Source organism: Scyliorhinus torazame, chromosome 13 (genome assembly GCF_047496885.1).
Source record: "Scyliorhinus torazame isolate Kashiwa2021f chromosome 13, sScyTor2.1, whole genome shotgun sequence".
Lineage (NCBI taxonomy): Eukaryota > Metazoa > Chordata > Chondrichthyes > Carcharhiniformes > Scyliorhinidae > Scyliorhinus > Scyliorhinus torazame.
In genome coordinates this window covers 154,944,042-155,016,130 of record NC_092719.1, presented here as the reverse complement: position 1 = coordinate 155,016,130, position 72,089 = coordinate 154,944,042, and the positions used below count along the sequence as shown (strand labels likewise).

Below are 72,089 nucleotides of genomic sequence, written 5' to 3'. Positions count from 1 at the left end.
GATCTACTAGAGTACCAGCAATTTCTTCCATTTGAACATTGGGAAGACCAAAGCCAGTGTCAGGTTGAAGTACACTGTTCTTTTGGACCTTCTTTTGCCCTGATTTGAGTTTCCTAGATCTTACTATAATTGCAAAAAAAAACTTGCATTGATATAGCATATTTTATATGGTATCATTGGAGCATTATCAGACAAAAATTGACACCGAGACACATAAGCAGATATTAGAACAGTGAGCAAAAGCTTCATCAAAGAAGCAGGTTTTAAGAAGCATCTTAAATGAGGAAAGAGAGGTGGAGACGTATATGGTCTTCGAAATTCCAGAGCTTAGGGCCTGGACAACTGAGGGCACAGCTGTCAAGGATGGACCAAAGGAAACTGAGGATGCACAAGAGACCAGAATCTGGGAGATGCAAAAGCTTGTGAAAGGTTATAGAATGGGGAAGAGGTTATGAAGTAATAGGGAGGAGTGAGGCCATGGAGTGGTTTGACCGTAAAGATGAGAGTTTTAAATCTGAGGTATTGCTGGACAGGCAGCCAGTGCAGGTCAGCAAGTACAGGTTTAATGGTTCAATGGCTCTGATAAATCGTCCACACAGATTCGAAACATTAACTCTGTTTCTCTCTCCACAGATGCTGCCAGACCTGCTTTCCAGCATTTTCTGTTTTTACTTCAGGTTTCCAGCATCTGCAGCTCTTTGTTTTTCTCATAATGGTTTAACCGGACAAAGGGTGTGATCCAAAGGCCATGCTTCGCCCAAAAATGAGCTCGCCGTAGCACAGCGTGGCCATTGAAAGATGGGAGAATCTGTCCGGGGATCTATCCGCTCGCAACGGGATTCAACGCGGGGGTGGGGACTGGGGACCCTCTCATATTGCGTTTGGGCTGGTGGGGGAGAGGTTGGGGATTGTTTCAGGGGCCTCAGGGATCGGGACGGTCCGATCTCTCTCTGATGGGGAGTTCTGGCGAGTGGAGCTCCCCACTGGACTGTGTGTTGCCGCAACTGCACGTTCCCCATTCAGATCCCTTATTCAACGTGAGTCGTGTTGAATACCCAATAGTTTCTCGGCCCTGCGAGTGCTGGGAAACATGCGGCTAACCACGTTCGCTGGGGGACTTTGTTCCCTTTTGGGAGAATTATGTCCTCGGTGTGAGTTAGGATACAGGAAGCAGAACTTTGGATGAGTTGAAGTTTATGGAGGGTAGAAGATTGGTGGCTGGCCAGGAGAGGATTGGAAATGGTGAGACGGAAGGCAATGAAAGGATAAGACTACCTACATGTATTATCATGACATTGTCTATTTCTGTCTCTATTTCTGTGTCTGCCTTCTCTTAAATAATGCTCGATTATCCTTTGCTTCACCCTGTGCAGCCATTCTGCCTGGTCCATGCTAGTATCATTTGCTCATAGATTTTAATACACATCCTCGAGAGACCAGAAATAGTGGATGAAAATCTGTCTGTGGTCTTCCTCTGTCAGAGGGAGCAAGAAGCAAGTCCAGATTTTTGTTGATTGGATATCTAATAACTTTCATCATAAAATATTTCACCACTGCAGAAATTGCTGGTGAATTTATCCACACTGTTCAATCCCGGCAATTATTCACTTCCACCTGACTTTATTAATCCTGGCAGCAGTTCTGTTTTATAATTCTTACTGTAGGTTATGTTATAGCAGGAACCATGGAGCTGCAATGTCGATAGTTTTCCTTTAAATAAGGGTGTTTGCATCTCAGTGGGTGGATTGTGGGAAAAGTAAAATGCACAAGAGAATTTGGGGAGTGATTTTCTGGTATAAACCAACATGAACTTCTCCGGGCTAACATTTCTGCCAACAATAGTTACTAGTTCAATTCATGTACCGGAAATGTGCTGAACATCTTGGGAAATTCACCCCTGAGAATATATGGTTCAAGTCCATTGTGAACAGATTTCATTAAGAAAACTGAGAATACCTCATCAAGTGTCACCGTAATCCTGTTAGTGATCATATAAAATGAAGAGGAATGGAAAGTTCTGTGGCCTGTGAGTATGAAAAATTGTGCCAGTAGTCTTCATAATAACTGTGACCAGTTTTGAATCATTTGATGCATTCATAGATGTTGAAAACCGCAGGCCTCAGATTCGAGCAAAAACAGCTCCTGAGATGGGTGGTTGGGTGAAACAAAACATTGCATTGTGACTGAACGCCTTTACAGTTCTCTGGAAAGGCAGGATAGACATATATCCCTCACCATCTTCTGCTGGAGGATTGAATATATATTTTATTAAAGACAAGCAGGTGTTATATACGGACAATTTATTTAAAAGGATGTGTAAATTGACAATACTCAGAGCAAAATGTGCTGACAGTATTTTTTAAAAACTGGTTGCTTTAATTACATAGATTGGTTGCCACTTTCCATTATTCAAGTACAGACAATGCTGTGGTGCACAGCTTGAGCTCTTATGAAACAGTCAATTCAAAATTGTGACTTGGGCCAATTAAACAATTAACATATTAAACTTATCCATCATAAACCAGATATAACATTATTAATTTACATGTGGTATCCCACTGATGCCTATACATCTCATTTATCTTGGTGTCACTATTGTACATTGAAAATGCTTAATCATTTGCTGTGTGTTTAACTTCCCTGTACTCTTAACTCATGACAAAAGATCAACTCAGTAATCTAATATTGTGGTATTATAGGTATTACGGTACCTGATAGGCTGGAGCACCATTGGTGGAAACTGTATGCTTTCTATTGGTTAGGATGTATGGTAGCTCCGCCTTGCTAGGCGGATTATAAGAACCCGTGCCGCCCCAGCAGACTTCATTTCTGTACCTGAGCTGCTGGGGGAAACATCTGGCTTATTAAAGCCTTCAGTTGGACTACAACCTCGCATTAGTGGTCATTGATCGTGCATCAATTTAATAAGCTAGTTTTTTAAGAAGAAAGGATGGATCTCCGAATCAAGCCGGAGTGTCTGCAACTCAGCCCCCACGCGGCGAACTCAGCGGCAATCATCAAGCACTGGCTGGCGTGCTTTAAAGGGTATCTCGGGACGGCCGAAAACACACCCACGGGAGAGCAGAAACTGCAAACACTGCACTCAAGGGTGAGCCCGGTGATTTACACCTTCATCGAGGAAGCGGAAGACTTCGATGCAGCAATAGAGCTGCTAAAAGGGCACTATATTCGCCCGGTAAACCAGGTCTACACCCGGCACCTGCTTGCAACAAGGCAACAAACCCCTGGGGAATCGCTGGAAGAATTCTACCGTGCACTCCTGGTGTTGGGGAGAAGATGCAGCTGCCCACAAGAGCGAACACACTTAACTCTTAATCCGTGACGCTTTTGTGGCAGGTATGCTATCCTCACAAATCCGCCAGCGACTGTTAGAAAAAGATACTCTGGGTCTCGGGGAGGCACGGGCCCTTGCAGGCTCCCTGGACGGTGCCTCCAGGAATGCCCGCGCTTACGTTCCCGACCGCGCGGCAGCCCCCTGGGCAGCGTGGAACCACTCCATGGCCGACCCCGAGGCTTCCCCCATCCCCCCACAGGCCTGCTCTGCAAAGCGGCCTGGCAACCCCGGGGGCCCCCGCTGCTACTTTTGCGGGCAGGCCAAGCACCCCCGCCAGCGCTGCCCGGCCTGCGCATCCACCTGCAAGGGATGCGGCAAAAAGGGCCATTTCGTGGGGGTACGTCAGGCCCGTGTGGTTGCCACGGTCTCTGGCGGCGAATGCGGACCGCAACCACAAACTTCTCCACGGTCCCCGTGCGGCCAGCGGTCGCCGCCATCTTCATATTCCAGGGCCACATGCGGACCCCGGGTGCCGCCATCTTGTTCCGCCGACGCCACGTTGAAGGGATGGGCGCCGCCATTTTGTGCACCCCCAGCCATGTGCAGCCAATGGGAGCCGCCATCTTGGATGAACCCCCAGGACCCCAGCTCAGCTGACCACGCACTGCCCGATGAGAACTCTCAACTGCTGCGATTAGCCTCGGTGACCCTGGATCAGTCCCGGCCTCGAACACTCTCAACTGCTACAACGACCGTATTCATCAACGGGCATGAGACGTCCTGCCTAATCGACTCTGGGAGCACGGAGAGCTTCATACACCCCAACACGGTAAGGCGCTGTTCTCTCCTCATCCACTCCGTTAATCAAAAAATCTCCCCGGCCTCCAGTTCACACTCAGTGGAGATACAGGGGTTTTGTGTCGCAAACCTCACAGTCCAGGGAAGGGAGTTCAAAAATTTCCATCTCTTCATCCTTCCCCACCTCTGCGCGGCTACACTCCTGGGTTTAGACTTCCAGTGTAACCTCCAAAGTCTAACCTTCAAATTCGGCGGCCCTATACCCCCCCTTACTGTCTGCGGCCTCGCGACCCTTAAGGTCGACCCACCTTCCCTGTTTGCGAACCTCACCCCGGATTGCAAACCCGTCGCCACCAGGAGCAGACGGTACAGTGCCCAGGACCGGATCTTTATTAGGTCAGAGGTCCAAAGGCTACTGAGGGAAGGGGTAATTGAAGCCAGTAACAGCCCCTGGAGAGCTCAAGTAGTGGTGATAAAGACCGGGAAGAAGCATAGGATGGTCATCGACTACAGTCAGACCATCAACAGGTTTACGCAGCTGGACGCGTACCCTCTCCCCCGCATATCCGACCTGGTAAACAGGATCGCGCATTATAAGGTCTTCTCCACGGTGGATCTCAAGTCCGCCTACCACCAGCTCCCCATCCGCACTAGTGACCGCAAATACACTGCCTTCGAGGCAGATGGGCGGCTCTACCACTTCTTAAGGGTTCCTTTCGGTGTCACCAACGGGGTCTCGGTCTTCCAGCGCGAGATGGACCGAATGGTTGACCGGTACGGGTTACGGGCAACATTCCCGTATCTCGATAATGTCTCCATCTGCAGCCACGACCAGCAGGACCACGATACCAACCTCCGGAAATTCCTCCAGACCGCAAAAATCCTTAACCTTACGTATAACAAGGATAAATGCGCGTTTAGCACCGACCGCCTAGCCATCCTCGGCTATGTAGTGCGAAATGGAGTTATAGGCCCCGACCCTGAACGCATGCGCCCCCATATGGAGTTCCCCCTCCCTCACTGCTCCAAGGCCCTGAAGCGTTGCCTAGGGTTTTTCAGCTACTACGCCCAGTGGGTCCCCAACTATGCGGACAAGGCACGTCCCCTGATCCAATCCACAGTTTTTCCCCTGTCGATAGAGGCCCGCCAGGTCTTCAGCCGCATCAAAGCAGACATTGCAAAGGCCACGATGCACGCCATCAATGAGTCCCTCCCCTTCCTGGTCAAGAGCGATGCGTACGACGTAGCTCTGGCGGCCACCCTCAACCAAGCGGACAGACCGGTGGCCCTCTGTTCTCGTACCCTCCATGCTTCCGATATCCGCCACTCCTCAGTCGAAAAGGAGGCCCAGGCCATAGTAGAAGCTGTGCGACATTGGAGGCAGGAGATTCACTCTCCTCATGGACCAACGGTCGGTTGCTTTCATGTTTGATAATGCACAGTGGGACAAGATAAAAACGACAAGATCTTGCGGTGGAGGATCGAACTCTCCACCTACAATTACGAGATCTTGTATCGTCCCGGGAAGCTAAATAAGCCTCCTGAAGCCCTGTCCCGCGACAGGTGCCACCGCACAAGTGGACCGCCTCCGAGCCCTCCACGAGGACCTCTGCCACCCGGGGGTCACTCGCTTTTTCCATTTTGTCAAGACCCGCAACCTGCCCTACTCCATCGAGGAGATCAGGACAGCCACCAGGGACTGCCAAAAAAACGCACTTCTACCGGCCAGAGAAAGCGCACCTGATAAAGGCTTCCCGTCCCTTTGAACGCCTCAGCATGGACTTCAAAGGCCCCCTCCCCTCCACCGACCACAACACATACTTCCTGAACGTGATTGATGAGTTCTCTCGGTTCCCATTCGCCATCCCCTGCCCCGACATGACCGCCTCCACCGTCATCAAGGCCCTCCATAACATCTTTGCACTGTTCGGGTTCCCCGCTTACATACACAGTGATAGGGGGTCCTCCTTTATGAGCGACGAACTGCGTCAATTCCTGCTCAGCAAGGGCATCGCCTCGAGCAGGACGACCAGTTACAACCCCCGGGGTAACGGACAGCTAGAGAGGGAGAACAGGACGGTCTGGAAGACCGTCCTACTGGCCTACGGTCCAGGAACCTCCCAGTCTCCCGCTGGCAGGAAGTCCTCCCGGATGCCCTCCACTCCATCTGGTCACTGCTTTGTACGACCACCAACCAGACACCTCACGAACGTCTCCTTGTCTTCCCCAGGAAGTCCTCCTCTGGGACCTCGCTCCCGACCTGGCTGGCAGCACCCGGACCCATCCTGCTCTGAAAACACGTGTGGGCGCACAAGTCGGACCCGTTGGTCGAGAGGGTCCATCTGCTCCATGCTAACCCCCAGTACGCCTACGTGGTGTATCCCGATGGCCGACAAGATACGGTCTCCCTGTGAGACCTGACGCCCGCCGGAACCCCACGCACAGCCCCGCCACCAGTCCCACCCTCCCCTCCACCGGGGCACCTTACAGGAGGATCAGTCCTTCCGCCGGCCCTGTCTAGGCCCCCCCACCCACCAAGGCTCCCCGCAGGCACTCCCTTCCCAGGTTAACCATTTTCCCCACCAGCACCGTCTAGGGGTGCCGAAGCTGCCATGGAGATCAAAGCCACGCTCCCGGAGTCACAGACGCCCGCGCCTCCACCGGAGTTACCGCCGAAGCTCCGACAATCACCAAGGACAACCAGGGCCCCCGATCGACTGACTGCTTCATTTTAAATTGTAAACTGTAAATGTAAACCATCAAATGTACATAGCTATCAGAATTGTAAATAGTTACAAAACACTGTACGGAGGTATTACGGTACCTCCATAACTAATTCTACCACGTTGCCATGTTTGTAGTATCAGGCCACCACCCCCGCCGGACTCTTTTTTAACAGGGGGTGAATGTGGTATTATAGGTATTACGGTACCTGATAGGCTGGAGCACCATTGGTGGAAACTGTATGCTTTCTATTGGTTAGGATGTATGGTAGCTCCGCCCTGCTAGGTGGGGTATAAGAACCCGTGCCGCCCCAGCAGCCTTCATTTCTGTACCTGAGCTGCTGGGGAAACATCTAGCTTATTAAAGCCTTCAATTGGACTACAACCTCGCTTTAGTGGTCATTGATCATGCATCAAATATATAAAAAGAAAATAGAAGGATGTGCTGGCCTTGGAAGGGGTCCAGAGGAGGTTCACAAGAATGAGCCCTGGAATGAAGAGTTTGTCATATGAGGAGCGATGAACGACTCTGGGTCTGTACTTGTTGGAATTTAGAAGGATGATGGGGAATCTCATTGAAACTTACAGGATATTGCGAGGCCTGGATAGAGTGGACGTGGAGAGGATGTTTCCACTAGTAGGAAAAACTAGAACCAGAGGGCACAACCTCAGACTGAAGGGACAATACTTTAAAACAGAGATGAGGAAGAATTTCTTCAGCCAGAGCGTGGTGAATCTGTGGAACTCTTTGCTGCAGATGGCTAAGGAGGCCAAATCACCGTGTGTCTTTAAGACAGAGATATATAGGTTCTTGATTAATAAGGGGATCAGGGGCGATGGAGAGAAGGGCAGGAGAATGGGAATGAGAAAAATATCAGCCATGATTGAATGGCTGAGCAGACTTGATGGGCCGTGTGGCCGATTTATGCCCCTATGTCTTATGGTCTTAAAGAAGCAGGAGGAGGCCATTTGGCCCATCGAGCCTGCTAAGTCATTCATTATGATCATGGCTGATCATCAAGTTTAATACCCGATCCTGTCTTCCCCCCATATCCCTTTAGTCCCAAGAGCTATATCTAATCCCTTCTTGAAATTACACAACATTTTGGCCTCAGTTACTTTCTGTGGTCGTGAATTCCATAGATTCACCACTCCCTGAGTGATGATATTTCTCCTCTCTCAGTCCGAAAATTATTCTCAAACTATGACCCCCTAGTTCTGGACTCTCCCACCATCGGGAACATTCTTTCTGAATCTACCCTGTCTAATCCTATTAGAATTTTATAAATTTCTATGACATATCCTCTCACTGTTCTAAACTCCAATGAATATAATCCTAACCGACTTAGTCTCTCCTCATATGACAGTCCTGCCATCCCCAGGAATCAGCCTGGTAAACCTTTGCCGCACTCCCTCCATAGCAAGAACATCCTTCCTCAGGTAAGGATACTAAAACTGCACGCAGTGCTCCAGGTATGGCCTCACCAATACAATATACAATTGCAGTAAAACATCCCTATTCCTATACTCAAATCTTCTTGTTATGAAGGCCAACATACCATTTGCCTTCTTTACTGCCTGCTGTTCCTGCACGCTTACTTTCAGCGATTGATGCACAAGGTTTTCAAGATCTCACTGAGTATCCACCTCTCTCAATTTACACCCATTCAAATAATAATCTGTCTTCCTATTTTTGCTACCAAAACAGATAACCTCACATTTATTCACATTATACTGCATCTGCCATGCTTATGCCCACTCACTCAACCTGTCCAAGTCCCACTGTAGCATCTCTGCATCCTCCTCACAGCTCCCTCCCACCCAACACTGTATATCATCTGCAAATTTGGAGTTCATACATTTAGTTCCCTCATTCAAATCATTCATGTATAATGTGAACAGTTGGGATCCTAGCACAGATCCCTGCAGTACCCCACTAGTCTTTGCCTGCCAATCGGAAAGATACACATCTATTCCAACGTTTTGCTTCCTGTCTGCTAACCATCTTTCTATCCATCTCAAGACACTACTTGCAATCCTGTTAGCTTTAACTTTATATAGTAATCTGCAATGTGAGGCCTTGTCGAAAGCCTTCAGAAAATCTAAATAAAACACATCATTGTTCTCCTATGTCAACTCTGCTAGTTGCATCTTCAAAGAATTCTGGTAGATTTGTCAAGCATGATTTCCCTTTCGTAAATCCATGCTGACTTTGTCTGATTACACCACCGCTTTCCAAATGAAATCTTTGATGATGGACTTCCTTACTACCGACGTCATACTCACAGGTCTATAGTTCCCTGTTTTCTCTCTACCTCCCTTTTTAAATAGCAGGGTTATATTAGCTACCCTCCAATCTGCAGGAACCATTCCAGATTCCAAAGAATTTTGGAAAATGACCACCAATGGATCTACTATTTCTGGTAAACAGAAATCTACAATTTCTAATAAACACACACAAAAGCTTCATTCTTTTCCCTCAAAGCCTTTACATAATTTTTTTAACTGAGGTTATGAAAGGTTCTTTCTTATGTGAAATTTTCAGCCATTTGGAGAAATTTGATTTTGACTGATAAAGAGAATCTTCTATTATCATAGCACCTTTCACAACCTCAGGATGCCCCAAAATGCTTTCCAGACAATGAAATACTTTTGAAGTGTAGTCACTGTTATAGGAAATGGTTGATTGCAGAAACCGGATTATTAGAAAATTAGAATTTCAGTCCAGTTGTTGCATCTGTGTCAATGGGTACACCCGAGGTGCTCCTGACATTGGGCCACATTTAAATAAGATGAGTGAGCTTTGGACACCTGTTTGGCATTCCCAGGTGAAAAGACCTGAAGAATTTCAGATTCCTGCATTATCGGCTATGGCTTCAGGTAAGGGAGGTGTGGCGCACTTCTGGCATTGCCAAGAGGTTTCAGACTTTGTTAGGAACAAGAATGTGTTTAATAATAAAGAGAAACTTGGTACATGAGGTTTGCAGCACTAGGCTGCCTTGGAGCAACAGCTCCAATCACATGTTTAGCAGGTGGCTTCCAGATGTATTCTACCCGAAGAGAGGACTACACCCTCTGGGGAGATCTTAGTTCCCACTAGTTCCTCAAGTCAGGTAACCCTCTTCTGCTGCACTGTCTTAAAGAGACAGGCACCACAATTACTGTAGAAGGTGATTGGGAAGGCTGGCAATCGAGGGAAACAACCTGAAATTAAAGAAATCAAGAGGAAGGATGGGGGGGGGGGGGGGGGGCAACAAGGGGCCAACAATACTATACTAGCATAGTAGAGTTGGGAGAAGCACTCCTGGGGTAAACACTCTTGTAACTTCCACTCTAGAAATAGGTGTGTTTTTTTAAATAAATGTACCTTTTTAGTGGGGCTTTCCAGTGGTCCTTTTAAGGACTTCCTGAAAGCAGTTGGCCCATGTTGGTTGTATTCACAACAACCCAATTAGGCACAGGGAGTTTCAAACTCATGCATGACCCCTTTGTTACATCTGCAACAGGTCTATTGCCCATTTCAGGCAGGGAAACCTAACCTTATTCTTATGCTTGTATTCATGATCAGTGTGAGTTTTATACCCACCATATTAGAGATTTAAATTTAGTGTCTGAATCTAGCCAACAGACACTGTGCCCAATTTTGCATGGTTTACTCAGTGTTGGTCTTTCACTGACAGCTAGTTTACTGGAGGAATGTGCAAATTTTGGCCACGCCAGAAAGGAATGCCAGGCTGATTAGGGAATAAGTTGTGTTTTAACTTTAATCCAGCAGCGTTCCTGATAATTTTCTTATACTGCCAGAAGTTAATGTTGATATTTAGTGCCCTGTCTAAAAAGCTGACACGTTTCTTCACCACAAAATATGGTGCAAATTGATATTGGGAAATTCTAGGCATTGACACAATGATGATGGACAATGATGTAATTCAAAGTTAGGATACCGTGTGCTGTGGAGGGGAATTTTAGAGGGGAAAGTGCTCGAATGACTTTGCAATTCTTGTCCTTTGTCAAAAGAAACTGAGATACTGGCCTAGATTCTCCACCTCCCGATAGTGGCAGCGAGAATTCCGATCGGATAGAGAATAGCGGGTAATGCAAAAATCCTGATTTGAGCCCAGCAACGAGTCTGACGTCATGCTCCAGTCTCCAGCTGGTGGCGATAGTGAAATTCGTGCCCCTCGCTGAGGGGCTCATGCAAATTACGATTTTGAATGTCATTAGCAGATTGGACACTGCATGTTCCACTCCTCCTAGTCGGGAGTCACGCGGGTGCGAATTGGTTCAAGTACTTACAAAAGGGACCTAGGTGCTATGGCTGCTGAGGGGGATCGAAAGGGTAAGAAACCTCTAAAAGCTTCTGGGGCTTGCTGAGGGGGGTGGGGGGTTGCCTGGGCCATGGGGAGTAGCAGGAAACAACTTGGTGCCAAGTCAGTGCACTCAGGTAGTTGCTCTCGGAATCAGGGTGGTCAATGGCTCAGACTGCCATTCTGCAGTATCCTGATTTAAATGCACCCCTTTGGTGCTACTTACAGGCTCCTGGCTGTTTACACTGCTGACCGCTCACTGTGTCCTCTAAATGCTCAGGGTGCTCCTGGTCATGTAGGAACCCCCCCTCTCCGAAACCCTCATACTCCAGCAATATCATCGGGGAATGGACGAGGCCACGCTCAGTCACTGGCCCACCAGATGCTTGCACTCCTAAGAAGCACAGCCCCAATTCAAAGTAAGCAGTGGATTAGCAGAGCTCACCCCAACCAAAGGACACCTGTGCGTGGCCTTTGGAACCCACCCTTGCACACTGACGCTCGCAGAGTAGAGTACTCACCAGTGACACCCATCCCACATGATCACAAGCTGTCTCCTCTGGGTGACGCTGGCAGCACTGACTGCATTTGCCACCTCCTCCCAGGCACTGTTCAGGAAGGCAGGCTTGAGTTTGCAGCCCACACTGGGGTAGAAGGTGTCCCTCCTCTCCTCAATGGCATGAGCAGTGCATCCACTTCAGACTCCCTAAAATAGGAGGCAGGTCTATTCTGAGCCATCTTCATGACTGGAATTAAAATGTCTGGTGAATGGAGCCCTTATAAGCAGCTGCAGCTTGTCAGGTTTTTGAATGCGAATTCCAGCCCTAGCGAATCTGCCGCCAGTGGGGATGAAAATTGCTTCCAATTCAGCACAGTGGGCTAAACAGCTGGCTTGTAATGCAGAACAAGGCCAGCAGCACGGTTCAGTTCCCTTACCGGCCGCCCCTAACAGGCACCGGAATGTGGCGACTAGGGGCTTTTCACAGTAACTTCATTGAAACCTACTTGTGACAATAAGCGATTATTATTATAATTCTGGTCGACAGAGAGCTGGCCCGTTTGCATGTCCTGAATCTCGGAACAAACAGCCCTCCAACAGGAACGCGATTTAGTTCCGGCAAGAACACTTGATCTCCCAAATGAAGAATCCAGCCCACTGTTGAAGTAATTTTGGTGAGTTGTTGCATCTTGTTTTGTAGATCAGAAATACTGCAGCCACAGTACATTGATGATGGCGAGAATTGAGTCCAGTATAGTGATCAAGAAATCAATTTGTCCAAGGTGGTGTTAAGCCTTTTGATCATTTTCATAGAAAATAACAATTAATCCATCACACTCTTGATGAGTTGTGAAGATGATGACACAAAAAGCAAAATACTGTGGATACTGTAAATCTGAATAAAAAACATAAATACTCAGCCGATCAGGCATGTATGGAAAGAGAAACAGAGTAAACATTTCAGATCTGTAATCTTTCATCAGAACTTGAAGATGTATTAGCAATTTTGAAAAACCTGAGGGTCGACAAGTCCCCTGGGCCTGATGGGATATACTCAAGGATTCTTTGGGAGGCAAGGGATGAGATTGCAGAGCTTTTGGCTTTGATCTTTGGGTCCTCGCTGTCCACGGGGATAGTGCCAGAGGACTGGAGAGTGGCGAATGTTGTTCCTCTGTTCAAGAAAGGGAATAGGAATGACCCTGGTAATTACAGTTAGTCTTACTTCGGTGGTCGGGAAGATAATGGAGAAGGTCCTGAAAGATAGGATTTATGACCATTTGGAAAGATGCAGCTTAATCCGGGATAGTCAACACGGATTCGTGAAGGGTAGGTCTTGCCTCACTAATTTGATTGAATTCTTTGAGGAGGTAACTAAGTGTGTAGATGAAGGTAGAGCAGTTGATGTAGTATACGTGGATTTTAGTAAGGTGTTTGATAAGGTTCCCCATGGTCGGCTCATGAAGAAAGTAAGGAGGTGTGGGATAGAGTAAAATTTGGCCAATTGGATAAGTAACTGGCTATCACATAGAAGACAGAGGGTGGTGGTGGATGGAAAATTTTCAGACTGGAGACCAGTTACCAGCGGTGTACCACAGGGATCAGTGCTGGGTCCTCTGCTATTTGTGATTTTTATCAATGACTTGGAGGAGGGGGCTGAAGGGTGGGTCAGTAAATTTGCTGATGACACCAAGATTGGTGGAGTAGTGGATGAGGTGGAGGGCTGTTGTAGGCTGCAAAGAGACATTGATAGGATGCAGAGCTGGGCCGAAAAATGGCAGATGGAGTTTAACTCTGATAAGTGTGAGGTGATTCATTTTGGTAGAATAAATTTGAATGCGGATTACAGGATCAACGGCAGGGTTCTGAGGAATGTGGAGGAACAGAGAGATCTTGGGGTTCATGTCCACAGATCTTTGAAGATTGCCACTCAAGTGGATAGAGCCGTGAAGAAGGTTTATAGTGTGTTAGCGTTTATTAACAGGGGGCTTGAGTTTAAGAGCCGCGGGGTTATGCTGCAACTATACATGACCCTGGTGAGACCACATTTGGAGTATTGTGTGCAGTTCTGGTCAACTCATTATAGGAAGGATGTGGAAGCATTGGAAAGGGTGCAAAGGAGATTTACCGGATAGGACTTATGAGGAAAGGTTGAGGGAGCTAGGGCTTTTCTCTTTGGAGCGGAGGAGGATGAGAGGCGACTTAATAGAGATTTATAAGATAATGAGGGGGACAGATAGAGTGGACGTTCAGAGACTATTTCCTCGGGTGGATGTAGCTGTTACAAGGGGGGCATAACTATAAGATTCAGGGTGGGAGATATCGGAGGGATGTCCGAGGTAGGTTCTTTACTCAGAGAGTGGTTCGGGTGTGGAATGGACTGCCTGCTGTGATAGTGGAGTTGGACACATTAGGAACTTTCAAGTGGTTATTGGATAGGCACATGGAGCACACCAGAACGACAGGGAGTGGGATAGCTTGATCTTGGTTTCGGACCATGCTTGGCACAACATCGAGGGCCGAAGGGCCTGTTCTGTGCTGTAATGTTCTATGTTCTATGGTGAAGTGGTTTTGAGCTCAGAGACAAGCTACTCCACAGATTATCCAAGCTTCTGCTCTATCCATGTAGTCACAGTATATATATCATTGTCCAGAAAGCTCCTCCTTCCCTTCCTACAGTCAACCCTCTAATTTCCTTCATCATTACTTTGACTTCCCTTGTTCAATGCCACAGAGATAGACCATAAATTAAAAGTCATAGAATCAGAGTTTGGCCCAGCTTGCCTGTGCCAACGTTTTAAATGAGCTATCTAAATAGTCCCACTCCCTGCAATTTTCTTCTCTTCAAGTGTTTTCCAAATTCATTTTGAAAGTTATTATTGAATCAGCTTGGTCCCTGCTTATAGGCAGTTCATTACATACTATAACTGGCTGCTTGAAAAGAATATCTTCATCTTGCCTCTAGTTTTTAGTAATTATCTGAAATCTGTGTCCTCTGGCGACCAACCCTTCTACCACTAGAAACAGTTTCTCCTTATTTACTCTACCAAACTATTCATTATTTTGAACAACTCCATAATTTTGTCCCTTAACATTCCCTATTCTAAGAAAAACAACTCCAGCTTCTCTACATAACTGGGTATCTGTATTCCTGATACTATCTGTATTCCTGATACTAATTCTCCTATTCACCCTCTCCAAAACTTTGACGTTCTTTCTAAAGCGTGAGCCCAGAATTTGGGCACACTATAGCAGGAGCTTATCCTGTGCTTATAATGGTTAGCATAACTTCCTTGTTTTTGTACTCCAGGCCATTGTTTTTCAAGGCAAAGATCCCTTTTGTCTTTTTAACTGCCTTCCCAGCTTGTCCTGCCAAAGTCTTGTGCATGCACATTCACTCCCAAGTTGCTCAGTTACTACATCTCCTCAAAATTGTATAATTTAGTACATATCACTGCTCCTCATTCTTCCTACCAAAATTAATCACTTCACATTTCTGTTACACTTCATCTGCTGTGTGTCTGTCCATTTCACCAGTCTCTCTATGGCTTCCTAAAGTTTGTTAAAATCTTCTTCACTGTTTATTAAATGTCCACATTTTTTGTCATCTTCAACCTTTGAAATTATGCCCTTTGTACTCAGGTCCAGGCCATTAATATATGAGGAGACTTGTGGTCTTGACACTGGGGACTTCATTATATACTTCTCTCAGTCTGCAAAACAACCGTTTAACACTTCTCTATGCTTTCTACCATCAGTCACTGCAGCCACTGTTCCACTAATTTTGCTAAAATGTTTATGCGGTACTCTGTCAAATGCCTTTCGAAAGTTAATATACACATTAGCTGCAGCACCCTCATCAACCCTCTCAATAGCTTTAGCAAAGAACTCAGTCATGTTGCTTGGCTTCTCTAGTGTGAGTGCTGCCAACCTTTTAGGTATTGTAGTATAAGGATCTGGCATAGAAAGGGTTAATGTCAAATTGTCCTGCATTCTCAAACCTCCACTTCATCTAAAGCATCTACTTCGTCTTGACTCTCTTGCACAATGTTACTTGAAAATATGAAGGCATTAGAGAGGGTACAGGAAATATCTATAAGAATGATTCCAAGGATGAGGAACTTTAGTTAAATAGATAGATTTGAGAACTCGGGGCTGTTCTCCTTGTGAAGAAAAGATTAGGAGGAGATTGGATAAAGGTGCTCAAAATCATGAAGGGTCTGGGCAGAATAGAGGAGAAACTGTTCCCATTGACATAAGGATTAAGACCATAAGACATAGGAGTGGAAGTAAGGCCATTCGGCCCATCGAGTCCAGTCCACCATTCAATCATGGCTGATTTCAACTCCATTTACCCGCTCTCTCTCCATAGCCCTTAATTCCTTGAGAAATCAAGAATTTATCAACTTCTGTCTTAAAGACACTCAACGTCCCGGCCTCCACCGCCCTCTGTGGCAATGAATTCCACAGACCCACCACTCTCTGGCTGAAGACATTTCTCCTCATCTCTGTTCTAAAGTGACTCCCTTTTATTCTAAGGCTGTGCCCCCGGGTCCTAGTCTCCCCTGCTAATGGAAACAACTTCCCTACATCCACCCTATCTAAGCCATTCATTATCTTGTAAGTTTCTATTAGATCTCCCCTCAACCTCCTAAACTCCAATGAATATAATCCCAGGATCCTCAGACGTTCATCGTATGTTAGGCCTACCATTCCTGGGATCATCCGTGTGAACCTCCGCTGGACCCGCTCCAGTGCCAGTATGTCCTTCCTGAGGTGTGGGGCCCAAAATTGTTCACAGTATTCTAAATGGGGCCTAACTAATGCTTTATAAAGCTTCAGAAGTACATCCCTGCTTTTATATTCCAAGCCTCTTGAGATGAATGACAACATTGCATTTGCTTTCTTAATTACGGACTCAACCTGCAAGTTTACCTTTAGAGAATCCTGGACTAGGACTCCCAAGTCCCTTTGCACTTCAGCATTATGAATTTTGTCACTGTTTAGAAAATAGTCCATGCCTCTATTCTTTTTTCCAAAGTGCAAGACCTCGCACTTGCCCACGTTGAATTTCATCAGCCATTTCTTGGACCACTCTCCTAAACTGTCTAAATCTTTCTGCAGCCTCCCCACCTCCTCCATACTACCTGCCCCTCCACCTATCTTTGTATCATCGGCAAACTTAGCCAGAATGCGCCCAGTCCCGCCATCTAGATCGTTAATATATAAAGAGAACAGCTGTGGCCCCAACACTGAACCCTGCGGGACACCACTCGTCACCGGTTGCCATTCCGAAAAAGAACCTTTTATCCCAACTCTCTGCCTTCTGCCTGACAGCCAATCGTCAATCCATGTTAGTACCTTGCCTCGAATACCATGGGCTCTTATTTTACTCAGCAGTCTCCCGTGAGGCACCTTATCAAAGGCCTTTTGGAAGTCAAGATAGATAACATCCATTGGCTCTCCTTGGTCTAACCTATTTGTTATCTCTTCAAAGAACTCTAACAGGTTTGTCAGGCACGACCTCCCCTTACTAAATCCATGCTGACTTGTCCTAATCCGACCCTGCACTTCCAAGATTTTAGAAACTCATCCTTAACAATGGATTCTAGAATCTTACCAACAACCGAGGTTAGGCTAATTGGCCTATAATTTTCCATCTTTTTCCTTGTTCCCTTCTTGAACAGGGGGGTTACAACAGTGATTTTCCAATCCTCTGGGACTTTCCCCGACTCCAGTGACTTTTGAAAGATCATAACTAACACCTCCACTATTTCTTCAGCTATCTCCTTTAGAACTCTAGGATGTAGCCCATCTGGGCCCAGGGATTTATCAATTTTTAGACCTCTTAGATTAAGAACCAAAGGACACTGAATTAAGAATATTTGGCAAAAGAAGAAATGAAGACATGAGGACAATCCTTACATAGCCAGTGGTTAGGATCTGGAATGAGTGTGGGTTGGGGAAAATTGAATCTAGGTAAAGAGAATTGGATAATCATCTGAAGAGAAAAAGGGCTATCTGAGCTGCTTTTGTGGAGAGCTAGCACTGACACAACAGGACCAGTGCTGGGTCCCTTACTGATCGTAGCGTACATCAATGATCTAGATGGGAACGTCGGTGGCATGATCAATAAGCTTGCAGAGGACACAAAAACTGGTGGTGTTGGTAAAAAAAAGCCTTAGATTAAATGGTGATGAACGGGCTGGGCAGCTGGGCAAAACAGTGGCAAATGGAATTTAATCCTGAAAAGTATGAAGTGATGCATTTTGGGAGGACTAACAAGAATACACAATGAATGGCAGAACACTATGAAGTACACAGGACCTGAAGACGCTTGGGGTCTATAGGTAACTGAAGGCAGTAGGCAGGTAGATAAGGTGGTTAAGAAGGCATATGGGACGCCTGCTTTTATTAGCCAAGACATAGCATATAAGAGCAGGGAGGTTATCATGGTACTGTATAAAACGCTGGTTAGGCTACAGCTAGATTACGGTGTACAGTTCTGGTTGCCACTCTGTGCACGCGCGTGCCTGCGGGCACTTGGCGCAACTTGCCCCCGCTAGTGAGCTCACAACATTTAGGAAGCATTTGGATGAACACTTGAAATACCATAGCATACAAGGCAACAGGCCCAAGTGCTGGAAAATGTTTTAGGATACGTGCTTGGTGGCACAGACAGGATGCACCCAAGGGCCTCTTTCTGTGCTGCAAAAACAAATGACTGACCGAAAGGCCTCCTGTGTTTGGAACCATTTGAGTCCAACTTGTTGAGGGCGCTGGTTTCAGCGGTCTAACGACAATTTCGCTCCTCCCATTTTCAGCAGGATAAGGGAGCTGTGGGGACGAGTTGTCGGGTTGTGAATTTGCCCTAAAGTTAGCCGGGAGCAAGTGGCGCCGAGTCCCCGCAGGCGCGCGCGTGCACAGAGAGGGAGCCGAACCACAGCCGCCTCATCGCACCCGGCAGCGGGAGCGCGCCGGGTCATGCGCGCGCGCACACAGGGAGCCGAGCCGCCTCGGGGGCACGCGCACGGGCCGCTTTGCTGATTGGCTGTTGCCTCGCCGGCGGCGGCGTGGGGTGAAGAGGAGGCCGCGTTGCCGTCACTCCAGGCGGTTAGAATGGCTGCAGCAGCGGGTCAGTAAGTTGGTCTCTCGCCGTTGATTGTTTGGGAGGCGCGGGGAAGGGTGTGGCGGCGACGATGCGGCCGGAAATCCCGCACCGGGCGAGACAGGCCAGGCCGCTGTGAGCGGCTGGGTGCCGAAGGGCAGCCCGAGAGACAGGAGCGGCCGTGGAAACAATGGGCCGCCGGTTAGGGAGAGGGTTGTTCAGGGGGAGGGGAGCGGAAAGCTGGGTAGGCCCCGTGCCTGGGGAGCCGGCCTCAGCTGTTGCTCCGTCCCGACAACTTCTGCCTTTCGTGTTCTCTGTCCCTTCCGAGGGAAGTTTCTGTTGTTGCTGCTTTGTTTGATTCCCCTCCCAGGTGAAGGGAGTGTTTTGTCGCGGTCTAAACAGCTGTGGTTGCTGGAATTTAAAATTCCTAAAGCGAAATGATTTAAGTGATCCGCAATAGTGGTTTAATTATGCCTTCTGAAATGGAGAGGAATACGTGTTAATGGATTTGATTAGGTGCCTGTATGGAAGCGAACAAAGGCTTTGACATGAATATTTGTGGTTAAGATATGCTTTACTCCCCTAAGAGTAGATTGGGTATTTTAAATGGAACAGTACCCCTTTCCCACCTGATGTGTTTCTTCGTTACACTCTATTTCTCAGCGTTTTTGGTGAGCGGTTTTTTTGGGGGGTGGGTGGGGACTACGTTAATGCAATGTCATTTCATGCATACTGTACAGTTGGGCAGACGATGGAGGAGTTTTAAAGGATCAGGTTGATATTTTCACTTGAAGCAAGTTGTCTGGATCATCAGCTTAAAGGACATCCACTTTAATTGATTAATGGTGACCTAGTTGAATTCAAGATGTGTACTGAAGCTCTAAAATCAGTGACAAGTTTGGCCAGTTGTGAGACTAACCGAGCAAACTTTTGTCTGGTGTTTATGCATCTTATTTGCCATAGGCCATTCAGCCCAATGAACCTGTTGCCCCATTCAATAAGATCATGGCTGATCTGATTGTAGCCTAACCCTTCACTGACTTGTCAACCAAAACTCTGTCCAACTTGAATATATTCAGCAAACCAATCTTACTGCTCTACAGAATTCCAAAGAGTACTGACCCTGAGAAGATTTTCTCCTCGTATATCTTTGGAGGGCTGCTTATTTTTAAAGGGTAGCACCAAATTCTAGATCTTCTCCTATGAGAGAAAACATCTCAGTATCTAACCTATTCAACCCACACAGAATCTTGTATATTCCAACAAGATTTCTCATTTGAAACTCAAATGAGTATATGCCCAACCTGCTCAAACTATCCTTGTAAGAAAACCCTTTCATCCCAACATCCACCCTAGTGAAGAATTGCTTCCCAATGCAAATATGAAGGAGACCAAAGCTACACAGTACTCCAGTGTGGTCTCAAAGTCCTCTACGGTTGCAGCAAGACATCCTACTGTAATAAATGCAAACCTAATTAGCTGTGCCGGCATGTTAACCTTTTCTGATAGGGTATTGAGACCCCTCTGTACTGTTGCGTTCTGTCTCACTCTATTTAAATTATACTCTGCTTTTCTTACTGCAAAATGGATAACATCATATTTTTCCACATTATACTCCAACTGACAAATTTTTACCTAGTCAGTTAACTTATCAATATCCCTTGACAGAATGTATCCTCCTCATAATTTGCTTTCCTACCCACCTTCATATCTGCAGATTTGGTGACTATGCTCAATCCTTTCACCAAACCATTAATATACATCATAAATGGTTGAGATCCTGTGGCACTCCACTAGTTCCAGTTTGCCAATGTCAAAATTATCCATTTATCCAGCCTCTGTTTCCTGCTGGTTGGACAATCCTCTTACCTGTGGTAAAATACACTCGCACACCATGAGCTCTTCTGCAGTTACTATTCATGTGGCACCTTTTCCAATACCGTTTGAAATCTAAATGCACTACAGCTACTGGTTATCACCCATGGTTGTTCCATCCTCAAGTACTCCCAATAAATTTGTCAAATGCAATTTCTCATTCACAAATACATGTTGACTCTGCATCATTTTATCCTTATTTATTGAAATGTCTTTGATACTGCCTCCTTTAATAATTACATTTTCCTATTTTTCATTGGAATGGGTGATCTTGATTGCTGTTTCAGGCATTTTGGAAAGAATTGGATTTTTTTGTAACGCTAGAGAATATGTCTGCTGCTTTAATGCCTTCTATTTGCTGTCATGACTGATTGGCAATCTATTGGGAATTGCAACACTGAAATAGGCTGACACAACCAGTCTTTGTTGCTTTTTATCTCTTCGGCCTGTATTCACCTATCTAATCAATTCTCTAAACTATTCTCAAATGCCTATGCTACTGGGCTAGTAATCCAGAGGTCTGATCTTTTGATGTGGAGACATGTATTTAAATCCCACCTTGCAGCTCGGGAATTTAAATTGATAATAGATAAATCTAGAACACAAAGTTAGTATCACTAATAATGGCCTTGAAACAATTGGATTACCATTAAAACAAAAACTCACCTGGTTCACTAATATCCTTGTCGGACTTACTTAGTTTGTCTGATCTGTAATTCCAGATCTACAGTAATGTGATTAACTCTTAGCTGCAATCTGAAATGGCCTATAATAAAAATAAAACTGAGTAGACTACCTGGCATCTGCCAAACAAAAGAGGAAAATTGTGTCGGTTGTATTCTGTCCACGAAAAGCAGGACAAATCCAATCCAGTCTTTTACCACACCATCAGCAACAAAGTAATAGAAATTTGTCATTGGCAGAGCTGCATATGGCACTTTGCTCACCAATGTTCAGTTTGCATTCTGTCGTGATCACCCTTCTTCAGACCTCATTACAGCCTTGGTCCAAACATGGTCAAATAAGCTAACATCAAGTGAGACTGCCCTTGACATCAAGGTAGCATTTGACTGTAGGTGGTTTCAAGAAGCCCAAGTAAAATTTCAGTCAGTGGAAACCTTGGGAAAACTACATTGGCTAGAGTAATATCTTGGCTAAAGGAATTTGGATACCAACCATCCTAGTCCTGGGACATAACTGCAGGAGATCTTCCAGGTGTAATGGCTTGGGTCCAGTAATTGTAACTGCTTCATCAATGACCTTCCCCCTATCCTAAGTGGGGATATTTGCTGATGATTACACTATTCAGTTCCATTTGCAATTTACAAAGAATGAAGCAGTAGGTTTGGACAGATGAATGTAATAAATGGCAAGTAACATTTGTGTCACACTGCCAGACCATTTCCAACAAGAGAGACTTAACCACTTCCCTTTGACATTCACAGAAACAAGGAAAATAAGAGCAGGAGTAGGCCATTTGGCCCTTCAAGCCTGCTTTGCCATTCATTATGATAATGGCTGATCATCCAACTCCATAATCTGTTCCTGCCTTCCCACCCCATATCCGTTGATCCCTTTTGCCCCAAGAACTATATCTAAATTTTCCTTGAAAACATAATGTTTTGGTCTCAACATGGTAGCAAATTCCATAGGCTCACCACTCGGGGTGAAAAAGATTCTTGACATCTCAGTCCTAAATGGTCTACCCTGCATCCTCAGACTGTGACCCCTGTTTATGGACTCTGTTTCCCTCCCCCACCCCCACAACATGATGCCTATAAGGTCAAATGACTGCCCACCTCCATTACATTCAGTGCCTATCTTTATTAAGTTTCACAGAGTTGCTGATCGACACATACAACTGCTGTTACGATCTCTTTAGAAACCCGTAACTTGGGGTGGGACGGGGGGAGGGGGTGGGGGGGATGGAGGGGGAGATTTGAGCTTCCAGTCAATAGCTGCAAAGGATAATATGGCAAGATTTCATGTTTTAAAACATTTGCTGTCACAATGACAAATACTGTTGACGACTATTTTTTGTAGACCGCTTGTACTTTAATCCGCAGGAAGAAATGTTCCCCTTTTTTGCTTATTGCACTTTTTTACAGAATTACTGTCCTTCTTGCAAGCAATCCGCAGCCGATCTCTTCCAATGGGTTCATCTTTCCACATTTTGCCAAGTAGTAACATCAAGTGACCATTTGCAGGCACTTAGTTTCTAGAGTTTCCTAAATCTTCTACCAGCAATAAAGTCTGTCCCGATGATTCTTCCCTCTTCCCTCTTGCCATGTCAGGATGAATTTCCTGGTAACCTTAGATAGCTGCAGAATGTGTCTCTTTCAGTAAAGGCCATCTCTCTCCATCTGGCTGTGATAGCTTGCAAAGCCAATCAGCCTCGTCTCTCTGCTGACCACATAAAACTGAAGTCCGTCTGTGACATTCATTGATTTGTAGGGAAGTCTCTAGCATGATCTCAAAAATGACTTCCTCTGCATCTTTCCTCATGGCAACATGTAACTCTTTAGCCTTGCATCCAGGTAGAAATGCTGATGAGCTATTCTTGACCCCATTTCTCTTTCATCTTAAGTAAATGGACAGCTTGTAAATGGTTTCAATCCAATACTTTCAGCACCTTTCTGGGACTTGGGAGACTGAGTCTCCACTCTTAACCCACAGATTGCTGCCATTGTCTCCTAGCAAAAATCTTGCACATTCTTCCCAAAGTAAAATGATCTAAGCCATTATCAGAAATGTAACATTGAATAACAAAGCAAGTGACATCATGAGCACCAAGCCTGTTACATTAAAGGTCAGTGAAAATGGTGGGTCGCACCAAGCCTGTCACATTAAAGGTCAGTGAAAGTGGTGGGTCGCAAATGGCAGCTGGAATGGGTCCCCAAGGTCTGCCAGTGTGGGTCCTGAAGGATGGCCAGTTGGCAAAAATGGGTTCTGGGCAAAAAAGTTTGAAAAACACTGCTTTTACTGCTATATTAATTGTCTTGTTACCTGTGTGGTAGGTAACATGTGCTACTCAATCCAGTTACAGCAGAGGCTTCCGGAAGAAGGATCAAAGTCGTCCAGAAGTTTATGTAAGGTTTATTGAGTAACAGAACTTAACTACTGCACGAGTTCTTACTTTAAGAACTATACGAGTAGAAAGGTTACAACTTTTAAATGCCACAACTAGGCCTGACCGCACTAGCAACCCTGAGCTAAATCTCTGCTTCTGCTCTCCTCACAGTCTAATCAGCCGAAGAGACCGAGGGCTACTTGCTTCTCCTTTTATACCCGCCAGTGCTGCCCCCTAGTGATCTTTCCATTTCCCATCTACCCCTTCTGTACATACCCATGTAAAGATCACTACATCCCCCTTTTTCTCTGTTTGTTTTACATAGTTGCAGTGTTGTAACTAAATGGAGCAAACACAGTTGGTGTCATGCACAAATACATTACAGAAAGCAATATTTGCATCAGTTCAATGTTCACAAGTTCAGACGGTTGGGTGCTCTTCTGGATCGGGTCGATCTCCTAAGTGGGCATGGAGACCCTGAGGTTTTAATGTCCATCTGGTCACTGGCTGATGGTGTCATGGGATGTCGCATGATAAGAGTCCTGCAGATCTAATGTCGGAAAGACAGGTTGATGAGGTGGAACCTTCAACAGGTCTAGTCGATTGCGTCTGAACAGCACACCCTCGTCGGACTTTACGATTGTGGCGCGACGCGTCATAGCACCATTGCCATGTTGGACCATCCTCCACCAGGGTGTCGCAGGCGAACCATGTCATTGATCGCTAACGGATGCAGCAATTTGGCATGTCGGCCATAGTGCTGCTTTTGTGTGTGACGTTGGTGGCGCATCTTGTCCAGCACTTGCGAGTGATCCGGATTGCTGAAGCGTAACGCCGGTAGCGTTGTCCTCACATCTCGATTGAAGAGCATTTGAGCCGGTGATAGCCCTGAACTCAACGGTGATGGCCGATATGATAACAGAGCGAAGTGTATGTCGGAATTCGAGTCAGTGGCCTTGATTTGAGTTGCTTAATAATGTGTACACCTTTCTTTACCCTGCCATTGGATTGGGGAAAGTGGACTCAATGTCACGCGCTTAAAGTTGTATTTCTTGGAGAATTCCATCCACTCCCAGCTTGCAAAGCAAGGACCATTGTTGGACATGACTGTTTGTGGGATGCCATGCCTTGAGAACGTTTCCTTGCAGGCTTTGATAACTGTTGCAGATGTGAGATCCGTGAGTTTCATTACTTACGGAAAGTTGGAGTAATAATCAATGATAAGAACATAACTTCGACCCTTGGAGTGAAACCAGTCTATGCCAACTTTGTCCCACGGTGACGTAGCCATCTCATGCTGCTGGAGTGGCTCCTTGCCTTGTGCCGGTTGATGTTTTTGACACGTCATATGTGAGTACCATGTTTGTTATGTCCTCATTTATCCCAGGCCATACACGGATTGCACTTCTCGATTCAAAGATGTCCCTCATGAGTCCTGCGGAGCATGTCTGATCGGAGCGCCAGTGGAATGACGATTCTGTCATTTCGCAGTATTACGCCATCCACCACTGACAGTTCAGTTTTAACGTTTTGGAACTGTGGGCACCGCCCTCTTGGCCAGCCATGCTGAAGGTTGTGCATGACCTGGAGCAAGGTCACATCTTCTCGTGTCGCCAGACAAATTTGCTGCATCTTCTCGTCTGATGCCAGGAGAGTGTCTCTGCACAACTGTGCGTGAGCCTGTACATGTTACTGGATGCCGGAGGGGAACTGCCAGCATCAATGGCTCGGGACAGGGTGTCAGCTATGATTAGGTCCTTCCCAGGAGTGTAGACCAGTGTGACGTCATACCTCCTCAACTTCATCATCATGCATTGTAGGCGCGGTGTCATGTCATTGAGATTCTTGTCAATTATGTTGACCAGTGGTCTATGGTCAGTCTCCACGAGGAACGTGGGAAGACCATACACATAGTGGTGGAATTTTGTAATGCCTGTGATCAGTTCCAGGCACTCCTCCTCTATCTGTGCATACCTGCACTCTGTGGCGGTCATCGCTCTAGATGCGTATGCCACTGGGACCCAGTCCGATTGGTCATTCTGTTGGAGAAGTACCGCACCAAAATTCCATGTTGACTGGCGTCGGTGGAGATCTTTGTGGGTTTTGTTGGGTCAAAGAATGCCAGCGTTGGAGCTACCATCAATTGGTGCTTTAGATCCCCCCACTCTTCTTGGTGGCGTGGAGTCCAGGCAAAACTCCGTGTCCTTCCTTATCACATTTCGTAATGCTGCCGTCCGTGCTGATAAGTTCGGTATGAACTTGCCTAGGAAGTTGATGAATCCAAGAAACCTGAGCACCGCTTTCTTGTCACGTGGCCACTGCATGTTCTGGATTGCCGCAATCTTTTCAGTATCCGGCTTCAACCCGTGCTCTGATATCGTGTCACTCAGGAAGGTCAGAGATGAGCGTGTGAAGGTGCACTTGGATCGGTTAAGCTTCAACCCAAATTGGTGAATTGTTTTGAAGCATTGTCTTAATCGAGCAATGTGCTCTTCCTCTGTCGTTGACCATATTATGCTGTCATCGACATATATTCTGACGCCTTCAATGCCCTCCGTCATCTGCTCCATAATTCTGTCAAATATTTCGGATGCGGAGATGATCCCGAAAGGCATGCGATTATAGCAGTATCGCCCAAATGGTGTGTTGAATGTACACAACAGTCGGCTGGAAGCAACGAGCTGCATCTGCCAGAAGCTTTGTGAGGCATCACGTTTGGTGAAGATGTGAGCATTTGCCATTTCACTTGATATCTCCTCTCGCTTGGGGATGGGGTAGTGTTCCCTTCGAATATTTTTGTTCAGATCTTTGGGATCTAAACAGATTCTGAGGTCACCTGATGGCTTCTTGACACACACCAACGAGCTGACCCAGTCAGTCGGCTGTGTGACCTTTGATATGATACCTTGAGATTGTAGGCGTAGGAGTTCTGATTTTAGCCTGTCCCGCAAGGAAGCAGGTACCCTCCTCGGTGGGTGTATGAGAGGTTTTGCATCTTTGAGCAGTATTTTGTATGTGTAGGGCAACTTACCCATGCCACGAAAGACTTCAGGATACTCGCAGCTGGATGGCATCGTCCAGTCGGGATGAGTCATTCGTGTGCATGAAAATTCTCTACCAGCCCCAAATCCTTGCAGGCTTGAGCACCTAACAGCGATGTGTTTTCGTCGTCTACGATCTCAAAGCATAGTCCTTTCGTGACCTTCTTATTGACTACTTATAGGTGGCATGATCCCTTGAGGTGATCTGGTTGCCATTGTAGTCTTTTAACTTGCATGCAGCAGGTATCATCTCGTGTGTCCCTGGGATGGATGTGAGATCTTTGCTTGTCATAATGTTCGCGGACGCTCCCGTGTCAAGCTTGAATGTAATTGGGGAGCAGCTCACTTGCACCGTGGCATTCTATTCCCTTGCGGAGTCAATGGCATTCACCTATTGAGGAGTCGCGGTCGGCTCGTGCAGTTCCTCCGCCGAATGTATTATTTTGACGCAGTATGTGTCCTCCGAGGAGTGGAAATCTTCGTGATTGGAATTTATTTTTAGGTGTTTGGTTGTCCATTTCATCTACTGTGTGAACCTTGAAGTTTCCATGTCTTTGTGTTGAAGAGTGATATTTTGCTGTTGACTGACACTGGGAGGCAAAATGATTCATTTTTTGAGCACTTTAAACATCTTTCCCTTGTGCAGGACATTTCCCTTTTAAGTGGGCGTTGCCACAGTGGTAACACGGCATGACGTTCGTGACGTCATGCGTAGGCAGCGATCGCGCATGCGCGAATCGCTCCTCTGGCTGAGTTTGGTACTTTGCATACTCCGCATGCGCAGCTTCTTGCGCATACCGGGATCTCGCTGGGTCACGTCTCTCGTGACTGCGCATGCGTGTACATGTTTGAATGGGAGCCGGCGGCCGGAAGAGAGTGCCTGTGAGGAGAGGCCACCATTTTAACGTCTTCCACCTCGTGGAGGATTTTCTACACTTTGGTTTCTCTAGAAACTAGGTACTGCTGTTTCTTTTGTTCCTTGCTATGGTGGTTTTTAGAGTTAGATCATTTTGCTGCATTAGTGATTCCCTTAACTTTTCATCAGAGAGGCCATAGATTAATTGGTCTCGATGATGGAATCTGTTACATCAGCATAGTTACAGCCTTGTGTTAGTAATCTGTGACAGAATTAGAGATTGTCTCCCCGTTTTTTTGGAACCTGTTACGTAGGTTAAATCTTTCCATGATTTAATTGGACTGTGTTTTACAGTGTTCGTCAAATTTTGCAATTATCACTTGAAAGGTAGTTTTGTCTTCTTTGTCACTAAGTGAAAGAATTATAGATGTCCACAGCTTGCTGGCCTGCCGTTGCTAGTAACAGCCCAATCTTTCTCCCGTCGGAGGCTGCGTTTAAGTCATTAGCTGCCATGTATATTTGAAGCTGCTGTTTAAACATTTTCCAGTTACTATTTAAATTACCGGTAGTTTTCAGCGGCCGTGGAAGTGGCGTGTGTTCCATCGCGTCGGTTGGTTGTCTGGGATCCAAATGCTGCGAAGTCTTCCACAGTCGAGCGGTCGGCCCTTTACTTTTTATCCTTTCTTGTCTCTAGCCTAATCTACCTAGTACTGTTCGATTAAAACCAACCTGGTACCATGTTTTGTTACCTGTGGGGTAGGACATGTGCTACTCATTCCAGTTACAGCAGAGGCTTCCGGAAGAAGGCTCAAAGTCATCCAGAAGTTTATGTAGGGTTTATTGAGTAACAGAACTTAACAACTGCGTGAGGTCTTATTTTAAGAACTATACTGGTAGAAAGGTTACACCTTTTACATACGACAACTAGGCCTGACCACACCAGCAGCCCTGCGCTAAATCTCTGCTTCTGCTCTCCTCACAGTCTAATCAGCCCCAACGAGACCAGAGGGGTGCTTGCTTCTCCTTTTATACCCTAGTGATCTTTCCATTTCCCATCAACCCCTTCTGTACATACCCATGTAAAGATCACTACATTAATGACCTGTACTTTGGTGGGCAGGGGAGTAATTTCAGAGGTTTACACATGACACAACTTGGAAATGTAGTAAATGATGAGGAGGATAACAGACTTCAGGCAGGTGAAGTGGGCAGACGTTCTTTTAAAATATATTTTATTCCAAACACCCGAAAAAAAAATCCACATAGCAGCAACAAAACATAGTACATACAGTTTGTTCAATTTTCCCCCTTTAACTCAAACATGAACAGAAACAGCTTCCACTGTACTACAAACGCCTCCTTCGATCCCCTGAAGGCAAACTTAATTTTCTCCAACCTGAGGAACTTTTATAGGTCCCCCAACCATGCCGCTGCCCCCCCTGGTGGCACTGCTGACCTCCAATTTCAGAGAATCTGTCGCCGGGCTATCAAGAGAGCGAAGGCATGACATTGGCCTCCTCACTTTCCACTTCTGCACACCCGGCACCTCCGACACCCCAAAAATCACCACCACAGGATCTGGCGTCAGCTTCACACCCACAATCCCCGACAGACTCTCGAACACTGCTTTCCAGAAGCTGTACAATTTTATACACCCCTAAAATATGTGGGAATGGTTCACTGGCCCCCTCCCACACCTCTCGCACACATCTGCCACTCCCGGGAAGAACCCACTCATCCGGGCCTGAGTCATATGTCCTATGCCTTTAACTGTTGAGTTGAGTTGACCCGGTGCCCCCCCCTCCACCCCCAGTCTTGCCTGCCCAAACAAACTCCAATATCAACTTGTTCACCCTCCAGAAAAAGGTGTTTTGGAGAAAGATTGGGAGGGGCTGGAAGATAATTTTGGCAATAGGTTCAGTTTTACCACCTGCACCCTGCCTGCCAGAGTCAAGTGCAGGGCATATTACCTTTTAAAGTCCCTTCCAACCTCCTGTACCAAGCCCATCAGGTTCCAGTTGTGCAAAATTGAATCCCCAAATACTGGAATCTGACTGCATACAACAACACTCTGTGCTCTCTACCACCCCTCACAATCCCCTGCCACTCAGTGGAGGCATGAAAAGCTATCGCCAAGGGTTCAATTGCCAGCATGAACAGCAATGGTGAGAGCGGACACCCTTGTCTCGTTCCCTTATGCAAATCAAAATGATTCATCTAATTTGTCCTCACGCTAGCCAGGGGGACATGTACAATCATTGCGCCTGCACCACGAATTTCGGCCCAAACTCAAATCTTCCAAGGATTTCGAACAGGATTGACACTACTCAGTCAAAGGCCTTCTCTGTGTCCATTGGCACGATCACCTCTGACTCCCGTCCCTCCGAGGAGGGCATCACCACGTTTAACAACCACCTGATATTATTGGAGAGCTGCCTCCCCTTCATGAACCAACCATCTCGCCAGCAGCTGGGCCAAGACTTGTACGTCTGAATTCAGCAACAAGTTGGGTCTACAGGACCCACATTCCCAACAGGTCCTTCCCTTTCTTTGGGATCAGCGAAATGGATGCCTGCGCCAGCGCAGCCGGTAACTCCCCCCTCTCCACTGCCTCATTGAACATGCTCAGAAGATGGGGGACCAGTTCTGCTGCAAACTGCTTAGAAAACTCCGCTGGGAAGCCACCCAGACCCTGCGCCTTCCTGACTGCACCATGCCAATGCACTCCATTACCTCTTGCAACCCCAGTGGCTGCTCTAGTGCTTGCCGCTTCCCCCCCCTCCAACTCCAGGAACTCCAACTCATTCAGGAACTGATCCGTACCTGCATCCTCCCTTCCAAGCTCAGCCCTGTACAGCTCTCCATAAAAGGCCTTGAACACCTCATTGATTCTCTCTGGCTCCGATACGTCACCTCGCCCTCTGCCTCACCTACACAATTTCCCTCGAAGTTGCCTGTCGCCGCAACTGATGGACCACCAGACGACTTGCTTTCTCCCCATACTCTTATTGCACCCCTCGAGCCCGCTGTAACTAACTGCCCCACTGTCTTCCCTGTGGTCAACTGATCAAACTGCCCCGCATTCTTTCTTTGCGGCAGTAACTCCCTAGTTGGGACCTCTCTCCACCTCCACTATCGCTTCCAGCAACCTTCATTCCTCCTCCATCCTATCTTTGTGGGCCTTATACAAAATGATGACCCCCTCCAAAACTTATGGCCGCCGAGACCTCCCCATTTTGATTGAACTCATTCTTGATCGACCCTGCCACCTTACCACCGAACTCCTTATCCGCCAACAGCATAGAATCCACCTGACCTAAGCCTAATATCTAGGAAAGGCGGCTCGTGGTTGGAGTTCACGGCCCCTACGTATTCCACCCCCACGATTCCCAACAAAACCGCCTTACCCACCACACAAAAGTCAATACGGAAATATGCCCAATGATCACGCACGAAGGAGTACGCCCTCTCCCCTAGGTGCATAAACCTCCACGGTCCACCATCCCCATCTTATCCATAAACGCCCCCAACTCGCTTACCATTCCCGACCTCCTCCTTGACTTGGAACTCGATCGATCTATCCTCAGCTTCATTCACTATTAAAATCCCTACCCATAATCAGTTGGTGACAGTTCAGGTCCGCAATTGCTCCTAACAGCTTCTTCAAAAACTCAACATCGTCCCAATTGGGCGCATAGACAGCGTTCGCCAGCACCACCAGTGCTCCCACTAATACCCCACTCACTATCACAAACCTACCCCTTGGGTCCTGTACCTCCCTCATCACAACAGACCCATTTTCTTACTAAACAAGATTGTGACCCCTCCCCCCCCTCAACTTGGAGTCAAACCCGGAGTGGAACATTTACCCCACCTACCCCTTCCTCAGCCGCATCTGGTCCTTCACCAGCAAGGGCGTCTCTTGGAGGAAAATCACCTCTGCCCTTAAACTGTATAAGTGCGAACACCCAGGACCATTTGACCTATTCAGTCCACGGACTTTCCATGTCACAAATCTTAACGGAGGCTTATGCCTCCCACTCCCCTAGGATCCGCCATCGTCACCCAACTCGGCCTCTACCTAGCCCCCCATCTCCACCCTAAACCGAGCCCACCCAGGATGCCCACCCCTTTCCTCTGTCCACCATACCAACTATGTGACCCCCACCCCCAACTCCGTTTCCATTCACTAACATCACATGCTGGCGTGTCTACTCCCACCTTGAGGCCCAAACAAAGTGACCCACCTAATCCTCCCTACTCGCCCATCCCCCCCCCCCTCTCTGACCTACACCATCGCCTTCCCTCCTCTCCCCTCCCCCAATGTCCCGAACCCATAAAAATAAAAACGAGAAAAACACTCCATTGCAACCATACGGTACATTCTTAGTTCCCCACAGGACCCATGCAACCGTGAGCAGAACCATCCATAAACTGTACAAAGGGTACAAAAAGTCACAGGCTATACACCTGGCACCGACCGAGAAGCACAATGGCTATTGCCAGTTACAAATGGGTAAGGCAGGCATAGGACATGCACATTTCCTCAATCAAACAGGAGAACAAGTGAAACTAGATGCAACTGGTACAAATGTTCACCGTTCAGCCCTCGCTCAACCCATGGTCGTTGATGAAGTCATTGCATCATCCGGTGTCTCAAAATAATATTTCAGACCCTCAAATGTTATCCACGATTTCGCCGTGGACAGCACCCCAAAGCGGATCTTACGCCGCCTTGGCCTTATTGAATGCCTCCCATCTCTTGGCCAGGTTAGCACCAATGTCTTTGTACATCTGGACCTGGTTTCCTTCCCAGCTGCAGTTCTGACTCGCACTGGCCCACCACAAAATCTTTTCCTTCTCCCGAAACTTGTGCATACACACAATCACTGCCTGCAGCAGCAACTCCACACTTGTTGAGAACCTTCTCCACCAACTTCGTGAACATCTTTGCGACATAACTCATGGTGCTCGTTCCTTCATCTCCCTCCAGCAGGCTCTCACTATGCCAATGTTGCTGCCGGGATTGAGTCCCTTGCTCTTTGCCCGGAGCATCTTCCAAACGTCCCCATGGATTGTCATCTCCACTTCCAGCGATACAATTTGGTTGCTCTGGTCGGTCACCATCTTGGGCCGTCGCCCCTTGCGCTTCTCCACCTGATCCAAGGTCCCACGAAAAGTGCAACTGCCCCCTCAATTGACTTCGACCAGTCCCCCTGCATCACCTTCCTTTGCTGCCGAAATTTCTCCTTGTTGAAACTCATCAACTGCTCCATTGGCAGCTTCGCCATCGACGATGACCCTTCCCCCTCCACCATCTTCTCAGCTTGTGCTGTGCCACGAGTCCCCTCCAACTCTTCGGCCAAGGCTCTCACCATATTTAACTTGGGTCTGGGTGAGAACTGAATACCTTCCACTCTCCTCACAACTTTCCACCAAAGTCCCCTGAAAATCAAGTAAAAAGATCAAAAGTCAACATCTCCAGACAGGAGCCACCTTGCGTGTGACCGATCGCACCATGGCCGCCACCAAAAGTCTGGATGGCATGGAACACAGTGGTTAGCACTGCTGCCTCACAGTGCCAGGGACCTGGATTCGATGCTGGCGTTGGGTGTCTGGAGTTCGCATGTTCTCCCCGTATGTACGTGGGTTTCCTCCGGATGCTGCGGTTTCCCCCCACAGTCCAAAGCTGTGCAGTTTAAATGGATTGGCCATGCTAAATTGCCCCTTGCTGTCCAAAGATGTGGTAGTTAGGTGGGGTTAAGGGTATAGGGTGGGGAGTGGGACTCGGTAGGTTGTTCTTGATAGTGTTGGTGCAGATTTGATGGGCCGAATGGCCTCCTGCACTATAGGGATTCTATGGATTAATACAATAGGAAGAACTAGACAAAGCAATATAAATTAAATGGTTTCATTTTAGAGGGTGCATGTATATGTGCACAAATCTTTGACACTGACTGGGCAAATTGTGAAGGTTATTAAAATATATGGGATTCTTGGGTTAAACAAGGATGTTATGCTCAAAATTTCTTAAAACCGATGGTTAAGCCATAGCTGGAGTACTATGTTCAATTCCAAGAACCACACTTTCAAAAGGATGGGTCTTGGAGCGGTTGAAGAAGAGATTTACTAAATTGGTTCCAGAGATGATGGGTTTTGTGGTGGGATTGAGAAGCTAGATTTGTTCTCTTTTTAACAGACTGGTTTGGTGATCAAGAGAAACGGTTTGCAATGGCAGTAGGGTCAGTAACCAGAGAACATAGATTTAAGATGGCCAAAGAACCCGCTACAATAGGAGGGAAGAATATTTAATACATTGGAGTATCAGAAGGAGTAGTGGAAGCAGATTCAATATTCACATTCAATAATCTATGGGGAAAGAGCAAGCTAGTGAAGACTAGGTGGATGGCTGTGGTGAGAGCCTTAACAAGCAGAATGGTTGCATGGCAGCTCTTTTGCTGCACCATTTTATGATTCCAATTCTATAATTTTTCCCACAATTTGATTTATTCAATACTTTTTGACTTTTTACAGTTGGCTGTGCAATTTAATACCAGAGTCAATAAAAAAAAAGTTGGACATGGGTTATCAAGTATTTGTGAAAATTACACTTGTGTATTGGTATGCAACTAAGATCTTTAGTGCCTAAAGTACCGTCATAAGTACTGATTTTAAAAAAATGGGAGTAGAAATGCTCTAAATGGATTTGGAAAAACTTTAATATTGGTGAATTGGTCCCATGTCAGTCATTTTTGGCCTGATATCCCCAACAGCCCCTGTTTCCACCCTGGCAAATCAAACCATGATGGTGTGAATGATTTCAGCAGTAACAGATGTAGTCACTGTTACAACTGTACTTCTGATTGGCCTGCTGATCCAAAGTGTGAATAAGGCTTTAATACATGATGCTGATATATTGCGATGGAATTCTGATGGATGTGAAAACTAAATGAATGACCTTGTTATATGTATATAAGGCAAGCTGCCAGCCAAAACCCTAATGACAACGTTATGAAAACCCAACCTATCTGCTATGAAAAGGCAAGCGACCATTATACATGTTTACTGACTAGCTCCCTGAGCCTGCAAACATCTTTCAACAAAAGTTTGTATCAAATAATCTAGTACTGTTCAGGCACTTTATTTTACCAGCATAGCTACTTTGAAAGACTGCTAACTTAAATGTCACTTGAATCTGTACCCGGGAGCATTTTAAATCACCAGGGGTAGTGAGATCTCATTTGTTTGCAGCAAAATCTAAATAAAATCATTTTGCTGCAGGGCATCATTTAAGTGTTTCCTGAAGAATGGCTCCAGTGAATCCAGAAAGTTCGTCCGTGGCTGTAAACAACTCAAACCGTTGCTGTACTGTCTTTTCATGTTTTGCTCCTTGCCTCCCTTGCACTTTTCATTTTTAACTTCATCCCATTTCCCTTTGCCAAAAGGTACAAAGAAGGGAGGTACAGTAACTCCATGCTGGCTGTCTTTTGTAGCTCAGAGACTTGCTGTTCACCTTTTGGAAAAAAAACACATAATTCTTACTGAGCAAATGCTGCTGGTAAATACTGCTGGTGTTGGCAGCATCAGTGTTTTATATCAAAAGGTGATGTGAGGAAGAACAGGTGGTTCCTGCTGTCTCAATTCACCCTTTCTCACTGCTACCATGTAGATGTTCTCTCCTCCCATTCCTACACTGTTAATCTGCCTCTTCAGTTCTGTCTGAACTCAGTCCAGTTTAAATTCCTACGTCTTTGTGCTAGGGCAGTTGTTCTATTTCACCACTAGTGGATTTAGACTTTGCTTCTCCTTTAAGCTTTCTGGCTTATCAGCAGAGGAAACAAAAAATTCTCATGCCCACTCCTGAGTCATTCTGCTTGCTTTCTTAACCTCGTGCAGTGACATGATTACATGAGGGTCAATAACTGACTACCCCATTCTACTTTGCTCAGTTCTAAAAATTCATTTTGAAATTCATTTATTTATATAAAAAGAAAATTACTCCTAGCTTCATGTAATATTTCTAGTGAAATAGCCAGGTAGATATAATCTCTGTCAATGATGAAACTGTATAATATGTGCTGTTACTGTTAAAAATTTCAATTTCCCCCCTCACTACCACAGAAAGAGGTGGAAAGTTTGAAATAGAGAATTTGTCAAGTGTGGAGGGGATTGCACAAGTTTAGAAGGTTTGAAGCCAGAGCACAGAAACCTGATTAGATGGATTTAGAAGCATGTTATTGAGCACTGGACCATCACAGCTGGAAGCTTGTCCTTCATAACTGAGCAGAAATGGCAAATGAGAATCTGTCTACAATCTGGAGCCCACAGTTTGGCTTGAAACATGTTTAGTGAAAGTTTCCCCAGGTTTTATTGTTGGTCCCCTCTCTTCGAGTCAGGAAATTGTAGATTGGAGTTTGCTTTCAGCAAATTAATCAGGCTGACTCGAGAGCAATATTGAGAGAATGAACATTGCTAAAGATGTTAAATTCGAGGGTCTGGTGTGACAAAAGAGGTGTGAGGATGTTGAATGTGCAAAGGAGTTCTCCCCTTGTTTTAGGTCCATGTTCCCCCTTTAACACCTTCACTGATATCTGTGAAAAATAAATTTGTAAACTCCACACTTCAAAGTAATTTAGTATGTGTAAAGCTTTTTTGCAATGTATTGATGTGGTAATGTACTATATAAATGCAAATCTCTCCCTCCCAGTTAGTAGATTCGGAGGTGATCAAATTAATGCAGTAATAAAATCCCTTGTCCATTTTACTTCAGTGCTGCAGTATTCTTGGGCTACTGTCACTGAAATATGAATTGTAAATAGGTTTGAGCATTTAACTAAACTTAATGTTGGACTTTGCTTGTTTTGTTATGAACCATGCTGATAAATATGAGGGTATTCAAAACCCAGAAGATTAACTTGGGTTTTTCTGGGTGTACAACCCTGTGAGGAACCGTTATATGAGCAATTAATAAATAATATTTGTTAACGCAAGAGAAAGACAAAACACACACGGCAAGAAGGGCTGGTCCGTGATGCAGAGCGAGTCCAACAGTGTGGGTTCAATTCCCATACCAACTGAGGTTATTCATGAAGGTCCACCTTCTCAACCTTGCCCCTCCCTCGCCTGAGAGACAGTGATCCTCAGGTTAAATCATCACCAGTCAGCTCTCCCTCTGAAAGGGGAAAGCAGCCTATAGTTATCTGGGACCATGGTGACACACAATTTTACATGAAACTATCCCTTGGTCCCCAACTACCAACGTTTACCTGAACTCTGAGACATCCCTTTTCCACAACAACAGCCAACTTTAATAACTTTTTGAGATAAATCCAGCAAATAATTACCACAACCAGGTTATCGTGCCCACGTCTGGGAAATAGTGTTCAGGTTCAGCGAAGGCAGAAAATGGCTGCTTCCTTTGGGAGACTATATCTGTCGCTTGATATTTTGATGTCAGCTGAGTCTCTCTTCTTAGTTAGGGTTCTACAGTTACACTGTTATGTCCCTTTGATGTTATTAATCCTGTGGATTTGGTTTTTAGCAGGTAAGTGTCCATTTCTTTCTACTTTGAAATTCTCTAAAGCCCCATTGTTTTCTCTACTCACACATATGGGCAGCACGGTAGCACAAGTGATTAGCACTGTGGCTTCACAGCGCCAGGGTCCCAGGTTCGATTCCCTGCTGGGTCACTGTCTGTGCGGAGTTTGCACGTTCTCCCCGTGTCCGCGTGGGTTTCCTCCGGGTGCTCCGGTTTCCTCCCACAGTCCAAAGACGTGCAGGTTAGGTGGATTGGCCATGCTAAATTACCCGTAGTGTCCATAAGGGTTGGGAGGGGTTATTGGGTTGCGGGGATAAGGTGGAAGTGAGGGATTAATGTGGGTCGGTGCAGACTCGATGGGCCGAATGGCCTCCTTCTGCACTGTATGTTCTATGTAATCTATCTATATATGTATATAAAATACTTGTTTTCCACTGATAGGCAAATTCACCTCGCATCATTTCTCCAGATGTCCATCTCCAATCAAATCCCTGCTTTACTTTTTAAAAATCTTAATTTTACCTAATTCTGAACACGTTGCAACGGGTATTTACACCCAATGTTCCCAAATAGTCTCTTTTACACTCTGGGTAAAGCATCCACAAGAATGTTAAACAACTTCTTCAAGAGTTCTGTTAGTGGAGCTATCGTACTGCTAAGGTTCGGCACGAAAGTTGGCATGTTGGCGCAATGATTAGCACTTCTGCCTCGACGCCGAGGGCCCAGGTTCGATCTCAGCACCAGGTTACTGTCCGTGTGGAATTTGCACATTCTACCCATGTTTACATGGGTTTCACCCCCACAACCTAAAGATGAGCATGGTAGGCGGATTAACCATGCTAAATTGCCCCTTAATTGGGGAGGAAAAAAGAATTGGGTACTCTATTAAAATAAATAAAGTTGTTAATCCCTGAAATGTTGTGGGTGTGTTATCCTGAACGCCATAATTTTAAATTGTTAAAAGTCCATTTGGCATCACAAAGGCCTGTCAGACGAAGATACTTGGCAATAGCTCTTTAGCAAGCCTATTTGTGCGATGAATGTAGTCTGTCTTCTCTTTCCATGCAATCCTTCAATCGTGGTATAGGAAACTAATCCCTTCTGGTGATGGCATTCACTTTCCTGTAGTCCACTACACAGTCGTTGTGTTCCATCCGGCTTTGGTACCATTACGATTACGAGCTCCAATCACCAGAACTCAATTTAATTTTTGAGCGTATATTCAATTTCCTTCTGTACTTGTGATAAGTTTGCTGGATTGAACATACATGGATGTTTTATCAGAACTGTTTCGCCACCACATTTACATAATACGTCGCCATTCTACCTAATTTATTCACACAAATACATTTACCTAATTTATTCACACAAATACATTTATAAGACTGCAGTAACTCTTCCAATTGCCTCGGCTCTTATCTGGAAGATAACGACCGGTTGTGTAAATTTTCCAGTCCTTCCTCATTACCCAAATGAATTAGAGGGCAGTCACTTTCAGAATGTAACCCTTCTCCCTGCTTCATTACTATCCAGACTTCATGCTTGTCCTCATCTCCTCTATCCCAATGCCTTTTAAGCATATTAATATGGCACACTGAGAGATTTATGGCTATCTGGTGTGTGTGTGTGTACCAGATAATTTACTTTGCTCAGTTTTTTAATTTGATACAGCCCACTAAATCTAGCTTTTAGTGGTTCGTCCGACACAGGTAAAAGCACTAGCACGTTCTCCCCTACTACATAGCTTCCCTGCTGTGCTGTCTTTCAATGTTATCTTGCCACCCCACAAGCCCCATTCAGTCTTTCTATGAAATTCAATACGTGGTCCAAAAGTGTAGTCTCTGCTTCTTTCTTAACTTTTGTTGGATTAATTTCAGTGGTTCTCTAACTTCATGTCCATAAACCAATTCTGAAGGACTATATCTGGTAGAATCATTTGGTGCAGCCCCAATGGCAAACTATGAAGATGGAATCTCTCTGTCCCAATTATGAGTATCTTGACTATATGCGCTCACCGTTGTTTTCAAAGGTTGACACCATTTCTCTAATGTTCCCTTTGACTCTGGATGTTATATTTCAGGCTATTCATTGCCTCTTTAAATAATCCTGACCATGTATCACTTTTGGTAAACCATATCTAATAAAAAACGTGGTTAATTCCCCTACCACACTCTTAGCTGTAATGGTTTTTAGCGGTATGGCTTCAGGAAATCTTGTAGATATATCTATAATAGTTAATAAGTATTGATTTACACTTCATGTTCTCGACAACGGTCCTACACTGTCGACTCGAATTCTTGTGAAAGGTTCTTTGAAAGCTGGAATAGGGTTCAAAAATGCTAGCTTTATTGCAGCTTGTGGTTTCCCTACTACTTGACGTGTATTCGGTTTGGCAAAATGTAACTACGTTTTTAAGTAGTTCCGGTCAGTAAAACTGTTTCTGCATCTTCACTTGTGTTTTCTTTATTCCTAGATGTCCCCCTAATGCAATTTCATGATCTACTCTTAGAATTTCTTACCTATGCTCAGGAGGTAATACAATTTAGATGTATTTCTGCCCATTTGTCATCTGCTTTAACATGTGGGGTGCCATTTTCTCTTTATTGTGTGATCCTTTACATAATGGCATTCAGGAATACACTGAACCTCCAATTCAAAGTAAGCTATTTGATAGATTTTTAAAAATTTAGAATTACTGCTGTAATTCTATTAATCTCTTTGAACTAAACACATTGGGTCCTTTCCCTTTCGTCTGTTCCATCGTCATTGGATTGGATTGGATTTGTTTATTGTCACGTGTACCGAGGTACAGTGAAAAGTATTTTTCTGCGAGCAGCTCAACAGATCATTAAGTACATGAGAAGAAAAGGGAATAAAAGAAAATATATAATAGGGCAACACAACATATATAATGTAATATAACTACATAAGCACTGGCATCGGATAAAGCATACAGGGTACAGTGTTAATTAAGTCAGTCCATAAGAGGGTCATTTAGGAGTCTGGTGACAGTGGGGAAGAAGCTGTTTTTGAGTCTGCTCATGCGTGTTCTCAGACTTCTGTATCTCCTGCCCGATGGAAGAAGTTGGAAGAGTGAGTAAGCCGGGTGGGAGGGATCTTTGATTATACTGCCCGCTTTCCCCAGGCAGCAGGAGATGTAGATGGAGTCAATGGATGGGAGGCAGGTTTGTGTGATGGACTGGGCGGTGTTCATGACTCTTTGAAGTTTCTTGCGGTCCTGGGCCGAGCAGTTGCCATACCAGGCTGTGATGCAGCCTGATAGGATGCTTTCTATGGTGCATCTGTAAAATTTGGTAAGAGTCAATGTGGACATGCCGAATTTCCTTAGTTTCCTGAGGAAGTATAGGTGCTGTTGTGCTTTCTTGGTGGTAGCGTCGACGTGGGTGGACCAGGACGGATTTTTGGAGATGTGCACCCCTAGGAATTTGAAACTGCTAACCATCTCCACCTCGGCCCCGTTGATGCTGACAGGGGTGTGTACAGTACTTTGCTTCCTGCTTACTAAAGCTCATGTCACATAACCTTATATCACTTTTCTTATCCTGTGCTCATAACTCCTTCGCCTCTTGTCTTATGTGCCTGTGACTTCATTACACAATCAGGACATATTCTGGGATGGTCTGTTTGCAATTTTTCTGTAGCCGGATATTCTACCGGCTGTTGAACCATAGTAGGCATCGCTACTATCTCTGATCCAGATATATCATTCCCTAGAATGAATTGTAACGTGCAATGGGCAATGTTTCTACGACTCCTACAATCATTTCTCCCGTCTTCAAGCTGCTCAAGTTTATTTTCATCAAAGGAACTTTTCTAGTTTCTCCTTGAATACTGCTGACCATTACCCCTTCCTTCAATATTCCTTTGGACAACAAATATTCTTAACTCACAATATTAAGGATTCACTTGCTCCTGTCTCTCTCAATTTTAATATCTTTCCCCATCTAATTTTTTACACATGGAAAGACGTTCCCTTCAGATACAAACTTCTTGAACATGTCAACTACCTTCTGGCTCCTCTGCCTCTGTAAAATTTGTGGACACATTTTCACCCCTATTGTGTTTGGTCTTCTCTGTGTATAAATCTTATTGGCTTTTGTTTTCCAGCCTCTGATTTACTAGTCCCTTTCTTAAGATTTCTAACTCAAACTGGCTTTCCATGTAACACCCAGCAATGATGATTTGGTGTGGCCCAGTTTATTACAATGAAAGAATCCATCTTTTCTCGCATCTCATTCCCTCAGCACAATCCTTTTTATTTTGAGGTGAAGTCTCCTTGGAATTTTCAATCACTCCCTCTCTTTTGCTTGACTGTCTTTTCTCACACTTATCCATTTTCTATCTTTCTCAGCATTAAACATTTTTTGAATGTGAGCACCGGTGTACAACCCAGTGACGAACAGTCCAGTCATTGTGTGAACAATTAAGAAAGAATATTAACGTAAAAGAAAGACACAAAACACATGGCAAGAAGGACTATAATCCGATATGATACTTACAATTATACATGAAACTATCCTTTGGTCCCCAACCACCTGTGTTTACCTGAACTCTGAGACATCCCTTTTCCCCAACAACATCCAATTTTAAGTAACTTGAGCTAAATCCAACAAATAACTGCCACAACCAAGTTAACATGTTCCATGTCTGAGTAATAGTGTTTAGGCTTAGTAAAAGTGTAAAATGGCTTCTTTTGGGAGATTATATCTGCAGCTTGATGCAGTTATGATGTTAGCCGTCTCTCTCTGCTTCGTGTGCTACAGTTGTACTGTTTCTGTCCTTTTTGATATTCACCCTGTGGAGTTAGCTTTTGGCAGGCACGTGTCAATTTCCATCTCTGTAGCCCCATTGTTTTCTCTAGTCACATCTGGAAAGTACTTGTTGTTTTCCACTGTAGGCAAATTCGCATTTCATCATTTCTCCAGACGTCTGTCTCTGATCAACTCCCTGTTTTGCTTTGTTTTAATCTTAATTTTCCCCAATTCTTAACAGTATATTCATGTGTTCGGCTCCAAAGACTACCCCCATTAGTAGGGTCTCACTGTTCTACAAAATGAAGGGTGACTTAGAATGCACAGTATCTGAAGTTATTGCCATGATTTAGTTGAAAACCCTTAATTACTTGTACATCAAACAAAATAGATTTTGGATCTATGTGACACCTTGTAAGTATCGTATTAAAGAATCAGCTGAATGCAGGAGGTGTATTGTAAGAGAGAGATTCCTTAATGCCTGTGTTTTTTAAATTAATTCAAGGGGTGTGGGCATTGCTGGCTATGCCAGCATTTATTGCCCATCCCGAATTGTCCTTGGGAATGTGATGATGAGCTGCCTTCTGAACCTCTGCAGTCCATGTTCTGTAGATACACCCATAGTGCTGGTCGGGAGGGAGTTCCAAAATTTTGATCCAGCGACAGTAAAGAAACAGCCATATAGTTCTTGGTGTGACTTGAAATGAAGTGTACATCAACCACATGTGTCCCATGGGCCTTGAAGCATCTTGAACTGTAGTACAGGTACAGTTATATCTGTATTTTAAGTATGTAATGAATTCCTTCCACCTCGGAGCCTTTTCCTCAATAGTTGGTGACATGTCATACTGGTAGTACTATCTTAGTGGTCGCTAAGATTTGTTTGTCATTTTCAGTTTCCTATCTGCACCAAGGGGAGCTGGGGTGAGACTGAGCATTTTGTTAAAGGCCAGGGTTTAGAGAACCCCAAAGTGTATCATGGAGTTCACCTGACCCACAACTTTTAATAGATTGTGGTATGGGGAGCACATGGCCCACTCTACAGGTGTGGTACAGCAGAAATGGAAAAGTAATTTTTAAAGCAAAACAATGTTTATTCTATGAACTCAACCTTTTTGAAACGTACAGTGAACATCCTAGCAACCATCAGTTCAAATACAAGCCCCAAAGAATACAACACTAAGTAATACTTAATAACTTCCCAAACAACATCCAGAAAACCGAAGAAACACCTTTTACCAGAAGCACATTAGGTTTACATTCACTACTGAGAACATTTATAATTCTGAATTTACCAAATGATCAAGAGATAGTCTTTTCAGGGCAGAGAAATCAACAGTACACCTGCTCTGTGGCTCCAGCTCCAACACTGAAAACAAAACTAAAACACCCTGCAGCAAACAGCCTAAAATGAAAGTAAAGAGCTGACAGACAGCCCAGCTCCACCCACACTCTGACACACTGCAGTAATATGAGCAGCCAAACATTTCTTAAAGCGACATTCTCATGACAATTTTCTCTCTTCTATTGGTTTTGTTGGTCTGGCATTGAGTTTGATTTTGTGTCCTAAGAATGGTCAAAATATTTTCATCCGTGAATATTGCTTTGTTAAGTGTTCTGATACTGTTGTAATTAAATGCATGAAATAAACATCAAGAAAGCTCCATCAGCATCAGAAAAGAGGTTAATACATTAAATAGACTCACAGGACTGAGTACTTCTGACAGACAAACCTTGAAGTTAGTCTCCTTTTGTTGGCCAGGCAATGTATTGGCGATGTGTATAAAATTGTCTGCCTCTAATCACATAATATTTTGAACTACCATTTTTTCCCTCTGTTCCTAGAAGTCATTTATATGTGTGAATTTATTGAATTTTCTTTTGTGTGATGAACAATGAATACTAGTGTCCTGTCTCTCCACAGAATTGAGTAAGTTTTTACTGGGACACAATGGAATTTCAAGTGCAAGTCAGAATATCGGGATGGACCCTGCACATGCATGTAGCATTCTGCAGCAGCTTAAATGTATGTACGATGAACAGCAGCTGACAGACATTGTGGTGGAGGTAGATCATGGAAAAACGTTTTCCTGTCACCGAAATGTACTCGCTGCAATTAGTCCTTACTTTAGGTATGCTTCTGCTGTTTTGGTAGCTAGTCACTTATTAATATTACAAACCAGCTTATGGCATATCAAAGTGGTGGGAATGGAGACAATTGATGCCAAATGAAACAGCTATTTTATCTTTGAATCTAAGTTGTGAAGGATTTGAAGTTCTAGTTCTTTTAATTGCACTACCATTAACAAATGGCAAGGAGTTCAATGGACAGCCTAATTTTTGCTTTAAAAAAAGTCATGGTGTTTAACATTATTTTCTTATGAAGAACTTGAGTCTAGAATTTAATTCCAGACCTTAATTATTAAGCAAACCTGTTAGGCCCCTGTAAAATACTTTAAAATGTTTTTCATAAGTTGCTTTTCATGAGAGTTTATTTTCTGTAGAAGAGAATAGCAAGTCGAACAACGCTGGTTTATTAGAGTTATATCTATGAAAAATTATTTTTTCAATCCTTGTTGGATTCTTGTGTTTAATTCTTAAGTTTGCTCCATGTTAAAATGTACTTTCACAAAGCTTTTGAGTAAAGTAGTTTAATGTTGAGTTTTCAGGAAATTTGATTTTCTGTTTGTGTCAATTTAGAGGGAGCATTTTGTCTAATTTGCAAGGTTAGGAATTCTAACCCCATTCTAGGGCATGAATGGTTAAGTTAGATTGATGTCCCAGTGCAGTACCAAGGGAGCTCTTTTTCAGATAACATTTTTAGCATCCCAGTTGTTTGTTTTTAAACTTTTGGAACACTCAAGGTCAATTGGTTTATTCAAATAATTGAATTTTCCTAGTGCCCTGACCAATATCCCTTCAGAGTACTTAAGGAAGTGGCTGTAGAAATAGAGATCCATTGGTCATTTTCTAAAATTCTTTGGACTCTGAAATGGTTGCCTACAGTTTGGAGGGTATCTAATATAACCCCGTTATTTAAAAAGGGAGGTAGAGAGAAAACAGACCTGTGAGCCTAACATCAGTAGCAGGGAAGTTGCTAGAGTGCATTATCAAGGATTTTATAGCACAGCATTTGGAAAGCAGTGGTATAATCAGCCAAAATCAGCATGGATTTACAAAAGGGAAATTGTGCATGACAGATCCACTAGAATTTTTTAAAGATGGAGCTAGCAGAGTTGACCAGGTTGAACTGGTGGATGTGGTTTAGACTTTCAGAAAGCTTTTGATAAGGTCTCACATAGCTGATTACTGTGTAATGTTTCCAATTGACAAGCAGTGACTAGAGGGGTACCGCAGGGATCTGCTAGGACCCCAATTATATATGAATGAGGGAACTATATGTATTATCTTCAAATTTGCAGATGATAAAAGTTGGGTGGAAGGGTGAGCTGTGAGGAGGATGCAGAGATGCAGGATTTGGACAGGCTGAGTGAGTGGGCATGTGCATGGGATATACAGTATAATGTGGATAAATGTGAGGTCATCCACTTCGGTAACAAAAATAAGGCAGATTATTATTATTTGAATGGGTGTAAATTGAGAGAGGTGGATACGTAAGACTTTGTTTTCCTTGTGCATCAATCGCTGAAAGTAAGCGCAGAAGTAGACAAGGCAGTAAAGAAGGTAAATGGTATGTTGGCCTTCATAGGGAGAGGATTTGATTATAGGAAATTGTATAGGGCATTGATGAGGCCGCACCTGGAGTATTGTGTGGGAGTCCAGAACGAGGGGGTCATAGTTTGAGGATAAACCTTTTAGGACTGAGGTGAGGAGAAATTTCTTCACCCAGAGAGAGGTGAATCTGTGGAATTCAGTAGCACAAAGTAGTTGAGCCAAAATGTTGTGTAATTTCAAGACATAGCTCTTGGGGCTAAAGGGATCAAGGGATATGGTGGGGGGGGGATGGATCAGGATATTGAACTTGATTATCAGCCATGATCATTATGAACTGTGTAGGATGCCTAATGGCCGCCCCCTGCTTTATTTTCTATGTAACCAATATATTCCAAAACAAATTGATCAGCCATTCATCCCATCACTGTTTGTAGCTTCTTGCTGTGCTGGCATAACACATGTTCGTCTGTTCTTGCAAAGTAATTAACTGTGTGCTAACATGCTTTTGTGATGCATTACTATATGGATGAAAATCTTTTATTCCGGAATGGGTTCAGCTCATTAAGCTTTTTTATTTCATAGGTCTATGTTCACAAGTGGCCTTACAGAGAGCACTCAGAAAAAAGTGCGAATCGTGGGAGTGGAAGATGATGCAATGCGGCTTGTGTTGGACTATGCATATACATCCCGAGTATCACTGACAGAGGTCAATGTGCAGGCTCTTTTCACAGCTGCTAGTCTCTTCCAGATTCCTTCCTTGCAGGACCAGTGTGCCCAGTATATAATAAGCCGACTTGACCCTCAGAACTCCATTGGGGTTTTCATTTTTGCTGATGCTTACGGACACCAGGAATTGAAGGAGAAATCCCAAGATTATATTAGAAAGAAAATTTTATGTGTTGCCAAAGAGCAGGAGTTCCTCCATTTGACTAAAGACCAGCTCACAAGCATTCTAAACAGTGATGACCTTAATGTGGAAAAGGAAGAGTGTGTTTATGAAAGTATAATTCAGTGGCTTGAGCATAACAGAGACAAAAGGGAGCCACACCTTGCAGACATTTTTGCCAAATGTATACGTGTACCTCTGATGGAAAAGACCTTTTTACAGAAAATTCCTTGCACTTTTGCACAGGCTATGGCTGGAAACTCCTCGGAAGATAACAATGAAGGGGCTGATGGCTGCAGGCCTAGACTTGGTATGACTGCTTCACAGATGATTATCTGCTTTGAGGCTGCCAACAAACACTCAGGAAAGAAACAAACTGTGCCTTGTTTAGATACTGTCACAGGCGAAGTCTTCAAATTATGCAAGCCTCCCAATGATTTAAGGGAGGTGGGAATCTTGGTGTCACCTGATAATGACATTTATATTGCAGGAGGTTACAGGCCAAGTAACAGTGATGTCTCTATAGATCATAAGGCAGAGAGTGATTTCTGGATGCATGACCATGCAACAAACAGGTGGCTGCCCAGAGCTCCATTGTTGAGGGCACGGATAGGGTGCAAGCTAGTTTATTGTTGTAGCAAAATTTATGCAGTTGGAGGTCGGGTGTATGAAGGTGACGGACGGAATGCACTAAAATCAATGGAATGCTATGATACCAGAGACAATTGCTGGATAGCTGTCTGTCCGATGCCTGTTGCTATGGAGTTTCATGCTGCTGTGGAGTATCAGGATAATATCTATGTATTACAAGGTAAGGGTGTGGATGCCCAGTGTACCACTGTTTTGCATTATTTTTCATCAGTCGGTATGCAAAGTTCTAACAATTATCATACACTCCAAATGAAAGGTAGCTTGAATAAGATTAGAGCTGAATGTAATATACAAACGCAAGGATAATACATTGGGGTAGTATAGTAGTTATGCTGCTGTACAAGATCCAGAGGCCTGTACTGATGATCTGGGGGTCATATGTTCAAATCCCACCAAAGCCATTAGGGAAATTTAAATGTAATTAAATGCTGTAAATCTGGAGTAAAAAGCTAGCATCAGTCATTTTAACCTGGAAATAACCAGTTTGTTGGAAATTCCATCTGGTTCACTCATGTCTTTTAGAAATGGGAAATCTGGCCTATATGTGGCCACAGACCCACAACAATGGTTGGCTCTTAACTGCCCTTTGAAATAGCTTAGCAAGTACCTCAGTTGCACCAGGGATGGATAATAAATGCTGGCCTTGCCAGTAATGCCCATATTACAAGAATGTTCAAACAATCTCTCTTGCAATTCATTAATTTTGATTTGAGGAAATATTCTTTAGTGAATCATCTAATCACTGCTCGGCTATGTTTGTAGCCAGTTGATGTTGGAAGCAGGTCTTCTAAGAATTGAGCTAAATTCAGTGCCAAGTTCACAGTATGGGTTTACTGGCCTAATGTGAGCAACACTCTGGAATAACGCCATGCTCACTTTATGAATGTTTCAGCTGGTAAGTAGATGTGTGTGTTTAATAACAGGTGATGGGGACTTCCGGTGGCGTTCGCGAATGGAGCGGCTGCAGCAAAGAGGCTCCCGCAGATCCACAAAATTGCTGTTTTGGGGGGGTTTCCCGTCGGGTTCTTAAAAAGAATTAAAGCCCCGTGAAATTGGCCCTGCCTCCCTCGCCCTGCCCAGGCACCAAAGCTCCGTTCCACGGAGCTGAAGAGAAAAAGAGGAGCGACTGGTCCTGGTCAGTGGAGCAGCTGCACGTGGAGGATGAGTGGGAATCGCAACAAGAAGCTGCCTGAAAGTAGGAGCACGGAGAGGATAAGACAAAAACAAAATCATTTTTTTTCATTCAACTTTTTTTTTCCCCCTCCTGAAAATTAAAAACAACTTCTTTCAAAAAAAACCAATTCCGTTTTATTTATAAAAAAAAAAAAATAAAAAAAATTGTTTTTGAAAGGAGAAAAAACCCTTGGTGGTTTTTCTTTGGGGTGGGGGAAAAAAAATCTTCTTTTGCACCAAAACCCAGGGGGAAAAAAGAGAGAAGCACAAAACAGGAAAATGCCTGCAAATAATAAATCGGGGCGACGGCGAGATGCAAGAAGGAGGCGAAGGAAAAATGCAGGAGCTGCAGCCACGTAGGCAGACGACCCCATGGGGCAAGGCGGAGGTTCAGGTGAACCAGGAAGCGGAAAAGCTGACGAGCGGAGCTGGAACAGGACGCGGCGACCGCCCCCCCCCCCCCCCCCCCCCCAACCACACACACACTCCAAGGAATGGAGAAGCGTGCTGAAAACGGAGATAAAAGCCATAAAAGAGGAGATACAAACGGAGGTAAACGCCATGTGGGAGGCACTCAGGACGGAGCTCCACACACTGATGAAGGAGATGCTGGCAGAGACAACGGACAAAATGCAGCAAACCATCGATGGCCTGGAAAGGAAGGTGCAGGCGCAGGAGAAAACAATTCAGGAGTTGGAGAGGGCCGCCTCACACCAGTGCGACAGGATGGTATCTCATGAAACCCAGGTGAAAAGGCTGGTAACGACCCAGGGGAGCCCAAGAGGGAAAGTGGAGGACCAGGAAAATAGGTCTAGATGGCAGAATGGTAAAATAATGGGTCTGCCAGAGGGGATGGAGGGCAGAGAGCCAATAGGCTACGTGACGCAAATGCTGGGCAAGCTAGTGGGAAGGGAGAAATTTCCAAACCCCCCAGAAATCGACAGGGTGCACGGGTCGCTCCGACCCAGGCCCAAAGCCAGGGAGCAGCCCAGAGCGATTATCGTGAAGCTGCACAGGTTCCAAGACAGGGGAAAAATCCTAAAGTGGGCCTGGCAGGCGAAATCGAGCATGTGGGAAGGAAAGACCATAAGGGTGTACCAGGGCATTGAGGCGGATCTGGCCAAAAGAAGGGCTAAATTGAACAGGGCCAAATCAGCACTCTTCAAAAATTAATGTGAAATTTGGGATGTTATTCCCGGCCAAACTCTGGATAACATTCGAGGGGAAGGAGCTGATTTTTAGCACCCCAGCGGCAGTGGAGGAATTCGTTGGAGCGAACAAACTGGGGGTGGGACAGCCGCAACGGCCATCATGAAAGCAACGGGGATGGAAAAGAAAGGAAGAATCGGAACAACGAGCGTAGGGCAGACCGCAAACGGAGACAATAAGATCACGAACTGTACACTATTTTGGTGTACTGCACGGGACTGTGCTGGCTCTTTCCCAGGCTCGTTCCATCTCTCAATGCAATGGGGGGGAGCAGAGGAAGGTGAACGAGGATGAGAAAGGCGGACAGGAGGGCGAGACAAGGGCTAGCAAAAGAAAGGTAAAACAGGAGCAGGGCAAATACTGGGAGGGGGGGGGGGGCCATCGTGCTAATGAAGATGGCCAACACGGGAGGGCAGGGAGAAAGGGCCGCGGCACGCCTCTCGGGAGAGGAGCGCCTGGCACAAAGAGGGGGGGGGAAGAACACGGGGGACGACGACAGAGGGACAGGGACTATTGTGGGGGGGAGAGCGCAGAACAGAAGCTAAGAGACGGGTGAGGTAGATAAGCAGCACGAACACTAGCCTCGGCGGGCATGGAGCAGGGCAAGTAACCAAGATGGCGACACCAACAGCCACTGGGGAGGGCTGCAGGGTGGAGGGAGACCCTGGAGTGCAGGGGCGCAGCCACGTGGCACACACACAGCTGGCGGCCATGTTGGGTGTCCCCTGGCCAAATGGAAACCCCGGAGCCCTGGGGCCCGACCTCTTGGCGAGAGCAGCGACCGTGGCCATTTGGGACGGCCCCCTAACAAAGGGAAACCCCGGAGTGCAGGGGCGCGTCCACTAGGTAAGTATGGGTGATCCCGCAGGACCGGGGGTTTGAAAACCCCCCACCAGGATTGTTACCTGGAACATAAGGGGACTCAAAAGGCCCGGTGAAAAGATCCAGAGTCTTCACCCACCTAAGAAGCCTAAAAGCAGACATAATCTACCTACAAGAGACGCACCTCCGGGAGAAGGACCGACAGCTGGTAAGAAAGGGCTGGGTGGGACAGACATACCACTCATGCTACGGGACAAGGGCTAGGGGGGGGTGGCAATATTAATTAGCAAGAGGACGAGGTTTACTGAAACCAAGACAGTTAGGACCCAGGGGGCGGTACGCTATGGTCAGCGGTTTCCTGGAAGGGGCACCGGTTGTACTGGTAAATGTGTAAACTCCCAACTGGGACGACACACAATTCATAAAGAAGATCATGGCAGAAATTCCCGACCTTGACACACACCGACTGATCATGGGGGGGTGACATCAACTGTGTACAGGACCCACTGACCGACCAATCAAACCCCAGAGCAGGGAAAAAGACTGGCATGGCTAGGGAACTAGGAGCATTTATGGAGCAGATGGGGGCGGTGGACCCATGGAGGTTCCTGCACCCGTGAGAGAAGGAATTTTCATACTTTTCAAAAGTACACAAGGTATACACCCGTATCGACTTCTTTGCAGTGGGGAAATCGGTGCTTCCATGGATCATGGGAACGGAGTACTCCGCGATCTTTATCTCTGACCACGCTCCACACTATATGGATGTGAGGTTAGAGACAGGCCGGGCCCAGCGCCCCACGTGGAGGCTGGACACGGACCTCCTTGCCAATAATGCCTTCTGTCAAAAAACATCGCGGGCCATAGGCGACCATGTTAGTAACAACCAAAACGAGGAGGTCTCACCCTCCGCGTTTTGGGAGGCACTGAAGGCCGTGATTAGAGGAGAGTTCATAGCCTACAAGGCAAGGGAAGAGAGGGTGGCCAGGCAACAACTGGTGGACTCCATCCTGGAAGTCTAGAAAATACTCCGAGGCCCCGACTGTAAAGTTGCTGGCAGAGAGAAAAAAGCTGCAAATGGACTTTAACCTGCTATCCACTAGGAAAGCAGTGTACCAACTCCGCCAGACAGGGGGGACCTTCTACGAACACGGAGACAAGGCAGGCCGCCTATTGGCTCACCAGCTGAGAAAGCAGGCAGCCACAAGGGAAATAGCGCAAGTAAAGGATAGCAGCGGCAGACTGGTAACAGAACCAAAGGAGGTCAGTCGGGCATTTGAGACCTTCTACCGGGGACTGTACACCTCCGAGCCCCCCCCAACGGGGATGTGGGTATGAAACAGTTCCTAGACGGACTGGAACTACCAGTTGTGGGGTAAGAGCAGGAAGCACCAATTGACCTGGGACAAATCATGGAGAGCATCAGCTCCATGCAGGCAGGGAAGGCACCGGGACCCGACCCCTCACTCTTTCAGAAAGAGTGAGGGGATGGTTACAAGAACCCGACACAGGTATTTCTGCAAAAATTAGCACCAGCCCTGGCCCCACACCCAAGGGGTATGTTTGTGGACTCACTGGCAAGGGGTACCCTGCCCCCTATGCTAGCGCAGGCCACAATTTCACTGATACCCAAAAAAGATAAAGACCCGATGGAATGCGGATCATACAGACCCATTTCACTGCTGGATGTGGACGTGAAAATACTCGCAAAGGTCCTGGCCAAAAGGCTGGAGAGCTGCGTACCAGAGGTGGTCGTAGAGGACCAAACGGGCTTTGTTAAGGGTAGGCAGCTCACAGCGAACATCAGGCGGCTGCTGAACGTAATAATGATTAGTTAGCCAGTGGTAGTCATCACCAGAGGTGATCGTCTCCCTGGACGCAGCAAAGGCCTTCGACAGAGTTGAATGGAAATACCTCCTCGAGGTACTGGAATGGTTTGGGCTGGGAGCGGGTTTCACCGCCTGGGTGAGGCTCCTGTACAACGCTCCCAAAACAAGCGTCCGAACTAACACCACCAGCTAGGAATATTTCCAGCTGTAGAGAGGAACAAGACAGGGCTGCCCCCTAGTGATCGAACCCCTGGTGATAGCCCTGCGGGACGCAAAAAGCTGGAAGGGAATCTGGAGAGGAGACAGAGAGCACAGAGTCTCACTCTATGCAGATGACCTGCTCCTCTGTGTCTCGAAGCCACAGGAGGGACTGAAGGCAATACTACAAATACTGAAAGAGTTTGGAACCTTCTCGGGCTACAAATTTAACCTGGGCAAAAGCGAGGCATTCCCAATGAACCCAAAAGGGGGAGGGAGAGAGCTGGAGGGGCTCTCGTTCAAAACAGCCCAGAACAGATTCCGCTACCTGGGGATCCAGATAGCCAGAGACTGGACACAGATCCACAAGTGGAACCTGACCAGCCTGGTGGAGGAAGTAAGAAGAGACCTTCAAAGGTGGGGCTCACTCCCACTCTCCCTGGCGGGGAGAGTGCAGACGATCGAGATGAACGTACTGCCAACGTTCCTCTTCCTGTTTAGATCCATTCCGATCTTCATCCCCAAGGCCTTTTTCCAAAATGTAGACAGTCTAATCATGGCGTTTGTGTGTGTGTGTGTGTGGGGGAGCAAGAACCTGAGAATTCCCAAACAGACACTGTAAAGAAGGAAAATCAAAGCAGGTTTGGCCTTGCCAAACCGACAATACTACCACTGGGCAGCAAAAGCAGAAAGAGTGAGGGGATGGGTACAAGAACCTGACACAGATTGGGTACAAATGGAGGAGGCATCTTGTAAAGGAACGACCCTCCGGGCCCTGGCCATAGCAGCACTCCCATCCTCCTCAACAAGATACACAACGAGCCCAATGGTAGCGGCTACGCTGAGAACGTGGACCCAGCTGAGACAACACTTCGGGATAGGCAAAATGTCCCCCATGGCTCCCATATGTGGAAATCACATATTCCCCCCCAGCCATGCTGGATACCACCTTCAAAAGATGGAGGCGGGACGGGGGCGCATTGACAGTCGGGGACTTCTACGTAGGGCACAGACTGGCGACACTAGACGAACTGACGAGGAAGTGGAGGCTAGCAAAAGAACAGGAAATTAGATACCTCCAAATAGAACACTTCCTCCGCAAAGAGACGGTAGGGTACCCCGGGGCCCCAGAAACCACACTACTAGAGGACCTGATAGGCACAAGCAACGAGAAGGGGGAGCTATGTGGGAAAATATACGGCCAGCTACTGGACAGAGCCCGAACACCACTGGACGGGACCAGCCAAAAATGGGAGGATGAACTGGGGACAGAGGTAGGATGGGGACTTTGGAGCGAAGCACCAAGCAGGGTGAACTCCACTACCTCCTGCACCAGGCGAAGCCTAATGCAGCTCAAAGTGGGGCACATAGCGCACCTGATCAGAACCCAAATGAGCAGGTACATCCCGGAGGTGGAGGACAAATATGAACGGTGCCAGAGGGGCCCAGCCAACCAAACCCACATATTTTGGTCTTGCCCCAAGCTTGCTGGGATCTGGACAGCCTTCTCCGAGGCAATGTCCAAGGTTGTGGGGGTGAGGGTGAAGCATGCCCAATAGTGGCAATCTTCGGGGTATCAGAGCAGCCAGAGTTACACATGGGGAAGGGGGCCAACGCCCTCGCTTTCGCTTCCCTAATCGCACGCCGGAGAATCCTGCTCGGCTGGCGATTGGCAGCACCACCCACAGCTGCATACTGGCTTGCTGACCTTTCGGAATTTCTCCACCTGGAGAAGATTAAGTACGCCAGCCGAGGGTCAGAGGAAGGCTTCCTGGATGCTTGGGGGCAGCTTGTCGGGCTGTTCCAAAACCTGTTTGAGGCCAGCAACGGGAAGTAAACTAATAAGAATTTTTTTTAAAACACCAAGATAGATGAGGTACCAAAAGACTGCACAACCCGGGGTGGGGGGGAGGCAGGAGGAAGGTGGGGAAACCACGAGGTGGTGTGGGGGGTGAGGTGGTGTGGGGGGTGGGGTGGGGGGGTGAGGTGGTGTGGGGGGTGGGGACGGGACTACTTCCCCCGCCCCCCCCCCCCTTTTTTCTTTTGTTTTTTTTCTCCACTCTGTCCGGAAAAGGAAAGCACAGGCGAAGCCGTGGTGGGGGGGGTGGGGGGGGGGGCAACGGTGAAGGGGGAGGAACCATAGACTGATCCAGAGGGCAACGAAAGGGTCAGAGAAAAATGATGTGTATATATACAACTGCGTATAAATGTGGGAAATGCCATAAAAAGATTTATTTTTTAAAATAATTTGGTGGTTGGAAGTCCTGCGTTAGTAACCTTTGAATGTAAATAAAAGGTTCCCTTTGTAACTTCGTACACCATTGTAAATATGGAAACGTGATTATGAAAACTATGGTCACAGATGTGGGGACAACCTGTGATATATATGTTGTTGATGTGCTTGTTGTTCTTGTTCTGTTTCTTAAATTTATATGTTCTGTAAATTTTGATATTGTGTTAAAATTCCAATAAAAATACTTTCTAAAAAAGAAACAGGTGATGGACAGATGAAGCAGGGTTTTTAAAAAATGCAAAAAACTTTTAATTCCAATACTAATAAAGAGGGTGCTAATTGGCAAGGTTACTATTTATCATCCTAAATTTGCATGGTTATACAAGGATTAAGCTCTGACCTCACTAAAGCTAATTTTAATTTGAGGTGTGATAATTGTCAAAGCCTTTGCTACTAACTTGGACAAAACCAAAAGGCGGTCTAAAATTGGCACTTGGACCTGAATCGAAAAATCACACTTGCTTTCTTTTTATTATAGAATCTATCCTTTCCTTGCAGTTGATTATCATGGCTCTTGCCTTTTTGATGTGAACATACAAACATAGGAGCAGAAGTGGACCATTCGGTCCCTTGAGTCTGCTCCACCATTTAAAGTGGTCATGGCTAATGTGTTTTGTGTTTCAAATTCCACATTCCCATCTATCCCCAATAACCTTTGATTTCCTTGCTTAACGAGAATCTACCTCCACCGTAAAATATTCAATGATCCCGTCTTTACCACCTTCTGAGGCAGCGGAATAAGGAAATCAAACCTACACACCGTATTCAAGATGTGGTCTCACCAATACCCGGTATAACTGAAGCATAACATCCTTACTGCACATCTACAAACTTCCCTTTGTCCACAGCACATGTTACTCCTTCAAAGAACTCCAATAAATTAAGTAAACATGATTTTCCTTTCCTAATGCTATGCTGACTCTTCTTGATTATCTTGAGTTTTTTAAGTTCCCAACTATACCCTCCTTGCTGATCAATTCTAACACCTTTCCCAGGGTCCTTAGTGCCGCAGTCCCAGTGCTAACCACTGCACCACATGCCGCCCTCGGCCTATAGTTTACTGAGCTCTGCCCCTCTCCTTGAATAGAGAGGTTATACTTGTTACTTTCCAGTCTGATGGAACCTTCCCATAATCTAGCAAATTTTAGAAAATTAACATCAACACATCTACCTCATTAGTGACCTCTTAAGATTTTAGGACGAAGTTCATCAAGACCTGGAAACTTGTCATCCTGCAGCTCCAACAGTTTGCTTGTTACTGCTTCCCTAGAGATTGTAATTTCACCAAGTCCCCCTCCCTTCCACCTCTTGATTTATAGCTATTTTTATCCTCCAGGAGACTGAAGCAAAATATTTGTTCATTTCATCTACCATTTCCATATTATCTACTATTAACTCCCAATGTCCTTCTCTACTTACTTTATTCTTTCCCTTTTTAAATACCTGCAGAACTCTTGCTTTCCATTTTTACATTTCTAGCCAGCTTCCTCTCATACTCTAATTTCTTTCTCCTGATTAATATTTTAGTTCTTTATATTCTAACCAGTCATAATCTAATCCATAGAATCCCAGAGTGCAGAAGGAGGCCATTCAGCCCATCAAGTCTGCACCAGAGTACCCTACCGAGGCCCACTCCCCAGCCCTATCCATGTAACTCCACACATTTATCATAGCCAATCCACCTAACCTGCACATCTTTGGACTGTGGGAGGAAACCGGAGCATCCAGAGGAAACCCACACGGACATAGTGAGAAAGTGTAAACTCCACACAGTCACCCAAGGCCGGAATCAAACCTGGGTCTCTGTGCTGTGAGGCAGCAGTGATGACCACCATGCTGCCCTTGTATGCTTTTTCCTTAAGTGTGAAACTTTCCTTAACTACTTTAGTTAACTACTGATGGTGGGCCCTCCCTTTAATATCTTCCTTTATAATAGAAATATACTTATCCTGAATATTCTGAAATATGCCCTTAAATAATCTGCCGCTGCTTCTCTATTGCCCTATCCCCTAGCATATAGCGTCCCAGTTCAACTCTGAGGATCAAATTATTTTGTGGATATGGAATTCTCATCCCAGAGACACAGCATCTGTTATAATCTAGGACTGCTGGTGGTAAGGTACAAATTGAGTGAGATTAACTGGGTTGTATGAGCTTGATCTGAGAGGAAGAAGAGGGGATTTATAATGTTGATAAATAAATATACTTTATAGCCTTGTGCCAACATGTATCCATAATAGTCTGCGGTTTCTCTGTACTTTCCAGTGACCTTGGTTATCATGAATAGTTGTTTTATTGTTGCTACCTTTTTTATATCCCGCAACCTTTTCTTCCGCCACCTCACCACACCACTACCCCCTGTCAAAATGTTTAAAGTTGACTTTTCAGTTTGAAATGCTTGCTACTCAGTATGAGAGAAATACTCAAAGTAACAGCTCTCAGCACACAATGGCCTTGATATTGAAGGCAATTGATTGCATGGGGACAGAAACAATTTTAGCCAGAGGGTGCTCATGTTTATTTATCTAACTTTTTATCTATATGGAAAACATTCTGCCCTGTTTTAAATCTTACATTTTTTCTCTCAAATGCCCTGATGCAGATCATTATTCCCTGACCCAAGAGGCAGGAGAAGTGGCCAATTCCCTGCTGCTGTTGGACTCCAGTTGTTTTGGAATGAGATTGTTTCTCTCATCTTTCCCCTCCTCCCACCACCCCTAACTGGGATGACATTTCTTAGTAAATTAAGGATAACTGAAGGGGTATATTTCAAGGCGATAACCAGTTAAAAGGTCTAAATGGAACAGTAAAGCAAAATAAACTTGATATTATTAACTTTGTGATGTTGCATGAAATACTGCGGTATATGTTATTCTGTTAAAGTTATGGCTAAGGAACCAAATGAATGGTAATGGAAAGCTGGTAATGAAATTGAATGATTTGCTCTGACATCTCGTTTAAGATGTAGTGATCCATTATGTTATGCTTTAGTACCTAGGGTACTCCTGTATATCTAACCTGCTTTCAAGTCATGGGTCATTTATTTGGGACAGCTATAAAAGCTTAGTTGATTAATCATTTGCTTGAATTGATAATCTTGGTCACCGGTATGATGAATGTTTTGGCAGAAGACCACATTCAAAAATTGGATCCTATCATTTTAATACTTTCTTTTTACTTTGTCAATACCTTTAATTTGGTTTAGTATACATTTTTCTGATTGCATCTTTGAACCACCTAAATTGGTACTTTTGATTATGTTTTTATTAATCCGCATGATGTGGCTGTTGCTGGCAAGGCCAGCATTTATTGTCCATCCCTAATTTTCCTTGAGAAGCTGGTGGTGAGCTGTAGCCTTGAACTGCTGCAGGTCATGTGGTTTAGGTACAGCCCTTACACTAATATTGGGTAGCGAGTTCTTGGATTTTGACCCAGGGTGAAAGAATGGTGATATTTCTAAGTCAGGACGGTATGTGACTTGGAAAGGAACTTGCAGGTGATCATGCTTCTATAAGGTAAGTTGTACCTTAAATGCTAGTTGTTTTGTACTCCCGACATCTTTTTAAACTATAAATTATCTTTTTATAGCAACAATTTATATACTGGATAGTGAATTTTCTGAGACAAATTGGAATTTAGTCACAGTAACTCAAATACTGATGTCATCACAATTGGCAATGTAAAAGAAGAATTACCCACAAGAGAAAATTAGCATTTGAGAACAGCATTAAAAGCAAACTTTATACCATTTGAACTAAATCTTTTCTTGCAAGTCGCCTTTTACGAGGATGTTAACAAAATTGAGTAAACTGATTAATATGTCATCAAAAGCGGAAAGTAAAAGCATGGCCACATGCCAGCATAATGGGAGAGGGTGGTTGGGTACACCTTTCGCTGCTGCAATAGTTTATTCGCAGCCTATCTATTTTACATTTGGCACTTAGGGAAAAATAACTTCACATCTCTTGCTTCAAGCTACAGGATATCTTGTATGCTATTTTCATAGATTCCTAAACCTTTTGGTTTGTATTGGAATTGTTAAAAAATATTTACAGAGTAGCTTCTTAAGAAAGTCATCACTCATTTTGTGTGCCTTGCGTTTTGCAGTTTATTAATTTCTTTGGTAAATTTACACTCCATTGCAATGTTTTTAAAACTAGTCTGGACCACCAACAATTTTATTAAAAAACATTAAATATGCTAAATGTTATTGCTGATACATTACCACTTGACACTAATATTCACCTTAGAATGCTGACAGTGCGCCCTACTAAATAGCTCTTTTTCTGTATTTAAAAAAAAAAATTTAGAGTATCATTTTCTTTTCCCATTAAGGGGCAATTCAGCATGGCCAATCCACCTACCCTGCACATCTTTGGGTTGTTGGGGTGAGACCCACGCAGACACTGGGAGAATGTGCAAACTCCACACAGAAAGTGACCCAGGGCCGGGATCGAACCTGGGACCTTGAACCGTGAGCTTGAATGAGCTAACCACTGCCGCCCATTTTCCTTGGTTCTTAAATGGGATGTGGGTGTTGCCAACAAGATCAGTCAGTGATGGTTTTTGATTCTAGCTTTATAATTCCAGATTAAATTCAACCAGCTGCTGTGGTGGGATTTGAACTCATGTCCCCACAGCATTATACCTGGACCCCTGAATTACAAGTCCCATGATGATACCACTGCACCACCATCTCCCCTCAGCTGGGAAGCTGGTCATTAATGTTGGATGAATGCCAATATTGACCAACGTTGTGTTTGAATTCATGTTTCCCATTAGGTAAGGTAAAGTCGCCAGAGTCCCAGATAACCATAGGCTGTTTTCTCCTTTTGAGGGGGAGAGCTGACTGGTGGAGATTTAACCTGAGGATCACCACACCTCATGCGTGGGGCAAGGTTGAGAAGCAGGCCTTCATGAACAACCTCAGCTGAAATTGAACCTGCGCTGCTGGCCTTGCTCTGCATCATGAATCTGCTGTCTAGACAAGTGAGCTTTGCTATGATGCTGAAAATGAAAAATAAGTGTGACATTAAGGAAAACGGGCTGGACTAGGAAGAGTACTTAAAAATTTAAATTAAATGTATAATACTACAGGTTAAGTACCTAGTCATTTGTCCATATTCATTACAGTTGGGTGTTGCTTGTTTATATTGACCCCCCCCCCACCCTCCCAAAAATAAATAAAACACGAAGCCTCTTCACATTTTGTCTCGCAAAAATTAGTTAACTTGAACTGTTTTATTAAAAAAAAAACCTTGTGGAATAATTTGAGTTACAAAGTTTGTATCACTGTTTCCTGTGATACATCTGGGGTTAGCTATGTGGTCAGTTCCCCCACCTTGTCAAATATTGTGAGCCAGATGGGAGGAAATTACTTGGAATGTTCCATGGTGATGTGGTTTGAAATCGGGAGCAGTTACTTGGTGATCCAATATATATGATAAACTTTTTGGTTCATGAACAAATTACTTGATAGCACCGCGATTAATGAATTGGACAACCGAATGACCACTTCAATCATTTTGGGTTGGGCAAAGTCTAAATTGTCAATTTCCTTTGTTTAGGTGAATTTTTCCTGTGCTACAACCCTCACAAAGACTACTGGGGCTGCTTGACACCAATGAGCATGCCTAGATCCCAAGGGCTGTCTGCTATCTGTAAAAGTTCCATCTACTATGTAGCCGGAATTTGTAAAGCACATCAACGGATGCTTACAGTAGAGACTTATGACATCCAATTGAATAAATGGATGCGGAAGAAGGACCTTCCATTGGATCAGTCCACAAATCCCTACATTAAACTCTTCTTGCTCCTTAACAAACTGCACCTTTTTGTGCGAGCAACACAAGTGGTGGTGGAGGAACACGTTTTCCGTACAAGCCGTAAGAACTCTCTCTACCAATATGATGAAGAATCTGATCAGTGGCAGAAAGTGTATGAGTCACCAGACAAGTTATGGGACCTCGGCCGCCATTTTGAATGTGTTGTTGCCAAACTTTATCCACAATGTCTTCAGAAAGTGTTTTGATTTTCTTCAGGCAACTTGCATGAACTAATGGTGTGACATGGGTTAACAGTATTTTGTGTAATCAAAATGGCTGTTTTAAAAGCACTAATGAAAATGGATAGGTGCTTTTGAAAGTAGCAGTGTTTTTGAACTTGTTCAGAAGTTTAGTTTTATAATCAAATTTTACTAACTTTTCACTGGTGCTGGGGAGTATAAAAGTGCAATTACTTACATGGATTATAGCTTATTTTTTATTTTTAGCTGACTCATTCAGTGGCATTTCTTGAATTGTATAGTAGTTTTCCATTGCCTGGCAATCTTAAAACTATGCAGACTAGCAGGCAAAATTCAGCTTGGCAGTGAGAAATTGTTTTGCCCAATGATATGGAAAAACTAAAGCCTTTAATGAGACATACGGGTATAAATTTGTTCAACATTAAGAGCATCTGTATTTTTTAAGTGTCTGTATTTGAGAGTTGACCATTTTACATTTAGTGACCTGATTTAAATGTGAAAGTATTTTGATGGCTAAATCTTAAAGGGAAGAAAGTGAATTGAATGGTTTTTACATCAAATAACCAGTGACTCAACAATTGAAATGTTGTCCCAGGATCAAATCAAGACTTGGAATTAGTGTACACTGCATAGAATCGATGTTATGTAAAATCATTTCACTCAGTCCCTTCATTGCTTACAAATTTGAATACAACTTTGAAAGACTGAAAATATGCAATTCACAAGTGACAAACCTTTAACCAGTTAATGAATATAACAACTACTTGGGAGTGCATCTACCTACTGTTGTAACAGGGTATATAGTTTTTTTGTGGAAAAGTAGCTGATTTATCCACTTTGCAAACTAAATTAATATTTTTGCAAGAAATATTGTGATCAGTTAATTGGTACTGTACTAAACCAGAATGTTTCCGGTTGACTTAACTTTGTAGGGCAACATTCAGTATCTCCTCCACTTAAATTTGAGCAGACTTGAATTGGTGTGGTGAGTCTGGCATTTTGTAACTTGAGAAAGAAGTGGATAATTGTGATTTAAAAAAAATTCTTCTTGAATATGTCTCTTGCTACTGCAGAAGCTAAAACTATGATTGCCTTCCTTCTATGAAGCACTGTCGAATGTTGTGTATTTTACATGAAGTTTCATATCCAGTGTATATTTCACTTTTTGAATTTGCAGCATAATCCAGCTAAGAAATCATTTGGCACAGATGCAAAACATCCCTATCTTGTATTGAGTTCATATTAGGACCAGATTTTCTTACATTGGTGTAATCTAACATGTGAAAGTATTGATTTCCCAATTTTAATGATGTAATCTACATTCTGCTGATTAATGATGATATGGATCTTTAATTAAAACATCCTTGTGTCTTGTGAGTATAGCTAAATCAAGCTCTCTGTTTCCAAAGGCTATCAGTTCTGATGAGCTGTTCATAATGTGACTTACTAAACCTGTGCTACTTATGCTTTTAAAATCACTAAAAATAACTTTCTTACATTGTACACGTGTAACAGGTATTTTATGTACTGCACAAAGTTGGCAAGATTTTTCAAAATTGAATGAAAATAATAATGTTATCTAATGTAAAAAATAGTTTGCAAGCACTAGATGGCACTACATCATCTCTCTTTGAATTATCATGCAACACTTCCCAGGGGAAGAAAGTGGTGCAAACTTTGTATCTATAGCTGGATGGAAGCAGTACACTACTTTGTGATCCAAATTCTGTCATTGCCCAGCAGCCAACATCTACTTTCATTGAAATAATCAGTCCCAATTCTTTCCAAATTTTTACCTTTCCTCTTGTATAATTTGAGATCAACTGCACTGATTTGAACTTTCCTCTGCAACCAGTAGGTCTGCTTGTGTTCTACATCTTGTAAATTGTTTTATTATAATTCCATCAAATAATTTCTAATGGATTGGACACCTTGGCAGAAAGTTTTAGTGAGCTATTACCTAATTTTAGAAATTTCAATATTCCGTCCATGCAGCTGTTTTCATTTCATTCAGGGTGAAGTTAAATTTTAAGATGCCTAATGTCCATAATAAAATGCAAAAAATATTGAAAAATAACCTAAAATGGAATGAGGATCTCAGAGCCAGATACATCAATCAATCTGAGCCGAGCTAGTCCGTCAAGCTGCTGGTGAATAATTAAATTGGTACATTGATGGGTATCTTGTAGTTCCACCCTACTCAAATCCTTGTGCGAAAATAGTTTCATAACTTTGCTTTGTATACTTTTAACTAGCTAAGCACCGATTCTGAGTATGGGGTTTGCCACATTTCTAATTAGCTCATACAGTACAATCAGTTGTAATTAGATGGGTTTTAACTCTTAACTTGGAGCTGGACATTTTCAGTGAGTATTGCTCATGAAAGTAGATGTATGAGTTAGCTAGTTGCCTTTAGGCATTTGTTGATGTAGTGAGTTTAGCTACACTTTTAGCTATATAACTGAACTCTAGTTGACACTGATGGGAAATTTCTTTGGCTATAAACGTACAACAAAAAATGACTCTGGGGAAACTATGCTTTGGTCAATGCACAAAACTACCCTCAAATTAGATTCAGACTTTAGAAAAAAGTGCACTACCGTAATTGGGAATAGGCTGATCTGAATATCAGAGGCTTCGCCTTCAAACTCAGGATGTTTGATACTGGAATTTCAAATGGCCGAATGTTACGTTTCCTATTGAACCTCTTGTCTTGAATTTATTGCTCCAATCATTAAAAGATGGCACCATCTTGCCCTGCATTAACATGCAAAATCTTCCCAGGTGAAAAAGAATTAAGCTTTTATATAAGCAGTAAATTTGCACCTCTGGGGAACTGGTATCGACAACTGGATGCAAGTGCCACACTGCCTTTTGATCTCGATTTCCATTTTGGCCTCAGGATTTTTTTCTTCATGATTTTACTGCATTTTGTATTTACAGCCTTGAATTCCAGAACTCTATACTTCCCAGGCATACCACTGCATCTTGTAGCAAAAAGCTGACAGAACCAAATCTCAGAAGTCTTGTAATTGTGTAGTAGTACATATGACAATATTTTGATGAACGTTCACAGTCGGGTCCAGTTATATAGCTAATATTTGGACGATCTGAATCATTCAGTACCTCAAGTGAACTGGTAAGCGATTAGCTAATAGAGCAGACTTGATCTCTTTTCACTTTGTTGTTGCTTCAAACTATCACTAAATCCTACCTATAGTGCATGACTAGCTGCAATTAGGTAGTCTTTTTTTCAGAAAAGATCATCTTAAATGGGTTAAATGCCTGAGTTTTAGTTGGTGTGGTGAATTTTCCAATTAACAATTTTATACAGTTCCAAAATATTTTGTCTCAGTTTTGTGTCCTATAGATGCTTGAAGAGAGTTCTGCCACAACTCACATTTTATCTACATGTTAATAGGAATGAAGGAAATCAGAAATAAACATTCACTTGTTCCTGTCTGGAGAAATATTAATGGCAGCTATATTTTATGAAATTAAAATGGCAAAATTCCTTCAGCGCTGAATCCAGGAATATCCTGACTGTTATGTTAAATTAGATTAAAAGCAATAATGAAGTTCCAGAAAAATGTTTATGGGCGGTAACATTTTAGGTATGGCATTGTTTTACAAAAGTTATTTATAACAACTTGACCATTTTTTTTTTCACTGCAACACTTTGATTACTTACAACAGTGCACTGCAAAGATAGTTCAAACTGATTTCTTTTTTTTAGTTTTGTTTGTTTTTCATTATGAATAATAATAACAATCACTTATTGTCACAATTAGGCTTCAATGAAGTTACTGTATTTTTAACCACTTTCAACTGCAGACATTGTGAAGCACCTTCCTACCTATAGTGTTGCATTAATTAGTGTAAGAAGCTATACCACAAAAGAGTGTAATGCTTAATTTCGCAAGCCCTGTCATTTTCTTAATTAGACAACATTGCTGCTGTTTAGGACAATCTTTTTATTTATCGAGGATATATTGACTTTTGGGGGAAAAAATTGATTCGGCCTGAAAATTAAATATATAAAATAGAATTGGATTAACAACGGAGTCCTCATTGCACCATGTGATATTCAACTAATTGTACAAATACAAAAACTGGTTTCTGATTTGTGAAGTTGAATCTGCATTTTTGTGAAAGAATTTGTAGAATTTAGATATATTTGCACTGTAGATTTGCTGAATTATTTGTTCTTTGCTTCAGCTATCAAAGCTGCTCATTCCATTGTGTGCAAAGACTTGGCTATAGTTAACATTTTTGATGTGACTTGAAATGTATGTTCAGGTTTATATGTAATCACTTGAATTTTTTGAGAAATGTAAAAGACATCTAGCTGTACTTGCACATTGATTTGAATTGAATGCTTTAGAATTGGTGTTCGGATGGGATAAGCTGGTTTACTTGATATGTGATGTAGTTTAAAGTAACTGTGTGACCTGTAATGAAATGAGACTATATTCTTGAAATGAATTCATTAAAAGAAGGATGGCAGAGGTTTACTGAACTCTGTAGATGGTAATCATTTTGACTGGCTTTTTCATACCTTTCACATACCCCACAAAGTAGGGCCAACAGATGTAGTGAGGGACATGACATTCTGACTTTAGCACCTTTTAGGAGCACTACATCTGGTTTTCTTACAGAAAGTTTAATGAGAACCTCCTCTGAGCATCAATTTGCAGTACCTATAGTCACTGGAAAAATAGTTGCTCTGATATCTCGATTTCAAGTTTTAGGCAATTATGCCTGCCATTAAGGATAGTGCAGGCACATGGCTCCTCTGCTGATGGATCTACTTCAATTGCTGGTGAATAAATTGTGACATCAGGCTGCAGCATTGAATTGTGACTCAGTATCTTGAGAAATTCACAGTTTAATATCCTGCAGAAGGCTTTTTTTAAAAGTTAATTGATTTACAAAACCAGTTCCAGTGCTGGCTAAGTTGTTAGTTTTCATATTGCCATCCAGGAATGTGTCTTTTGTGCTTTTTTTCAAATGAATGACTTGTTCAGCGCTGCCATAAATTGCAACATTGGTACCAAGCAATGTTCTGCTATAACCTTTAGTGAAGGACACATTTATTGATATAGTTTGCTATGGAGAGCAAGAATGCCTCACCATCTTCATGATCTTTGAATTTGGCTAATAAATCCAATGTGAAGAGCAGATTCTCAACTGGGTTTCCACCCAAAGGTTTCATGGGTTTTGCTAATTTGAGGCAAAAATAATCCTTTATTTACCCTAATGACAGAATGGCACCCATTCAGAAATCTGCACTGGCCTGTGTGCATGTGGTATATTGATGTCACTGAAAAGTGGATAAGATTGGAAGCATCAGCAGCAATATCGTGTTTGAAAAGGACTCCTTCTAAACCATGGAGGTAAAGAGTGTACTGGAAGATATCATACATGGAGATTGTACGAGCAGCACCCCTGGAGGCTGTGACTTCAAGTTAAGTTCCAATTCCCATATGGTGAAAGAGAAATTGATTCCAATTAAGTGGACCATTTGCAACCAACCCTTTCCCCCTGCAGCACACAATGGATCTGGCCTCTGTCACAGGTTCTGCCTTCCCTGTCCACACTCTGGCTGTGCTGGGGTCCATCCAGTAAACTGAGACACAGGAGGTTGGGCCCGAGCATCTGATGTTGTACTTCCATATGAGAGGGAATGAACTAATGTGATGAAGATTCACAATATCACTCAACAAAACGTCCTCTAAGTCGTGGCAAAAACAAACTATTGCAACACACATTGGAAGGAGCTGGTCAGTCAACATCTACAGGAAGAGCAGGGAGCATCTATTCTGAAAAGGTTGTTAGAATTCAGCCAGGCAGTGAAAGTGAGCACTGGAGCCAGTCTTTACATACTTCCAAACTTTAGTTTTATCAGATATTGTAGATCATATACTTCTCATCAAAACCAAATTTTCAGCCTGTTCTCATATGTGAAGATATCCATGTATGATATCTTCCACATATCTATCTCATTAAGAGGCCAATTTCTCAATTGGGTTAGGACAGGGTTTCCCAAACCTTGAGCAGTGAAACCCTGAGTGACTTCCTCCATAGAGAAACTCCACCATATCAATTACATACAAGTCTCTTCTATCTATATCTCCATACGATAGGAATCCGGAAGAGGCACACAGTCACAAATACATTCACTAGCTACATGGCCTCTCTCACCCACCTCTCTTTCTCTCACACACACAAACACACTAACTTTCTCCCTCGCACTCACCTCAATCACTCATGTACACACCCTCTGCTCACGCACACACATCTCACACACGTGAACGCACCCTCCCTCTCTCACGTAGACTCTCTGTGCACACGTGCCTCTCTCCACCCTTCTTCCTGGTGTCTGCTCTGAGGCCCGCTCTGGTCCCTCTTTCTTTCTCTCTTCCCCCCCCCCCCCCTGCCAGCCTGTGCTCATAGTGGCACAGTAGTTAGCACTGCTGCCTCACAGCACCAGGGACCTGGGTTCAATTCTAACCTTGGGTGACTTGAATTTACATGTTCTCCCTGTGTCTGTGGGTTTCCTCCCACAGTTCAAAGGTGTACCGGTCCGCTGGAATGGGCATGCTAAATTGCCCTTAGTGTCCAAAATGGTTGTGTGGGGTTACTGGATTAGGGGGGGGGGGGGGGGGGGGGGAGTTGAGCTTGGGTGAGGTGCTTTTCAGGAAGAATTCTGAAGACTCAATCTGATGACAGAAAAAAATTCACCTCATCTCTTTTATATGGATAACCTTTTGATAAGCACACGTGGAGTCCACACCCAGTAAAATAAAGAAACGTCGTTTCATTTACAAGATATATACACTCTGGTAGATCCCTACCGCGTTCCGTTTTTCATTCGTGCTTTACTGGCCAACCAGTACTCCACAAGGGCCACTGGAACGATAATCATTCCCACTCCGTCGGCCTCGTGCAGGTTATTACACTCTTACTTTTAAACTGATTCCTAATTCTGGATTCTCCCACAAGAGGAAACATCCTCTCCATACCCAACCTGTCAAGACTCTTTAGGATCTTGTATGTTTCAATCAAGTCCCCTGTTACTCTTCTAAACTCCAGCAGATACAAGCGTACCCTGTCCAGCCTGCCCAATTCAAGAATTAGTCTTGTAAACCTTCTTTGAACTGCTTCCAACACATTTACATTGTTCCTTAAATAAATAGGGGAGGTAGTGCTATTATCGCTGGACTAGTAATCCAGAAACCCAGAGTCATGCTCTAGGGAGCCTGGTGCAAATCCCACCATGGCAGATGGTGAAATTAAGTCTAAAAGGTGACCATAAAACCATTGTCAATTTTATAAACCCATCAGGTTCACAAATATTCTTTAGAGAAGGAAATCTGTTGGCCTTACTTGGTGTGCCCTACATGTGACTCCAGATCCACAGCATTGTGGTAGATTCTTAACTGCCCTCCGGGATGGGCAATAATTGCTGGCCCACCTAGTGACTTCCACATCCCATGAACAATTTTTTTAGAAAAGGTAAAAAATATGGACACAGTACTCCAGATGTGGTCTCACCAGTGCCCTGTATAATTGAAGCATAAGCGCCCTACTTTTTGTATTAAATTCCCCTTGCAATAAATGAGAACATTCTTTTAGCTTTCCGAATTATTGGCTGTACCTGCTTACTAACCTTTTTCAGTTCATGCACTAAGACACCCAGATCCCTGTGCACCTCAGAGCTCTGTAGTCTCACCATTTAGATAATATGCTTCTCTTTGATTCTTCTTGACCAAGTGCTAGATATGGGGAACTGTCTGGAAATTTACCTTGGAAATGCAGGCTGCGACAATGTGCCCCGAATTACTGCTGACCAGAAGATCTGGGCCAATTTGTCATCCATCCTTTTTATAGAATAATATCCTATCTATTTAGTGCAAGAATAGATATAGGCATATAGCCCGTGTATTTGCGATACAGCTGGCTACTTCTGATACTGCTATTCACTTCAGAAGTGTAGGTAAGTGTGTGCCTGATGAAACCGCTTCAGTTGCCTCAGTACTGCAGCAGTAAATATCAGGACACCCGAGTCCTCTGGTACATTGTAGTAAAGAGTGCCTGTTTGTACCGTATACATAATTTGGGGGAGGATAAACTTCCTGAACAATTTTATCAACGGATCAAAAGCCAAATAGTAAAATGAGGGGAAAATTGTTTTCTATCCAACCTGTCCTATTCCCCTCTTTACCCCTGATTATCTGCCTCATTTTAATTCTCCATAATAGCTAAGACACAAAGAAAAACACAGTTCCTAGACGACAACTTACATCACCGTACCAGAGAATCTCACATAACCGAGACCATTGGAAATGGTGCTTATTGGGTTTTGAAATAAAATTTGGTGGTACTGATTACATTTTACACAAGATGTCCATGAAGTTCAAGTCTCAGCTGCATTAGGAGATTACTGCATATTTAAAATTAAACGAGAAAGATAAGTGGTTTGACCCAATATTTCCCAATGAGATAAAGCTACTTAACAAAAGTAAAAATTTTCTAAAGGAATGGATGAAAAATGTCTACTCCATTTACAATAAAGTAGTTTATTGAAATGCAATCTGAGTCCGTCTGGGATGGGATCTGTGCTGCAGATGGCAGTGTAACTGGTTAGAAGTTGGGACAACAGTCCAAACACATTTCATATGATATGTCCTGCCTTTGTCGACAGCAGCATATATATCATGTAAAAGCTTAAGTAGCCATTGCAAATGATTATATGTGATATGACAAAATTTGGACTGCTCATTACTTACACTGACAGTAAACTGCATAGACTTGGACATGCAGTCCAGTTTCATAACATTCCAACATTGTGTTTGTCAAATATGATTTGCTAAACTACAATGGCATGAAACGAGAAAGGACTTATATAGTGCAAGAAGGGAAGTCTTTGAATTTCAGTGCTATGTTGATTCTAATAAAAGATCATATTTTAAAAAATAAACACGCAAGAGATAAAATCAGTGTGTTCAAATAAAATACAAGAATGCAATAAGACAATAAATATAATGCACAATTTAGAATGATATAAAAAGCAGACTGACTCTTAGATTATACCTATCTAGAATAATAACTATTTTTTAGCACCCATATACTTTGTGGCATGTTGGGTCAGAATTACCTTGAACTTTGATGGATCAGCGGTATATATTTTTTTCATTTTAAAATCCAACATCTGCTTAATACATGGACTCACAGCAGCAACCTAAATTGAATCTGTTTACAAACCCAGGGGCATCACCTGAATTGGAGATTGGAAGAAGTTATTTTGTACTGTGTCAGAGGAATCTGTCATGGGGAAGAAGGGGTGAAAAGTCGAGGATCCAGTGTAATGTCAAACATCAACATGATACAATTCTTTTTCTTGTGACCGTTTAGCATGTTTCATGCAAATGATGTTGTGCCATTTGGCTGGCAAACATTTTTAATGCATGTTGCAGGGCAAGCTCCACGGACTAAGTCGCACAATTGAAAGTATCGGAACAGGTGTGCCCCTGCTAGTTGGAATTTCACTGAAAACCCCTCCCAGCTGGCGAACTGTCCTTCCATAAACAGGTCTCACCCATACAGGTCTCAAAGACACTCTAGCCCCTTCCCAAACCTTGGGCCTTCAACCTTTTATTTTCATCGGCCACCATTGCCGTCTCGGCCTCTAGCGACGCAAGGTGCTTATCATGCCTCCTCCACACTTTCCAAAATCTCACCGCGTTTCTTCACCGTCTCGACGGCTTTATCAAGTTCCACCCAGAAGTTGACCAGAACTTAGGGAAGGACCTGGACCAATCTGGGCCTGGGTCCGAGGAGAAGTTTTATCCTACAAGAATTGATTTTGCCCTTGAACTTCAATTGAAATGAGCACTTCATTAGACATACCATAAGACATAGCAGAATTAGGCCACTCGGCCCATCGAGTCTGCTCCGCCATTCAATCATGGCTGATAATTTCTCATCCCCATTCTCCTGCTTTCTCCCCATAACCCGTGATCCCCTTATTAATCAAGAACCTATCTATCTCTATCTTAAAGACACTCGTGATTTGGCCTCCACTGCCTTCTGCGGCAGAGTTCCACAGATTCAACACCCTCTGGCTGAAGAAATTCCTCCAGGATCGTCCCTTTAGTCTAAAATGGTGTCCTCTGGTTCTAGTTTCTCCTACAAGTGGAAACATCCTCGCCACGTCCACTATCCAAGCCTCGCAGTGTTAAGTTTCCAGGAGTACCAGTTGGACTCTGACTTTGATCTGAACTAGGTTCAGGCATAACTTGTGTTACCAACGACCCAATTCGTCAGACTCATTTGATACTTCCCAACTTCCTTTTTCTTTATGAACTTCTGAAGGTAAAACATAATAATAATCTTTACTAGTGTCACAAGTAGGCTTACATTAACACTGCAATGAAGTTACTGTGAAAATCCCCTAGTTGTCACACTCCAGCACATGTTGGGGTACACTGAGGGAGAATTCAGAATGTCCAATTCACCTAACAAGCACGTTTTTTGGGACTTGTGGGAGGAAACCGGAGCACCCGGAAGAAACTCATGCAGACACGGGGAGAGAACGTGCCGTCTTCGCACAAGGCCCAAGCAGGTAATCAAACCCTGGTCCCTGGCGCTGTTATCATCTCGCCTCCTGTAATTATAACCATTAACATTGCTGTTTCCTCAATTCCCTTTGTAACTTGAGTATAACTTAAATTTTCTGTTCCATTTAATTACATTTCCAATGCCTGATTTTATAGGCATTACCTATACTTTGTTGATTCAAAATCTCAGACGCATTCTGAATCAAAAATGCTTGTTCCTTATCTAGGGGAATGTGACAAACATGATATAATTCTCACACTTATTCCAAATTTCTCTGGACTGTGCTTAAAATTTCCACATTTAACTGGTCTTGTTGAATACCCAAATATTCACAATTAAACGTTACATAGATTAACATAAACATATACATAATCATAAAAACTTAATTTTCCGGGCGATTTAGAACAAGTCGGCTGTCTGCTGAAATGGTTAATTTTCCTACAGAACCAAAAGGGGCAGGGAAACTTGGCACTTATTTTGCGTCTCCTTCCGTAATTTAATAACTTTTGTTCTAGTTGCTTCAATTTAATTTCTGTTGTCTACCCCTTTCCCCATCAATTTTCAATATTTGCTACTTAATCAAAGGTGCAAGAGATACTTAGTGAAACTTGTGTTAACTGAATCTGAAATAAATTGTTTTTAACTCGAATGTTTTGGAAAATTCAAATTGGATTGCTGCCAAACTAGTCTTTATTTTGGAACAGACAGGAGACCTTCACAATTTGAAATTTTAACTGATTCATTTCAAACTCAAGCACAACCCTTTCGAACTTTAGCATGGTTTGAATTTATTTTAAACAGAAACTGTCAGCAGTTTTTTTTAAGT

The 72,089-nt window shown here is 44.1% G+C and overlaps 1 protein-coding gene across 8 annotated transcripts; it reads left to right on the top strand.

Moving 5' to 3' along the window:
* The first annotated feature begins 18,666 nt into the window (after positions 1–18,666).
* Positions 18,667–65,174, top strand: kbtbd8 (kelch repeat and BTB (POZ) domain containing 8). Of its 8 annotated transcripts, none has more exons than XM_072472301.1 (4): positions 18,667–18,754; positions 43,804–44,011; positions 46,137–47,251; positions 60,183–65,174. In XM_072472301.1, the coding sequence occupies exons 1-4, from the start codon at positions 18,739–18,741 to the stop codon at positions 60,644–60,646; spliced, it is 1,803 nt and encodes a 600-aa protein (XP_072328402.1). In that variant the 5' UTR covers positions 18,667–18,738; the 3' UTR covers positions 60,647–65,174. The 8 variants fall into 8 exon arrangements, with proteins under 8 accessions (XP_072328402.1, XP_072328408.1, XP_072328409.1 ...); XM_072472307.1 differs by lacking the exon at positions 60,183–65,174 and adding an exon at positions 59,398–59,788; XM_072472308.1 differs by lacking the exon at positions 60,183–65,174 and adding an exon at positions 48,015–48,703.
* The last annotated feature ends 6,915 nt before the right edge of the window (positions 65,175–72,089 follow it).

Coding starts and splice junctions, on each gene's coding strand:
- kbtbd8 (XM_072472301.1), top strand. Junction 44,012..46,136: donor GCAATTAGTCCTTACTTTAG/GTATGCTTCTGC, acceptor TTTATTTCATAG/GTCTATGTTCACAAGTGGCC. Junction 47,252..60,182: donor TAATATCTATGTATTACAAG/GTAAGGGTGTGG, acceptor TCCTTTGTTTAG/GTGAATTTTTCCTGTGCTAC.